At 36.2% G+C, this 72089-nt stretch overlaps 5 protein-coding genes across 6 annotated transcripts; 2 read left to right on the top strand and 3 right to left on the bottom strand.

The window, feature by feature from the left end:
- Positions 1–17503: 17503 nt before the first annotated feature.
- dhrs13a.3 (dehydrogenase/reductase (SDR family) member 13a, duplicate 3) lies at positions 17504–26400 on the bottom strand. Its single transcript, XM_073817976.1, has 5 exons — positions 26172–26400; positions 25808–25926; positions 25593–25716; positions 21051–21377; positions 17504–20968 (listed from the first exon to the last, which is right to left on the bottom strand). The coding sequence occupies exons 1-5, from the start codon at positions 26296–26298 to the stop codon at positions 20709–20711; spliced, it is 957 nt and encodes a 318-aa protein (XP_073674077.1). The 5' UTR covers positions 26299–26400; the 3' UTR covers positions 17504–20708.
- A 1522-nt stretch (positions 26401–27922) lies between these two features.
- On the bottom strand, positions 27923–31802 carry cryba1a (crystallin, beta A1a). Of its 2 annotated transcripts, none has more exons than XM_073817978.1 (6): positions 31715–31802; positions 30909–30975; positions 30698–30816; positions 30464–30605; positions 30226–30368; positions 27923–28381 (listed from the first exon to the last, which is right to left on the bottom strand). In XM_073817978.1, exons 2-6 carry the CDS (start codon positions 30945–30947, stop codon positions 28234–28236), a joined length of 591 nt encoding a protein of 196 aa, XP_073674079.1. In that variant the 5' UTR covers positions 30948–30975; positions 31715–31802; the 3' UTR covers positions 27923–28233. The 2 variants fall into 2 exon arrangements, with proteins under 2 accessions (XP_073674079.1, XP_073674080.1); XM_073817979.1 differs by having other exon boundaries at positions 31724–31764.
- Positions 31803–32989: 1187 nt separating this feature from the next.
- Positions 32990–37168, top strand: crybb1l3 (crystallin, beta B1, like 3). Its single transcript, XM_073817977.1, has 6 exons — positions 32990–33091; positions 33816–33889; positions 34019–34137; positions 35851–35983; positions 36092–36234; positions 36307–37168. The coding sequence occupies exons 2-6, from the start codon at positions 33824–33826 to the stop codon at positions 36470–36472; spliced, it is 627 nt and encodes a 208-aa protein (XP_073674078.1). The 5' UTR covers positions 32990–33091; positions 33816–33823; the 3' UTR covers positions 36473–37168.
- Positions 37169–39453: 2285 nt separating this feature from the next.
- On the top strand, positions 39454–51326 carry unc119a1 (unc-119 lipid binding chaperone a1). The gene is made up of 5 exons (XM_073818041.1): positions 39454–39854; positions 47614–47727; positions 47923–48022; positions 50278–50450; positions 50552–51326. Exons 1-5 carry the CDS (start codon positions 39740–39742, stop codon positions 50662–50664), a joined length of 615 nt encoding a protein of 204 aa, XP_073674142.1. The 5' UTR covers positions 39454–39739; the 3' UTR covers positions 50665–51326.
- A 2812-nt stretch (positions 51327–54138) lies between these two features.
- foxn1 (forkhead box N1) lies at positions 54139–71867 on the bottom strand. Its single transcript, XM_073817324.1, has 8 exons — positions 71733–71867; positions 66565–66882; positions 66177–66284; positions 65349–65467; positions 64808–64904; positions 56671–56878; positions 54480–54944; positions 54139–54393 (listed from the first exon to the last, which is right to left on the bottom strand). Exons 1-8 carry the CDS (start codon positions 71865–71867, stop codon positions 54203–54205), a joined length of 1641 nt encoding a protein of 546 aa, XP_073673425.1. The 3' UTR covers positions 54139–54202.
- Positions 71868–72089: the final 222 nt, after the last annotated feature.

Genomic DNA, 72089 nt, shown 5'->3' with positions numbered 1-72089 from the left:
TTTTTGTGTCCCACCTCTGTCTAACTCTAACTGTCTTTTTTAAATATAAATAAAGTCTAACAAAAAATAAAATCTAATAAATTCTAAACAATAATAATTAAATACCAATTAAAATAAATAAATAAAAAATAATAAATTAATATTAAATGTTAATTAAAAATTCAGATAAAATATTCAATTGTTTGACATCGTATATACTGTATGTCTTCCTATACTCAACCTTGTAATATTATTTATAATATTAATGTAATATTATTTATTGTGCCCCACCTTAAATTAGGTGTCTCTAACTATTGTCTTTTTTAAAATATAAAGAAAAAAAAGTCTAACAAAAAATAAAATCTAATAAATTCTAAACAATAATAAAAAATAATGAAACTAAATAAATGAATATTAAATGTTAACAAACAATTAAGATAAAATATTCAGTTGTTTGACACACTGTATGCCTTCCTACACTAAACCTTATAATATTTTTAGTATTAATTTACTACAATTTTTTTGTCCCACCTTAAATTAGTTATATCAGACTATTATGTCTTTTTTAAATACAAATAAAAAAGTCTAACAAAAATAAAGTCTAATAAATTCTAAACAATAATAATAATAATAATAATAATAATAATAAAATGCCAAATAAAACAAAATAAATTAATATTAAATGTTAATAAAAATGCAGAAAAAATATTCAATATACACTCAACCTTAATATATATATATATATATATATATATATATATATATATACCACTAAATAAAACTAAATTGAAAAAACTAAATGAATTCAAATTAAAGTGTTAGGTTTCTCTAAATACTGTCTTTTTTAAATATAAAAAGTATAATAATAATAAAGTGTAATAAATTTTAAATAATAATAAAAATACCAAATAAAAATATAAATATAAATTAATATTAAATGTTAATAAAAAAATATTAGTTGTTTGTAGGGTTGGGCATCGAGAACCGGTTCCAACTTGGAACCGTTAAAAAAATAACGATGCCATTGGAATTGTTTATAAAATTTGTTTTCGATTCCGATCATCGGTTCCAAACACGCAAGTTTTGGTTTCCATTGTGGCCACCGTATTTCCGGAAGTGCTTGCCGCGCGCTTGTTCAGTTGCAGCTATGGAGCCTCGGTCATTTTTTTTTTTCAAAAATAAAATGTTAAGCTCTCTGAATGATTATTTAGCCGTTTAAACCACCTCACATGAGTTATTGCAATTCATGTTGCTGCGAGAAGCTAAACGCAGTGAACTGGGCTTGAGAGTGCGTTGAGTGAGAGCGCGGGTTTGTTCCGTTTGTTGCCAGATCCACCTATTATACGTGTTTTTTGACTCGTTTTTCCAATTTAGTGTGACACTTTGGGACGTGTATAAAGTGGAAAGTTGAACGTTAGTGTTAGTGATATATTAATCTTATTTACAAAACACAAGCTTTGAACTTATTTCGGATATCTTTTTCTTTCTTTTTGTAATTGCTTGTTTTTCGTAGCAAAATCTGGCAACATTGTACATTCATAAAAAAGCTTATAGACAATCTGTAACTTAATTGCTGACAGGAAGATAGCACAATCGGTAAGACAAACACAGTGTTCATCGTTAATATCTGAAAGAAATGTATAACACTATCAAAAACAATAGCATACCAATCTGTTTGTTACTATGCCAAATAAGGTTAACGCTACTGGCCAGCAGGAAGACGTCTCATGCTCTTTAGTTAACCTTAAGTCGTCAAAAAACATTAATTAAAGAAGTGTTTCTCAACTTTTGGGTCGCAAAAACGTTTTGAGTGGGTCGCGGAGTGTGCAGTCAAAGAAACAACAAACCTAATTCTGTTTTTTTTCTGACGCTGGACTATTATTTTGAAAGATATGCGTGAAATTCTAAAATTATTTTTTATAACTTCTTATAAAAGAAAAATTCCCTCACCTATAAAAAAAAAAAAAAAAACTTTCCAGTCCTATCAGTCATACTGTGCTCGTTGCGCGCACTCTTCAATTACACGCGCAAATTTACCATGGTAACAGACCTTATTAGTGCTTTTGTGGGTGTTATTGTTGCACAATTCTTTTCTTCTTTTGTGGGTGTTATTGTAGCACGGCCTTGTCTGTGCTGAACGTTCACGGATACAGCCTGAGAAGGCAGACATGCTCATATTTCTGAACAAGAACTGTTTTTAATAAATTAAGTTTATACATGTACAGAGAGTCCAGACCAGGGTGCAAGTTCTGCATATATAAATCTGTTTTTTGGTCTGGTGCAGAGGCATTCCTAATTTTCTCCTACATGGGCTGCAGCTCCTAAAACTAAAACTCATATTGAATCAAAATAAATTTATCCTCTGTGAAATCAAAATGAGCCTGTGACATGTTTTGACTCCAGCCCACAAAGAATCGGAATTGAGAATCGAAAAGAACCGAAATCGAAAGGAAGAATCGGAATCGGAATCAGAATCGTTCAAATCAAAACGATGCCCAACCCTAGTTGTTTGACACCTTATATACTGTGTGTCTTCCTATGCCACTCAAAGTTATAATATTATTTATAATATTAATGTAATATTATTTTTTGTGTCCCACCTTAAATGAGATGTCTCTAACTATTGTTTTTTTATATATAAATAAAAGTCTAATAAAAAAATAAAGTCAATACAATAATAATAAAACACCAAATAAAACTAAATAAAAATGGCAAAATAATAAATAGTTTGACACCGTATATACTGTATGCATTTCTACACTCAACCTTATAACTAAAAGTCCACTGCTACAGTACAACATAAATCACAAAAAAAATATTCTAGCATACAAGGAAAAAGATCTAAGACAACAAACTGACAAGAAAGCCTAAAATCAACATCAAAGCACCCTACAAAGCTAAAATGCTTGTCACTTTGGGCAATCTATGAATGACATTATCTGTCAGTAGTGGCAGCCAACTTGAACACACTCAGCAAATGTCACAAAAGGGCAGGTTTGTGGTTTTAGGAAGCTGTTTGAGGCAATACAGCTTTAATTCAGACCATGAACAGGACAGCAGTAGTGCAGAGAATAGTGCATAGAATTAGAGATTTCGCTGGCCACAAACAGGACACGTTGGACAGTCAGGGGCACGAGTTTGCCCTCCAGTGCCCCAGTAACCTAACTGACATGTGTGTGTGAGCGCAAACAACCCCTGACGCTCTCCCAAACCGGGAGTAATACTGAGTGACAGCTACCACGGGGTACAGCCCTTGCATCGACAGCAGCCGTTTGTTTCCATGATCGCTCCCTGATAGGCAATTGAATTTGTCAGTGACCCTAAACAATTGCTCCGATGAGATCCAGCAGGCCTTTCCTTCCCCTGGCCCCACTGCCCATCCTGATCAATACAGCCGATCAATGGCCAGCGGCCGATATTGATGACTATGTCCCGTCTGCTGCCTGCTCCACAGAAGCTTGCCAAGAGGGCAGCGGGCCTCAGTCTCCCCACACTTGTTGATCACTGTCGGCCATTGTTGGAACTGATGACTAAATAATGCTGCGCTCCAGACTAAATCGGTGGAAACAGTCAAGCTGAAATTCCCTACCGCCAACCTCAAAGCCTTGCAGCCAATCATACGTCACGGTCTATCAAATGTAAACCAAATGAGATAGTGCCAAGCCAGTTTTGGTTTTTTAACATGTTTTGCAAAATATGGGACAAAAATAAAACATTTGAAAGCACAAAAATAAGGAAATACGAAATATTACTAATTATTGACTTAACATATTTAAATTATTATAATTACGTTTATAATCATTAGAATAGAGCTATTGACTACTGAATATTGTATTGCTTTTTTAAATCAATTGAGAAATAATTCATAATAAATTTAATTAATTTTGGTAACACTTTGCAATAGTGTTAACATTAATTTTAAAGTAATGTTTAAAAATGATCTAGATTAATATTACTTTAGAAATACACTACTTTTCACTGTTATATTTATAATGAATAATAATTAAACAATATTCTATAAAAATAAATGTAAAAAATTGGGAACACTTTGCAAAAATGTTAAGTTTAAATATCTTAAAGCAATATTTAAACATTGAAAATAATTTATAAATATACTTTATTGGTATAAATTATTATAATTACAATAACTGAACTGAATGTACTAAAAACTGGCAAAATTGCATTATTTTCTTCAATCTATAAAAATAAATAAATAATTTAAATAAGTTTGGTAACACTGCTGCTATTTTTCAATCTAGACTGAAAATATTTTATAAATTCACTGTTATAAATCATTATAATTACATTAATTGTAATTATAATAAACTTATTTGAGTAGTAAAATTCTCAAAAATGCATTGTTTTCTTTAAACTATAAAAATAAATAAATAATTTAAATAATTTTGGTAACACTTTGCAAAAATGTTCAATTAACATTATTTGAAATATCTCAAAGCATTTTTTGCTATCTAGATAAAAAATAATTTATAAATTCATTGTTGTAAATGATTATAATTTAAATAATTTTGCAAAACACTTTGCAAAAAGGTTCAATTTATTAACATTAATTTAAAGTTCTTAAGCAATTTTTAAACAGTAATCTTGACTGAAATTAATTTATAAATATACTTCAATTGTTATTGTAATGCCAGACCAGCAGAGGGAGCCCTTACTCACTCTGACTGTTACTCAACTGACTGTTGCTGCTCCCTCTGCTGCCTCGTTGGTTACTTCCTGTTTGGTGACCATAAAGAGCAACCATTGCGAAGTACTGTTTTGCTGTTGCAGACTCTACCAAGCGTTTCTCTTATTTCATTGCCCTGTTTTGTTATTTTCACAGTTTTGTTTCATAGTCATAGTTATTTTGACATTGTTTTGTTCTGTTTTCTTGCCATAGTTTTGCCTTGTTTCATTGCATTGTTTATTTGTTACTTTCGGACTGCTCACTGGATTTTTGACGTTCTGCCTGTTTACTGGATTACGCTTTTGTCTTGCCTACACATTCCTGTTTGCTGGTGTTCGACCCTGCCTGATTTTGACTACGGTCTGTTTAATAAAGCTCGCACGTGGATCTTACACGCTTCCCAGAGTCCTCATTACAGAAATACTTCGCCTACCAAAGATCCAGCGGCTTTTGGACACAGATCATCATGGACCCAGTATCACGCCTCCTCTGTTTAAACCAAGGTAATCGCCCCATTGAGGATTATGTTGTGGACTTTTGCCAAATATGTCACTTTGGTAAACTTATTAATGATGTGGCACTCAAGGGCATTTTTAGAGTAGGACTGACTCACCCCATTCGTTCTGGCCTGCCTGGAGGCAAAATTCACTGGACTTTGGAACAATATATTGACTATGCGTTATTGCTTGCGGGATCGTCTTTTACTGTTGGGATTGCGGATGAGGGACCCACAATCCTGCGGTAACCCCCGTACCACAACCAATTCAAGTCACATCCACCAAGTCAAAGCCTGCTCACATCATGTCTGCCAAGCCAAAGCCTGCTCATGTCACGTCTGCCAAGCCACCGCCTGCTTACACCACATCTACCAAACCACAGCCTACTCAAGTCACGTTACAGCTGCTGTTCCTGCCAAGTCAAGTCACATTACCGCTGCTGTTCCTGCTAAGTCAAGCCAAGCCGCAGCTGCTCCAGTAGAGTCAAGCCTAGTCACCGCTGTTCCCTCAAAGCCAAGTCAAGTCACAGCTGCTCTCTCTAAGCCAATTCAAGCCGCAGCTGCTCGTCCAACATTAAGTCAAGTCACAGCCATCCCTTCAAAGCCAAGTCAAGTCACAACCGTTCCTTCGACATCAAGTCAAGTCCTCCGGTGTCAAGTCAAGTCAGGGCTACACTTTCTGTGCCAAGACAAGATACAGCTGTTCTTCATGAATCAAGCCAAGATACAGCTGTCCTCCATGAGTCAAGCCAAGTCACAGCTGTGCCCCATGATTCAAGCCAAGTCGCAGCTGTTGTTCCTGAATCAAGTCAAGTTACAGCTGGGTTATCTATGTTAAGCCAAACCACAGCTGATCTTCATGAGCCAAGTCAAGTTGCTGCTGTTGTCCCTGAGCCAAGCCAAGCCACAGTTGATCTTCATGAGCCAAGCCTAGTTACAGCAGATCTTCATGAGCAAAGTCAAGTTACTGCTTGGCTGTTATTCCAGAGCCAAGTCACGTCTTGCCCAAGCGCCCAGAGCCAAGTCACGTCTCGCCCAAGCGTCCAGAGCCAAGCCACGTCTCGCCTGAGTGGCCAAAGCCAAGCCACGTCTCGCCCGAGTGGCCAGAGCCAAGTCACGTCTCGCCAGAGCCACGCCATGTCTCGTCTGACCCGCCAGAGCCACGCCATGTCTCGTCTGACCCGCCAGAGCCACGCCATGTCTCGTCTGACCCGCCAGAGCCACGCCATGTCTCGTCTGACCTGCCAGAGCCACGCCATGTCTTGTCTGACCCGCCAGAGCCACGCCATGTCTCGTCTGACCCGCCAGAGCCACGATGGATCCTCCTCTAATGTCAGTGCAGGCTGCAGGCATACCAATGACACCTACGCTCCCAAGCCAAGCAAGCCACGCAGAGCCGACGCTCCCAAGCCAAGCGAGCCACGCAGAGCCAACGCTCCCAAGCCAAGCAAGCCATGCAGAACTAATGCTTCCAAGCCTCACACCTTCCAGCCCAGTGGGCATCCCATTAACCACTGCACTACCTGTGGTGGTCATCGCCGTCTTAAGTGTGTGGGCTGCACACTGCATCCCAGAGGCCTCGTCTGTCCACGAGTCTGCTCCAGAGGCCTCGTCTGTCCATGAGTCTGTCCACGAGTCTGCTCCAGAGGCCTCGTCTGTCCACGAGTCTGCTCCAGAGGCCTCGTCTGTCCACGAGTCTGCTCCAGAGGCCTCGTCTGTCCACGAGTTTGCTCCAGAGGCCTCGTCTGTCCACGAGTCTGCTCCAGAGGCCTCGTCTGTCCATGAGTCTGTCCACGAGTCTGCTCCAGAGGCCTCGTCTGTCCATGAGTCTGTCCACGAGTCTGCTCCAGAGGCCTCGTCTGTCCATGAGTCTACTCCGGAGGCCTTGTCTGTCCATGAGTCTTCTCCAGAGGCCTCTCCTGTCCAAGAGTTCGCGCCAATACCTCAGAGGTGTCAGCATGCTCTGTAGAACCTCCCAAAGAGGTGGCGTCCACCCATGAACTCACTGCCATGTCTGACCATGAGTCTGCGCCAATGCCCCTGGAGGTGGTAGCTCCAGCTGCAGAACCTCCTATGGGGGCGGCGTCCCATCACAAACACACTGCTCTGCTGTGCTGGTCATCTGCTTCACCGTGGATACCTGCATGGTGGGGATCTTGGCTCCCTGATCTGCCATGGCCTCCTGAACTGTTTGCTCTGTCATGGCTACCCAAGCTCCCTGATCCACCATGGACTCCTGAACTTCCTGCTCTGCCATGGCTACCCAAGCTCCCTGATCCACCATGGCTTCCTGCTCTGCCTGCTCCACCATGGCTTCCTGCTCTGCCTGCTCCGCCATGGCTTCCTGCTCTGCCTGCAACGCCAAGGCTTCCTGCTCTGCCTGCTCCGCCTTGGCTTCCTGCTTTGCCTGCACCGCCTAGGCAGGGCCGGCAGAGCAGGAAGCCTAGGTGGTGCAGACAAAGCAGGAAGCCAAGGTGGAGCAGGCAGAGCAGAAAGCCATGGCTTCCACTACTCTACAGTCTGCCATTGCTTCACGGTCTGGGCCCACCTCCGCTTCATGATCCAGGTCTGCTTTGCTCCATGGCCCAGGTCCTCCAAGTTTCCACTGTCTGCCACTGCTTCAAGGCCCAGGTCCTCCAAGTTTCCACTGTTCCACGGCCCAGGTCCTCCATTGCTTCACTGTCTGCCAATGCTCCACGGCCCAGGTCCTCCAGTGCTCCATTGTCTGCCTCTGCTCCAAGGTCCAGGCCCTGACTCTGAACCTGTTCCCCTGCATGGACCTGGCCCACCGTCCCACCCCCTGTTTTGCCTCTGTTCCCCACCCTCCTGGACGGTTATTGTTTGAGTGCCGTGAGTCGCTCCTGGGGGGGGGGGGGGGGATTCTGTAACGCCAGGCCAGCAGAGGGAGCCCTTACTCACTCTGACTGTCGCTGCTCCCTCTGCTGCCTTGTTGGTTACTTCCTGTTTGGTGACCATAAAGAGCAGCCATTACCAAACAGACATTGTGAAGTATTGTTTTGCTGTTGCGGACTCTACCAAGCGTTTCTCTTATTTCATTGTCCTGTTTTGTTATTTTTACGGTTTTGTTTCATAGTCATAGTTATTTTGCCATTGTTTTGTTCTGTTTTCTTGCCATAGTTTTGCCTTGTTTCATTGCATTGTTCATTTGTTACTTTCGGACTGCTCACTGGATTTTTGACGTTCTGCCTGTTTACTGGATTACGCTTTTGTCTTGCCTACGCATTCCTGTTTGCTGGTGTTCGACCCTGCCTGTCTTGACTACGGTCTGTTTAATAAAGCTCGCACGTGGATCTTACATGTTTCCCAGAGTCCTCATTACAGTTATAAATGATTATAATTACATTGACTTTAATTAAAATTAACTAGCAGTACTAAAAATTGGCAAAGTTGTTTTTTTTTCTTTAATTTAAATAAATAACTTTAATTATGGTAACACTGCAAAAAGGTTTGATTTATTAACATTAGTTTAAATATCTTCAAACTAATTTTAAAAGCATGAATCTAGACTGAAAATTATTTATAAATTCACTGTTAGAAATTATTTTAATTACATTAACTATAAATATAACAATTAAATACTGGCAAAACTGCATTGTTTAAACTATAAAAATAAATAATTTAAATAATTTGGTACACTTTGCAAAACTTTTCAATTTATTAACATTAGTTTAAATATCTTAAAACAATTTTTCAATCTAGATTGAAATAATTTATCCATTGACTAAATGAATATAATTACATTCATTATAATTATAATGAACTTTTTGAGTAGTAAAAATTGGCAAAACTGCAACATTTTCTTGAAACTATAAAAATAAATTTTAATAATTTTGGTAACACTTATTAATTTATAAATATATTAATTAATTCAATGTATAAATACACTTCAACTGAAATTAACTTATAAATGTGTGCATTGTTTTCTAAGAATTCAACGGCCCGTCATCAATTATTCCTTACTTTACAACTTGCATGTACAAATTAACATTAAGATTAATAAATGCTGCAAAAAATGTTGTAAAATGTTCAGTGTTAGTTCTTGATACCAAATGCTTTATTATACATTTTAATAATATTATATATTTCTTATATGTGACCCTGGACCACAAAACCAGTCATAAGGTTAAATTTTACAAAACTGAGATATATACATCATATGAAAGCTCAATAAATAAGCTTTCTATTGATGTATGGTTTGTTAGGATAGGGCAATATTTGGCCGAGATACAACTATTTGAAGATCTGGAATCTAAGGGTGCAAAAAAATCAAAATACTGAGAAAATCACCTTTAAAGTTCTCCAAATTAAGTTCTTAACAATGCATATTACTAATCAAAAATTACATTTTGATAGGTTTACAGTAGGAATTTTACAAAAAATCTTAATGTAACATGATCTTTACTTAATTTCCTAATGATTTTTGATATAAAAGAAAAATCAATAATTTTGACCCATACAATGTATTTTTGGCTATTACTACAAATATACCCCAGCGACTTAAGACTGGTTTTGTGGTCCAGGGTCACATATTTCTTTATTATACATTATTTGTTTCTATGGCCTGAGCACAGTATTCAACCATCTTGGACATCAAATGGCACATTTTACAAAAGTCAGAGTTGATTTATCTGCTCAGTTCCAGTGGTTATTTTCAATCGGAAGTTTTCCAAGTTATAAGTTGTCTGGATGCCGCATTACTATCTGAGTTTACATTGCCGCTGCAAGCACAATCAATCTCTCCTAAAAAAAACGAGTGCAAAAAATGCATGTGCATCAACGAGTGAAGATCAATAAGACCCCATGAATCCAATCAGCACACCCCACCTGATCACCATTGAGCTTGGGATACCATAGTAAAAGGATACAAGAGCACCTCTCTGGTTCAATGGCATCAGGTAGGGGGTTTGGAGACCGACAGAGTCCCAGCTGTGAGGCCTGTGTGTCTGAAGAGTCTGGGGAAGTAGGGAGCCATAATTAAAACCCTACCTGAGCTCCACTTCTGATTCAGAACAGGGATCACAAGCTCCCCATGCGGCACAGCTACGCCGCCCCCTCTACGCCACGTGCCCCAAACCCTCGGCCACATGTGGTTAAGGATTTTCCAACTTATTAGATAAATTGCTAGCGATCAAAAGTATTCCTCTCGGTTCACATTTCTACCCATAAATAAAAAGCCCTCTTGGCTATGCGGGCCTGGCAAGACACACTGACCCAGAGACTGAGACCACAGCAGCTGCTCCAATTAGACGTCATTAACAGAAAATTAAAAATAAGATGTAGAGAAGTATGCGCAACATAACTTGCTGCACGTTGTTGCGAGATGATGTGGATTTTGTTTTCCGTCCCATTGCCTCGCACATCTGTTTGTGTTTGTTGCTTTGGCACGGTCCCGCCGTCGCCGGAGCCAAGAGGAGTTAGTTCACCATGCTCATTAATTAACAGATTTAGCCCCCCTGAGAAAATGGCTCAAAGGCACCGCCATCAAAGCACCAGTCCTCTCGCGAACAAGCCGTCATATATCGATATCACGTGCTAGCAGAGCAATCAAATACAGGGAACTGTATGAAAATGTATGTTACCTTATACAAGTTTTAGGGTAGAAGATATATTTTATATATTTTTAAAAGTCTCTTATTAAAAAAAAACTTCCACAGAAGTTATAAGAAGTTATAAGTATATTCACAGGTTTAGAACAATATGAGAGTGAGTGAACAGTAACAATTTTCATTTTTGGGTGAACTTTCCCTTTAAAATAAGTCCTAAACATTGCTTACTCATTCACACAGTGAATGGGGTGCTAATAGCGCAGCTGATGGGTATGTTTGATCCGGCCGGGCTGGCAAAAGCAGCCTGTTTATTTTCTCAGGAGTGCAATTAGTATCCAATCAATAATCATGCTTCCTCTTAATTTCTTTATCAATTTTCAGTGGATTTCAGACAAAGAGGAAGCCTTGAACTGTCAATAAGAGCGTCTTGTTTACCTTCGTTGCGATGTTAACGTTTTCGCCGAGCTCCCCAACCGAAGTTGTTTGCGCATAATTGGAATTCTTTCATTGTCTTTGAGTAACCGGGCGATCCGCACCTGACTGGGCGTTTGACAAGAAAAATGTAACGCTTGTTCATGTGATGCATCACAACAAAAGCAGCCCCAGAGAAGCTGTTATCCATTCAGAGTCTCAGCTCTCCACTGTAAAACACACTTCCAGAAACACGGAGCATGAAGGTTGCGCCAGCTGAGCTCTTTAGAAGACACGTCTTAATGAATGACTGTCACAGCTTGACTGAAACCCGCTATTAAAGACCTAGAGTATTTCCTTCTCTTTGTTTATCCAAAGACGGCCTGACTAATTATTAAACAGCCTGCTGTTTGGTAATACATTATGTATTCTCAGGAGTACGACAGATTAAAAATGAGAGTAAATACAGCACGTGTCATGTGTGTTTCAAGAGTAAATTGTGATTAACAGTGATTCAGTCCACTCTCCTCCTCCATACAAATAGAAACGCATGAGATGGATTGATGCCGCATAGCTTTCTTCCCTCTGTGTTGAAAACACCACAAGATATCACCTTCATCCTTTGGGACAGCGTTAATGTTTTTTGCAAATATCCTGTACTTGTTTGAAAATGAGTGATTGCACAGTAAATCTCTAAAATAGAACAAAAAACGCTGCTTTATTCCAAGGTAGCTAATTGGCAATTAGTAAAACAATTGTGGAGCATTGTAGCATCAGCCTAATTGATAGCGTTTATAAAGCTGGCTTACCCAGCAGCATGCTTTCAGAGCTGTGCACAGCAAGCTACATTTCTTCATTAGATTACAGCAAATTGCTAAAGCAAGGAAATGGGCTCATTTACCTAAATGGTGTAAATGAATGTATGTTTATGAAGCTTTTATGAAAGCAGCAATAACTTGCTTGTCTATTTTTTAATGTACTCCTGTCTCCAGGCACAGTCAAAGAGCAACAAGCTCATTTAAACCAGCACATCACAGGGAAAGTTTTCAACGCTATATGACAGGTACAGAACTCACATCCCGCAGCCTCTGTGGAACAAGTGAAAGGGTCAAATTAATCCTAACAATGGCTATAAAATGCATAGAACAAACTTAAGGGGAGTGTATATATATATATATATATATATACATACAGTACAGACCAAAAGTTTGGACACACCTTCTCATTCAGGTGTGTCCAAACTTTTGTTCTGTACTGTAGATATGAATTCAACTGAAAAAACTTGTGAAAAAATATCTTTCAGGTGGTCAAATAGCAAATAGCAAATAGTGGAGCTCCGCAGCCACCTACTGGTAAAAATTATTTGTAGTTGTTTTTTTTTTACTTTTAAAACTGGATTTTCCAAAAGATGGGCAAAAATCTTACACTAAACCATGTGAAATTATCCATGTTATCCCCATGAATTAAAGTTAGAAATGTGGGTCTTTTATAAAGTTAATTTTACATAAAAAAGCAGTTTTTGTATAAAAACCCATTTAAAAAATATTTATTTATTAATTTATATATATTTAAAAAATATCACTAACCCACTGAAAACTGCACAAATGTAGAGTAAAAACTTTAATAAACAGAAAAATATACAGTACAGACCAAAAGTTTGGACACACACACACACACGTGTGTCCAAACTTTTGGTCTGTACTGTATATATATGGGTTTCATATATAAGTTTCACCACCTTGCACAAATCAATATGCAAACTTTATGTGACTGAATGGTAAACATTGTACAAATGTATTTTAGGTATATGGTAAAATTAAAGTATAAATATAAATATTTATAAAAACAAAAAGATAGAGATTGAATATTTTCTGTATAAAATTTGAATTTGTCTCTATGTTAAATGGTTTGAGATTAATTAATTGAAAATAAGAAAAAAATAAAAAAAAAATAAGAAAAAGATTTATTGCAAGCAGTGTAATAAATCAGTATTTACTACACAGCAATAATATATCAAAAATATAATTATATAGATCAGGGAATAAATAGTGATGTGTACACTGAGTGAGGTCTAAATATTTAACTAAAAAACTGAAAATCTGGCATTTCTATATATTTAAATTTTATTTATATGACAAAACTGAGTTTTTTAAAATAATTATTATTAATAATTATTATAATAATATAATATAACTTGTTAAATAAATATAATTGTTATTATTATTTAATACCTTATAAATTATGTACATTATTTTATTTCATTATAATACTATAATTTAATTTAATAAAATATTATAATAATATAATTATATAATTCAATTATAATTATATTTTATATATTTGCATTACATTTTAAATTTAATATAAATGTCCTGTAGATCAGTGATTTTAAAACATGTCAATTCTGCACTGTTATATAATTATTATATCATTTATAATAATTATACATTTTAATAAAGTATATACATTATTTTATTTTATTATAATATAAGAATCTAATTTAATTAGAATTATATAATATAATTAGGATTTTATGTTTTATGTTGTTTTTTTATATAAATGTTCTCTGTTATAGATCAGTAATTTTAATACGTCAATTCTGCTCTATGGAATATAATTATAATATAATCTAAATAATAATATAATTTATAAGTATTATAAAGTTTATTATTATTTAACCAATTATAAATCATAATAAATTATACACGGTTTTATTTTATTATAATAATATAAGAATCTAATGTAATAATATAATATCATTTTATAACATAATTATATTTTCTTTATTAATTATATTTTAATTGCAATTATATGTTATATTTTAATATAAATGTTCTGTTATAGATCAGTGATTTTATCTAACTTTATCTTTATATATATATATATATATATATATATATATATATATATATATATATATATAAATAAATAATACAATTATAATTATATTTTATACATTTTTATATTATATATTTTAATTGTAATATAGATCAGTGCAGGGTTGGGGTCAATTCAGGAATGAACTCAACAATTCCAATTCAAAGGAAATGGAATTGGAATTGGAATTCAACAACAATTACAGGAAACAGAGTTGGAATTGAATTGGAATTACAGGAAGTGGAATTCAATTCAGGGAAATTCCACTGAATTCCGTTTATTGCTGTTTCTGAGCATTTATTTGTGATTACATTTAGAGACATAAATTTGAACTTTATTTATGATGCTTTACAAATACCATGTATTAAATAGAGTTGATCAAATGCAAGTAAATAAAAATGAGAACTGTACATTATGAATTAATAATTGAATGACAGTGGTGATAAGTTTGTGGATGTACTATACATTCAATATATGATTACCACATATATTATGTCTCAACTCACAAAAAAATGAGTCATGTTCATTCATGTATTTCATTCACTTTTTATTGCATCGAATTATCATTTCCTGAAATTTGGCATGTGAAATGATCACGCTTAACATACTAAACATATAGTACTTTGTATTTCTTTTATATGTTTGTTTATGTGATTTACAATATTTAATGTACTATAAACTATTAAGCAAATCAAGTCAAATTATTTTATTTAGCAACTCAAGTGGAATTTAGTGGAATTTATTTGAATTCAATTCTGTTTCCTGGCATTCCAATTCAATTCCAATTCCATTTCCTGTCAGCTGCATGCAATTCCAATTCCAATTCAATTCATGAATGGCCCCAACCCTGGATCAGTGGTTTTAATACATGTCAATTCTGCACTACGTAATATAATATAATTTATACTACTATAATTTATAATGAAAATGTTTATTTCATTATTGTATATTCTTTCTAATATTAGTGTTTTACTACCTTAATTTTATGTATGTCTGCTCTATATTTGTACTTTCTGTACCGGAAGCTCCCAAGGCCAAGACAAATTCCTTGTGTGTGTGTGAGCACACTTGGCAATAGTGGTCTCAGACTTCCAGACCCTACGGATTTAAATGAACAGATTTTTTTCTTTTTTTGGCAAATATGCCATGTTATGATGCCTACTGCTTTAAGGGTCTGCTTTCCTTGTGCCACCTCCCACCCAAACCCTAATTACTAATCCAGCAACACAATAGCACAGAAGAAGACAGACGAGAGAGGGAAGGAGTAAGAGGAAGGTGTGAGCTGCTATTCTGACACTCTCCGGCATGTGCAGCATATTTGTAAACATCGTTAATCACAGATTAGCAGATGGGGGTGTTAATTGCACCTGTGGAAATAACATGACCCAAAGGATGCTTCTATTTACCGCCTTCAGATGGCATTTCCGCACGGGGCGGGCGAGAAGGAAAAATAGGAAGGCTTTGCTTGTGACACAAGCAGCTTGTATTTGAATGCCTCTCCAAAATGTTGTCACCAAGTCTCACCATCGAACCCCCTCTCTTCCCATCTCACACCTCACGTGTTACTCTAAAGTGAGACCCAGCATCACTTTGACGTTCTCCCTCCCTTCAGACTGAGATGGAAGAGTGCTGGTCCCCTGACCACCTGCTACCCGCCACAAAGTCCTCCAAGTTTTTTTTTTTTTTTTTATTCAAATGTAAATTCATGTCACAGTCACATTTTCATGGTTAAATAAACAATAATTACATTCAGAAAGAGTTTCATTTTATATTTTTACATTAACAATGTAATCAATATTCTATGTATTAAAGCCAAGTACGAATCTCATTAAGTTAGTGTTTTTAAGCATTTTACATTTATTCCAAAATAATAACTCTAGGCGGTACTAATTTTTAGAATATATTTTATTCGTGAACTCATGGTCAGCTTATTTTTTTAATAGTTAACTTTTAACTATTTTTGAGTTTTTCAGATCAAAGCTCGGTAAAATTTGGTCACACACAGATATTTAGGCCTAACGTTACTTTAAATTTCACCAAACTGATTACTCACTAAAACTCCCACAGATCACGTTTTCAGGCCATTTCAGGCATTATTTTGTGGTTATATCCAAGTATGTGAGTTGTTTACTTTTACGTAGATTTACACATCATCTGAACGCTAAATAAATAGCTTTCCATTTAATGTATGATCTGTTAGGACTATTTGAAAATCTGGAATCTGAGGGTGCAAAAAAAAAAAAAAAAATTTGAGAAAATCGCCTTTAAAGTTGTCCAAATTAAGTTTTTAGCAATGCATATTACTAATCATAAATTAAGTTTTGATATATTTACGGTAGGAAATGAACAAAATATCTTCATGGAACATGATCTTTACTTAATTTCCTAATGATTTTTGTCATAAAAGAAGAATCGCTCATTTTGACCCATACAATGTGTTGTTAGCCATTACTACAAAAGAACGCAAATCACAATCATGAGACAGTTCCAGGTATGCATGTGATATCCTTACAAGGTCAACAAGGGCCGTATGGTTTTATTCCAACATCATGCAGTGAAATTAGTCCTTTGAACTAATTCTCAAGCAGCTGGCCACCAGCCTCTAAAACACACACACAGCTGCTTCCCACACTCGCATGCCCCAGCATGCCCCACGCACAGCCTTAGAAGCAGCAACAGCAGCAGAAGCAGTCTCGATCAATCAGGCTCCTCCCATGCAGTGATTGCTAATTGATGCACTAATCCAGTCGTTAAGTACTGTGCCAAAGAGCTCGGGAGTGCGTCCAAAGTAAACACTTGCCGTCACTCATCAATGTGTTTTGCTTCTACAAAACCAATTGAAGGGGACGGTGTACTTACACACTTACCGTGCATGAGAACCGACACACGGAGGAGGCCAAGATATGACTGGCATGATCAGAGATGTGACCACACAATGCAGACACAGTGACAGATACTTTCAGGCTAGAAAACAATAGTGCAAAGAAGAAACTGGGGGGAAATTCCCTCGGATGAAATCAGATTCATCTACTTTGACAGTATACAGACTCTGAAGTCAGAGAATATATATCAGCATATATAAACAGGATCTACACATTGTCAAAAATGTGACAATCCCAATTTGAGGTAAGGGATCTATTAGCAATGGGGGGGACTTCGTTGAAGATGCATGATATGGGTGAGGGTCTATAACAAGTCCTCGTTTTGGTTATCCCATCACACTGAATGGCTGTAGCCCCTGATGCCCACTTTCATTCAGTGGAAAAGCAAACTCTAATATTACATGAAATTACTTCTGCAATTCTCAGTGTAATCTAACCTACTTTATTCTAATGATTGTCATCTTGACAGAGGTCTCTGTAGACTCTTCAGGTTGTGTCGCCCTGAGTCGAAGGCTGCCAAATGTGACACGCTACTGCCACCCAGTGAAGCAAAAAAGTACAACAGCCTATCAGAATAGGCAATAAAAATTCGACGTTCTTAAATAAGAAATGTTTACTTTTTTAATTTCTTGAAATGATTTTGATTTTCATATACATGGTGTTTGAATTGGTCATGAGTTTAAGAAAAAAGGTTGATGCAATGTTTCTCATTTAGGTCAAAAGAACTGATTATGAAAGTAACATAATAGTGACAAATAGTAACATAATGGTAAATATCTATACAGATTGACAAGTTTGCGATCAGTGAGATTTTTAATGTTTTTGAAGTCTTTTCTGCTCATTAAGGCTGTTTATTTTATACAAATACAGAAAAAAAACAGTACAATATTGTGAAATATTATTGCAATTTAAAATAGTGTCTATTTTAATATACTTTAAAATATAATTTATTTCTGTGATGCAAAGCTGAATTTTCAGCATCATTACTCCAGTATTCAGTGTCACATGATGCCTCATTTTTTTTATTTTTTTGGAACCTGTGATACTTCTTTCAGGATTCTTAGATGAATGAAATGCTAAAAAGAACAGCATTTATTTGAAATAGAAATGTAACAATATACACTACTGTTCAATGCTTTTATTTAGCAAGGATGTGTTAAATTGATAAAGTGATAGTAAAGACTTATATTGTTAGAAAAGATTTATATTTTAAATAAATGCTGTTCTTTTTAAATGTCTTATCAAAGAATCCTGAAAATTCCAAATATTAAGCAGCATGAGTGTTTCCAACATTGATAATAAATTAGCATTTTAGAATGATTTCTGAAGGATCGTGTGACACTGATAACTGGAGTAATGGCTGATGAAAATTCAGCTTTGCATCACAGAAATAAATTATATTTTAAAGTGTATTAAAACAGAAAACTGTGATTTTAAATTGCAATAATATTTCATAATATTACTGTTTTTTTCTGTATTTTTTAGATCAAACAAATAAACCTTTGATGAGCATAAGATACGTCTTTAAAAAACATTACAAATCTTACTGATCCTAGAATTCTGAACAGCAGTGTATCTGAAAGAAAGAAGGAAAGCAAGATACAAAACATATGAAGGAAAAAGATATGAAATACATGAAAAAAGAAAGATAGATAAATCAATAATGATAAAAGATAAAACCTTAATACAAAGGAATATGCAAAGTCCATTGTTTTCAAACTGCAACTTCACCAACATATTTTCAACAACAAAAATAGGCATTACAAATAAGGTTATTATGGTTAGTGTTCCCCAAGCTAAACATATATGTTGCTTTATTTAACATAGGGATGCACAATATATTAGTACCATATGAGTTACTGACCAATATTTTATTTTAATTATTCTAATATTATATAATTCATTGTTTATGCTCAATTCTCCCATTTAAACATTTATTTGACTACCTTTGCCATAATTTAAAAGTCTTTATCTTATAACATTTAATCTTTAACAACACTACATTTAATAATAATAATAATAATAAAATTAATATTAATATTAGTTAGGTATTTTTACACTGTTTGATTTTAATGTTTTAATTTTAATCAAAATAAAATTGATTCGAATTTTAAATTTATCCATTTATAGGGCCATAACAAAAAAATAATAATTAACAGCTTATTGTATCAGAAATTAAATATATCAGTGTACCCCTAATTTAAATACACTGTGATCATTTAAAGCAACAATATATTATAAAGTAGGGGTGGGCGGTACACCGGTATCATAGTTAACACCGGTGTGGCATTGCGCCACGACATGGATTTTCTAATACCGTCAATACCGTAATAAATCTATTATGTGCCTTGAACGGCTGCATTTACATCAACAATAGCTCATTCTAAATAATAAGGCAAGGCACTAAAGTTTAATTTGCCTGCGACTGGTTGTCAATTGCATGCGCACATACAGTCAGTGCGTTCACGCCAAACGTCAAGCGAGCATGCGCATCCCGTCACTCACTCTAGTTTATCCGCGGGAGGTTTCCCCATCACTCGCGCGAATAACAACACGGGGCGATTGACATGGCGGAGATAAATACGATCGCTGCTTTGTTCCTGTTGTGCAAGTTCTAAATGCACCGAAAAGCCAAACGCCGAAGTGTCTAGGCTCACAGCAAAGTAATGTATCAGAGACATATCTCATACCTCATTCCTTCTATAAACAAAGTGTAGATAGTATAAGTAAGAGATTGATCGCAGTACAGAGAGTGTCGTTGATTATAATAGAGCTTTGTGATATCGCAAACTAAGATGAGGAACAGCTTTTAATATTTTTATGGGAGTTTTTAAATGAGATATTAATTTAATACAGCTGTTAAATAAACGAGACGTTATTATTAAGTGACTTAGATTGTCTGAGAATAACACTATGCCCGATTTTGGTCTGTTTCGTAGTCAAAATTTATTCTGGAACAAGACACACTGCTGTGTTTAAATGAAGATGCGCAGTTCTCCAATCGAACACAGCGGTGTTTCCTTTATAAGTGAACATGCGTTTTTAAACTAATCTAGTGAAATGATTCAATTTCCCATTCATAATGAGAGTCACTTGAATGAACCATGTGTTCTAACGAATCAAATGAACAATACGATTCAGTAAATAATTTCAGTGTCTTGCCGCCACCTGCTGACAGATCCTTTCAGTTATTGAAATCTTAAATACTTGTGGATTCCAAATTTTATTTTAAAAACACTAATCTCAACATGAATTTATAGATTTAATTGCACTCATGGCACCTCTGAGCCTCATTTTCATGGACGACACTATAAAAATTAAGACAGAAATCTTGCTGATCATTATTACTTGCTGAACTATTACTAGCACTACCTCATAGGGGTTTCAGTTCAATTAACAAATTGACTTGACTGGAGAAGCCACATCTCAGTGGCTCTTATTCATCAGCATTGAAGGGCCTGAGTTGGACCGTTTCAATGGCCAGAAGGTAGTTGAAGTGTTGCACTCACACACAGCAATGGCTTTGAGAGTATCGCTCTAGAACAGAGACAATATTTGTGATCTTCTTAACAAGACCAGGAACATAATACCGTGATATTATACCGGCACCGTTCAAAAGATGAAAAATACCGTGATATAAATTTTAGGTCATATCGCCCACCCCTATTATAAAGTATTATATACCAAATACAAAAGGCACCTCAGCCATGCATACACTGGAAAACTTTATAAGCTCCCATTCATAATGCTGTTTTTGGTCTCTCTTTTTCGATATTAGAGTTCTATTGAACCACAAACCTGTGTGAGCTCACTCATGATAGGCCACACAGCCTCTCGCTCACATCCCAAAGCTTCTTAGCCAAGGCATCATCCCGTCCACGAGCGCTAACATTCTGCAGAGCACAGGAAGAGAAGTACCGTCCACTCAGAGGCTCGAGCCCCTCCTGCAAAGCACAGTAAAGCGTGGTCTGTGCACCTCCCTCTGGATCCAGGAAAAACAGCTTGGACATAGGCAGGAAAAGCAGTTTCTGCAGCACGCCCATATTTCGACCGATCTCAGTGGATATGACACCTAAAAACAAGACAATGAAGAAAATGTAAGGAATAATAATAATACATGTGATATAATACAAGACAAATAATGTCCCACTAACCTGGATGCAGGCAATAGCAAGTGACACTCGTTCCCTCCAGATGGTTTGCGAGCTCACGGGTAAAGAGCACGTTGCAGAGTTTGCTGTGGCAGTAGGCTCTGAATGCGTGCCAGGACGACTGACCTGTGACCAGATCCTTCTGCGTGTTGAGCAGGTTGAAGTCAACAGACCCCAGCCGATGCAACAGGGCGGACACGTTGATGACACGGCTGTGCTCTGCCTGCTTTAGACGATCCAACAGCAACAGCGTCAGCAAAAAGTGGCCCAGGTGGTTGACGCCGAACGCCATGCCAAAACCATCTTCAGTTCTGCCTGATGCGATAAGACCTAGAGAGAAAGCCTCACACACTAAGAGCGTGTTCACAGTTGGCTGGTTTGGTCTGATTAAAGGAGTAGTTCACTTCCAGAACAAAAATTTACAGATAATTTACTCACCACCTCGTCATCGAAGATGTTCATGTCTTTCTTTCTTAAGTCGTAAGGAAATTATGTTTTTTGAAGAAAACATTTCAGGATTTTTCTCCATATAGTGGACTTCTATAGTGCCCACAAGTTTGAACTTCCAAAATGCAGTTTAAATGCAGCTTGAAAGGGCTCTAAGCAATCCCAGCCGACGAAGAAACGATCAGTTATTTTCTAAAAGAAAAATCTGGTTCGTGACAGTTAGGGTATGTCAAAATCCCATTTTTTTTCAACTTCAAAATCATCCTACATCGCTGTTTTACTTTTTTTTTTGTAAAGGGCATTTGACCTGTACACACTGGGTCGCAGGCTTGTGCACAATTCAGAATTTCAGAATTGGCCGCCATTCAATTTATGAGTTGGAATTTGAATTGAATTGACTCCGCCCCACAGGAAGTTGAATTTGAATTGGAGTTGGAATGACAGGAAGTGGAATTAAATTCATGGCAATTCAAAGACATTCCACACAGTCATACAACAGAAAGAATGTGTTGAATCTCACATACAATTACATTAATTTTGTAATTTAATAGCATAATTTCATTACACATAACTAGTCACTCCTCAACCCTGCATACATTTTGTTCCAACATATAGATAATGGTCAAATTCTTGAAATAAATTACTCCCTCAATGTTTGATTAGTTTTGTTCAAAATGTTATTTTCATTTCAAAGTAATCAAATAACACAATGTAATCTATACAGGTAGTTCAAACTAATATAATTTATAGAATATGTAATGAAATCATATCTGACATATATTGTAAAGCTTCATTGTTAAACACTTCACTTATGTATATGAATTTCTTTGAATTTGTATTGAATTGAAATTCTGCTTCCTTTAATTAAAATTCGAATTGTAATTCTAGATCCTGTTTTTGACATCAATTCAAATTCAAGAATTGAATTGGAATTTAGGAGTCATTCTCAATTCAATTCTGAATTGTGCACAAGCCTGCTGGGTCGGTACTTTTGCAATGATGTAGGATGATTTTGAAGTTGGAGGAGAAAATGAAATGGGAGTTTATTAACATACCCTAACTGTCTTGAATGGGAAAACACAGAGTTTATGCAGAGCTAGACAAGATGAGGCTAAAAAGCATATAAATTTTAAAATATCGCTAGATAAGACCCTTCTTCCTTGGCTGGGATCGTTTAGAGCTCTTTGAAGCTGCATTTAAACTGCATTTTGAAAGTTTAAACTCAGGGGCACCATAGACGTCCACTATATGAAGAGAAATCCTGAAATGACTTCCTCAAAAAACATAATTTGTTTACAACTGAAGAAACAAAGACATGAACATCTTGGGTAACAAGGGGGTGAGTACATTATCTGAAATCAGTTTGTGACATCTTTAACCCTCTGGGGTTCTTCGGTCACTTTTGACCGGAATTTTTTAAATAAAAAAAATTTAAAAATCGTAGCTTCATCGGAATGGTATGAAACCTGGTGACTTTTATGGTACTTGGTTATATGAACACACAAAAAAATTGGGGACAGGATTGGAAAAGTCTAAGTGGTCGTAAAAAAAATAGTCACACTCGGGGTCTTCGGGTCAAAATGACCGGCCATAGGAAATGAATGGGAAATTGGCAAAAATATGAAAATACAGAGTTTTTTTGTGCATACAATCTACAAATCAGCCACAATCCAGAAAAAAAGCACACAACTGTGAAGGGGTGACTCTCTAAAACATCAAGAGTGCAAAACACTACAATACACTCACACACACACACACTTATACACACAAAAACACACGCACACACAAATGAATGTGTGTCATTTCAAAAGCTAATTTTGGGAAATGTGTGAAATAGAGGCAATCAATGTAAGAAATAAAGCACACAGCAATGAAAGCATGAGACTGTAAGCCATCAGAGTTCCAAAATAGACACACAGACACACACACACACACACACACACACACACACACACACACACACACACACACACACACGGAAAAAAGATTTCAAAACAAGCATCATTTGCTCAAAGTGCTATATGGAGACACTCTGTTGTGATTTGTCACAACCTGATCTGTAATCACAATTAGTATGTAAATAATATGTAATTATAGTTAGAATGATATTTAAAACAAACTTTTTTTTCCTCTATTTTTTATTTACTATTTGACAATTGTTATACTTTTCTGTTATTTTAGATTTATGTTCATAATTGCTGTTGCCTTTTGAATAAGAGTTACTGTTCATTGAATATGTAAAAAAAGAATGCACATAAAATGTAAATAGGGTTAGGATTAGTGTTGGGCGATATGCTCAATTTTCATATCGTCCTATCGTCAGCCTGTGAGATCGCCGATACACGATACTATCGTGCTAATTTATTTAATAATATGTAAATATGTCAATATGTAATAAATTCCTTATTTGTTTTGTAAGGGTAGTGCATGTGACTTGTGACACAGTTGTGCGTGTACAAAGGCTGACTGACTGTAGTTCTGTCGGAGAGGCTACTTTCGGTTTCATTCTCTGTTATCTTCAGGAAGCGGTAAATGTGCGTGCATGAATGTAAATGTGTGTATCTTTCTTTACCCCTCATATTGCGATAATGTTACCACTGTGTGTCTGATCTTTGTCATCAGTTCATGTTGTAGTTCATTTCATATAGAATGTGGAGAAGCGATGCGAGTGTAATTCACGTGCATATGTTTAGCGCCATTTTATCGCATCGTAATTCCAGATAACGCATATAGATGTTACTGAGGTGAACGTTTCTATTTACAGACGGATTCTCTTGATCGTATTTAATTCAGCCTAAACCACTTTTTACTACCTCTGTTATCCTAATGACTGTCTAACCTTAAATCTACACTTAATCTATGTACACTTCATGATGAATAAATCTCTTACCCATTTTCACTGCACACATCTGTGGCGCGACGTGGCCACTCTATGCTTGTGTGTAGTTTCTGAGGCATCCTAGAACTGGCTCTCCGCGCTGCACCGCTAAAGTTAGGTGCCTTTTTGACGCATAATAATAATAATCGTCTTACTATCGTCAAAGGCATCCGCAACAGGCGATATCTCTGACTATCGTCGATACACGATACTATCGTCTATCGGCACAACCCTAGTTAGGATGATATTTAAAATATTTTTATTTCTCTATTTTCCATTTAATGTTTGATAATTATACTTTTGCTGTTATTTTGTTGCCCATGCTGTTGCTGTTCATAATTCCTGTGCTAAATAAGAGTTATTGTTTATTGAATTTTACAAAAAATTATTTAAATCAAAATGTTCATTATAAAAAGGTTACAAAATAAAAAAAAATGGTATGACTGAAAGAACGGCATTTTTATTCAGTTAGAATTAAAACAATGGGTAACAAAATGCTTTCCATTGTTTCTCTTTCTAATGCAATGTTCTGGTTTGACTGTATTATAAAGTAAAACTGGCACTTCAAATTACCAGTTAAACCAATCAAACAAACAAAAAACTTGGCAAATAATAAAAAAATAGTCTTTGATAATCTAATTTTATATAATAAAATCCACAACCTGAAAAGGCATTGGCAAATATGTGCAAAAACAACTAGAATTCACAAATCCTTCTATAGAGAGCATTACATCCATCTAGTGGTTAAAATAGGATATTGCCTGGTAATTATGCTCACTACGCCACCAGATGGCACAAATCCGACTTCAAAAAATTATTTTCTATAGGCCAGGTATCTACTTTAAACTAAAATACAGCATTAATTAAAAAAGAATAAAAATTATATATATTAAAAAAAATTCTATTATATTCAATGGCAAAAAATAGATCATAATTGTAGCATAAATATTAATTATTATCATAAAATTCTGTCAAAACACGACAGAAAAAAAGAAAAAATATTATTGAACAAAAATACATTTGATTGATTTTACTGAAAAAAAGGAAATAATGATTTCAGGGCTCCGGTCACTTTTGACCGTGAGGGCCCTGAGTGTGACTGGTCGGGGAAGAACCCCAGAGGGTTAAGTTAAAAATGACAGTTTGAACACTAAGCAAATCAGAACTGAAACATTCTGAAACAAAATTTCATAAAAGCAATGGAATTTCTCTCAAGTTACCTGCATTGTTAATAAGCAAATCAAGTCTGGGTTCAGTCTTTAGAAAAGTCTCTGCAAAATGACGCACGGACTTCAAACTGGCCAGGTCCAGATGCATGTAGATTACCTCAGGGTTCCCGCTTTCCTGAGGGATATAAAGCAAATGTATTACTTTTAAACTTGTGTCAGAGAAATGATAATAATTGGGAGGAACTGAGGTTAGTAGATGAGTTTACCTTTCTTATGTCATAAACTGCAGCTTCAGCTTTCTGTTTGTTTCTGCAGGCGAGGATCACTCGAGCCCCTCTCTTGGCCAGATCCAAGGCTGTGGTTTTGCCAATGCCTGTATTACTCCCTGCATACAGATTATTGATTACTAAACCCTGAGCCAGTGTTAAGTGTCCTTTGATGTACAGCAAACTAAGACACAACTTATTTAGAAAACAATGGTACTTATATAACTGTATACAATTTTAATAAATCTATTATCGATTGACAATCTAACGTTACGTTAATAAGCAATTCAGTATTTATTTACGTTGAAGTGGTATTAAGTTTGATTGGATTGTGTAATATGTAAAGTTTTTAAATGATACCAACCTGTAACAATTGCGGTTTTCCCTTGTAACGTCACGTTGCTCTTAAATCTGGCTCCTTTAAACAGGCTGTAATAAATTAGTATGTATGCAGCTAGCACACCGACTAGCACTGACAACAACACAGACATTATTTCCTTTGAGCACGTCAGTGAATGGATGTTCCAATTTTCAAAGTTTAGGAGAGCACATGTGTTTCGCTCCGCTTCTTTCTACCAAGTACTCCCGCCTGTTATCGTGTTTATGTTTTCGTAACTGACAGCTGCAGCTTCCGGGCTTTAACTTCTGACAAGCGCTGGGTGGCGCAATTTCTCTACGTCAGAGGCGAATGTCAAGAAGAAATGCCCCATTTTCTAAAGAGAGCACCCAAGACCAAAAGAAAAGACAAGTAAGGTAGGCAAATAAAAAAAATCCCACAATCTACCATTTATTTTTATTAAAAAGCACACTTTCCACTGTAAAATTATTTAGAGATCACAACTACGCTATAATTTTCTTAACAAAAAAAAAATTAACCACTTCTGGTCCTTAGACCAGAACTTAACACTCTATGTATACTTTTATAACTGTATAAATGAATATATATGGGCCATTCTACAGAATTGGTACATGTTGCATAAAACAGTGTTTTAGTCCATTGGCTGAGACTGATTTTAACTACACCCCTACATTTATATTCAGGAAATATTCATGTGTCCCCCTCTCATAGCTATATGGTGAGTAGTAAGCCCCATCATTTTGAGGTAAGTGTGTTCAAAAGTCTGAAAAATCTGTGTATCTTTAAAGAATGTCACTACTGAACACCATTTTTCTATAATTAAACACGTTTTTGGGAGCTATTTCGTAAAATTTTGTTTTTATATGTGTACCACTGTTCAGAACTGCTAGGTAACTATGTTGATTAGCATCCTTGAAAAATAAAGTATACTAAATTATTAACTGAGATGTTATGATAGTGTTTGGTTCTATGTATATTCAAACTAATGAATCCTTAACTTTGATCAATATGACCAACCTTTTGCCTTTCACAAAGAAAAATCACAATTGAAATATTGTTAAAATTGTAATTATTATTGATTTACCTCTAAAGAATTTTTTATAAAATATAAAAAATATATATTTACAAGGAATATGTAAGCAAAATCTTAATAGGTCAATATAACCCTTCTTATTAAATTATACGTTACTATGCTTCGGCAGACACAAATTTGGGAAAAGGACAAATATTCTAAAACTTTCTGAAAATACAATATAAGAATTAACTGCACAATTACTAGAAATGTGTATTTTTGATATTATACAACTTGCATACATACAAAATTTGTGGAAATAGACAACTCTGACTTTAAACCAATTCTGTAGAATGGCCCATATAAATTGAAAAAAACAATATTTGATTGAAAATTATACTTTAAATATAGAGGTAAATATACTGTTTACATATTTTATGAATTTTTATTTGTTTTAATTATTTTTGCATGTAATCATGATGAGTGACAGGAAAGGGAAGTCAACATTGCACCCAATCATAGGTGAAAACAATAATTCCTTGATACATAAACATTTTATTTCTTGATTTTCAACCTATTTTGTCCCTACCATATTTTATCCCAGTACCCAAAAACCATTGGCCATTAAGTCTTTTTAACAACATTCTTTTAGTAATGATGGTCCAATTATGTGACAATACAATTTGTGCCATTTTTACAAAGCATGAAACTACACTACATGCATCAAACAAACTCTCACAATAGGTATTTTCCATAAGTGTACCCTTTATTGATCTCTTTAGCACAGACTGCATCATGACAGCGATGAGTAAAGCTTAAGTCACACCACTGCGCCACTCGCAGAATCAGTCTGCTTGAGTTCCTCCTCTCACTCTTTTCTTTCAGATCGATGGCATGCAGAAAGAAGAAAGCGCTGTAAACATTTGCCGAATGCACCAGACGTTCTAGCCTGTGCTGGGCTTGCCGGTATCGGAATGAAGGGGTGGAGGTGAGGAAGAGGTGGAGGAAGAGGAGGAGGAAGTGGGGGAGGGAGGAAGGGAGCTGGGCGAGCTGCCCTCACTGCTGAACCCGGCGGAGGGACTGCACCTGGAAGGTCTGAGCGTGGGAGCCCCACTCCCTGTAGTGTTTGTACTCGCCGCCATGGTGGTCACACTCCATGATGTACTGGTAACCACGGTAACCGGGGTACTGGTAACAAACCCAGCTACACGCAGTGAGAAAACACATGACAAATGCAAACTGAGATCCCTATTTAATATTCCAAGTAGCCCAAATATTACAGCACATAAAGCTATTGGTGTATAGCAGGGGTGTCCAACCTGCAGATTTTAGCTCCAACCTACTCGTTTTGCAGTGTCTAAGGCTAATTCTACATTTGCCAGATACATTTGAAAACAGCGTTTTCATTTTAAAATGCACTCCATCCACATTCTTTTCAAGTGTTTTTTTTTTTTTTTTTTTTTTATGTTTCTCATTCTCACTGAAATGTCTGAAAATGTTACATTTGCTTTAATGCACATAAAAGACAAGATATAAGAGATGATACTGACAGAACAGACATAAGTTTTCATGCAATTCTTCTGGCATGATTTTATTTATAAAAACAGTTTGGTCGGTTACCCAGATGCATGGCCATATTGGAGATACTCTGATGTAAACAATAGCTTGGATTGCACAGTTAATGTACTACTGAATATGTTGTTCTGCTAATTTATGCTGTCTAAGCCACAGAAAAAATAAGTGGACGCTAAATCATATAGAGACAGACTTAGTAAGCAGGAATGGGTGCAATATTTTGACATGAGCAGTATTAAGATATTAGACTAATATTTCACCTACCTGACCAGAAATGATAAGAACAAACATGAATGTTGTCAAGATTCTTGCCCTTGAAATCCTGTTTAAGTTGGCCAACCTCAAACGCCATTTGTTCCTTAGTTTTTTGCACTCTTCTCCTTGATTTGTTCTAACTTTTGGCAGTCTATAGTACTCCAAATGTTTTCCCCAGTCCGACCAATTAGTACAGCCCAAAACATGACAATAATTGATCATTTTCAGCAGCAATAATCAGCAAAACATGCAAGTTTCGTTCGTTTGTGCCACCAATATGGTCGACAAATTTCATCATGTAGTTTTTAATCAGTAACAGACTGTATAAACAGTACGAATATTGGTGAAATTCATATTGATATGGTCATGTGACTAAGCGTAAGTTGTGTTGCTTTACTGCCATTCACACATCCTCTCCTGTGGCCTCGTGGGAAAGCGTCCATCAAATGCACACTTCAGAAACCATGCATTAAGAGCCGGGCGTGAAAACTTTTGAATGGAGATGTGCACCTTTTTCTTATTTTGCCTAAATATCCTATTTTTTTTATTTAGTGCTGGTCTTCAGAGGCTGCAGAAGATAGTTACATGTTTCCCAGAAGACAAAATAAGTTCAATTTCCCCTGATCTTCAAATTCGAAAAGTTTTCACCCCGTCACTTAATGCATGGTTTTTCCTTCTGGAGCGTCAGTGAGCATTTGAACCTTCTGTAATAGTTGCATATGAGTCCCTCAGTTGTCCTCAGTGTGAAAAGATGGATCTCAAAACCATACAGTCATTGTTGGAAAGGGTTCAAATACACAAAAATGCTGGAAAACCAAAGAATTGGTGGACCCTGAAAGATTTTTCAGGGTCAGATCAGCAGGCAGTTTAACTGTTCAGGACAAACAAGGGACTCATGAACAACTATCACTAAACAAAAAAACACAGCTCTGGATCATTCAGGTAACAACAACAGTATTAAGAATCAAGGGGATGTAAACTTTTGAACAGGGTCATTTTTGTATGATCCCTCTTATTTTGGTAAAATACTTAACATTTTGCAGATTCTGAAAGGGGGGTGTAAACTTTTGACCTCAACTGTACTACAGAGTAGAGAAGTATTTGAGCTGGTTCATTTGTGTTTAATTAGGGTTGGAGTTAAATTCTACAGGACAGTGGCCATCCAGGAACAGGCTTGGACACCCCTGGTGTAAAGAGAGAGACAAGCATGGTACTCACGCCCCACTTTGCACCTGCATTGATCCGATCTCGTTGGAGGGCCAGCCCATGCCCTGGAGAGAAGGGTAGTCATCGGTTATCTCCCACTGGTGTCCGATAAAGTTCTCCCGCTCAAAGACAGTAATCTTTGACTCCTTGTGGTTCTGCACAGATCATAACATTGGGAGAGATCGTATTTTTTTTTAAGAGACTGGCTAATCGTTTTAGCACTGATCCGTTGACATGGTTTCAGACTCACAGCAGAGCAGATTGGCCGGAAGGACATTAGCCTCTCGATGTGGTAGGCATTGCTGCCACTCCAAGACTCCCAGCGAGGATAGTCGCCTCGTTCCAAGATGAACTGCTGCCCACAGAAGCTGGAGTGTTCGTACCCCACCCAGCTGTTTAAACAGACACATGTACACAGACAAAATTTTGACCAGAAATCTGGTATGTGCTCTCTTAGATGTATATCTGTGAGTGCTTGACTTACGCGCCACACTCCACTTTTAGAGAGCGGATGTTGTCCATGCCACATTCCATGATGTTCTGACAGGCTGAGGTGAACTCCATGCGCTTGCCTTGGAAGTTCTCTTGGTCGTAGACTGTGAGCTATACATGTATTCAGAGACAACAGGGATGAGATTCAAAGCATTCTATATCATTTTTAATTATTATTTCATAGCCATCAAGCGTTTACTTGCCTTCCATGGCCCCAGTGGCATGGGATTAGTCAGAGCCATCCTTGAAGATATCTCAATGCTGATAGACCTGAAAAATAGAGATATGCAAAAAAAAAAAAGGATGGGTTTAATATCATTAATGACAAGTGTACAAATAGCCTGCAGATAAAGAAAGATAAAGAAAAAAAGATAAGACAGCCAAATGTCTTTGTTGCACCAACAAGTTAAACCTAATAAAAAAATAATAATACATTACACTAATTCTCTGTTCAATCAGATGATACAATCCAAAAATAACAGAATAAAACAGTTTACTGAAATAGAAATGACAGATTTATAGCTAAAACACGTGGCCTTAATCAAAAAGTACATACAAACCTACAAATTGCAAAGATTATTTTAGCAGCCTTATAACATTATAAAATAGTAGATTTGAACCAGAAGCATTAGCTTAAAAAAAGAGAAAGTAATAGTATCAAAAACATTTTGCTATGCAAAGTATAAAATGCCTATTTTATTATTTTAAATACATTTAATAAAAAAAGCTTTACATTTAGTCCTTTGTTTGATTTTTCTAAAATGTCAATAAAAATTATTTAATAAATTTAATTTAATTTTAATTCAATATTAACTTAGACTTTTGTTTTACATATAATTTTCTGAAATGCCATATATATAATTTGTTTTTGTTTTGTTTTTCCAGATATATGCTTGCTATATTTCTTTTGGGTTTTACTATTGCATATTGTGTCGCATTTCCCCTGGAGTTTGCAAAGCACGATAAAAGAAGCTTGCAGCAGCTGAAAAGACTACCATGAAGGGCTTACCTGACCTACCCAACAAATAGCTGCAAGCGCTCAGGAGTTCCACACAACGGTCTCCAGACCACCAACTAAGGGCTCTATTTATATGTAGCATGACAGAAAGGGAAGATTGGCCACAGGGCAGGCAGGAGTCAGCACTTTGCCCCAGGCCTCATTGTTTTGGACTGAGCCTTTGGCTTTACCCAGCTCACAATGCCATCTGCCGTAGCCAGGGAGGCATCGTGCCTACTGGCATCTGCCACCGGACTCGATGCCAGGCACAGTGATTCCATGCATGCTTTTACATATGACCAGAGTGTACGGCAAAACACACATGCTTGCATAAACACAAGCAAGCTGTTTCGACTTGAGCAAAGATAGTTTCGTTCCAGCAAAGATTCACTTCCAGGTTTCGTCCGAATCAAAAATGGTTGGTAAAACCATTGCAACCAGCTAAAAGAAACTGTTTTTTATCATTAAAAGTTCATTTTTATCCTGCACCGAAACTCATCTGCTCTCCTCTCGCCACAGTTACAGCCACAGAGTGGTTCAGCGACCCATTTCCACCTGCCTTTACATACTCGCACACATATGCATACATACGCAACACAAGCACATCCATTCAACATCCATGTCCTGCCCACTCCTTTGACTTTATGCAAAGCAGGCTGCATGGATGGGGCCCAGTGTCGCACTAGGAGGTGCATGACTAAGTAAAATGAAGCGTGTGAATTATGGCATTCAAGTAAACATGAAGATGATGAATAATTTCTTAGGTTTTTAAATCAGTGGTTCTTCGCTGAGACATACTTTTTGTTTCGTTGATGGCCATATGTACAATTATGCGAATAGTAAAATGCATTTTTTATGTTTGTATTTATTAGCCTGGAAATGTAAAGTAGAAGACAACTTCAAATTTAACTCTAACCACAAAACAAATCTGCTGAAGTTTCGCACAAGGCAACAAGTTCTTTTTCTCTCAGTGGAGAGGTCTGCGGCCAGTCTACTGAGGTCAGCACATTGCTAAATGTGCTGTAGAGAGTGAATGAGTGCGTGTGTGTGAGAGAGAGAGAAAGAGAGTTGAAGAGATAGGGGCCACGGAGAGCCACGCTTTCTGCTGATGGAGGTAGACATCAGACATCCAGCCGAGGCCTGGAACAAAGCAATGAGCAGAGTCAGCAGGGTCACTGAGATAAGCCTACAATCCAAACCCCTCTGAACGCCCATCACTTTTAGCCAATAGCCTGGTCTCATCTTGCTTTAGAAGTACTGCTGGCATATATATATGTATATAGAGGCCATTCGAAGCCTGAAGCCCTTGTACATTCGGGCCTTGGCATCCTTTCCTCTGCCAGCACTCCTATTACATTCCATTACTCTGTGCCTGACTGCAAATTTTTGGTGAGATTTGATTGGGAAGGTGGACATTTCAGAGTGGCTGTACTTTATATAAGCTTGCTGTGATTTGAGATTGAAGATTTTTGATTGATTTGACTGATTTGAGCACAAAGGTTATAAGATATTAGAATAATTTCTGAAGAAACATATAACACTGAAGACGGCAGTAATAGCTGCTTTGCCATCAGGGATAAATTACATTTAAATATATGTATTGTACTTTTTTAATCAAGTTCAATCATTTTAGTCATTTCAGTGTGGCTACACTTTAAAAAAGCTTGTTGTGATTGTGGAATGTAAAAATATAGATATAAATCTTTATGTTTTTGACTGATTTGAGTACAGAAGATTTTTAGATATTAGAATTAATTCTAAAGAATCATGTGACACTAAAGACTGGAGTAATGACTGCTAAAAATGTAACATTGCCATCACAGGAATAAATTACATTTTAAAATATATTGAGATAGAAAACAGTTATTTTAAATTTGATTAACATTTCACAATAATACTGTATTTACTGTTTTTTTTTTTTAAATCAAAATCAATAGGAAGCTAATTTTAGTAATTTCACTTCGTGATTTAGGGAATGTAAAGGGATTATAGATTTTGACTGATTTGAGTAAACTGATAGTGGTTTCTCTACTATTAGTTTGATAAATGTGTAGCAAGGAGTTAATGACTGCAACAAAGTATTAATCTTATATCAATTTTCCATTATTATCAGCTTCAGCCATGTCACACACTGCTGTACAAGGAAGTATGGGTAGTCGCTATGCCACGGGAATGAGCTCCCACAGAGTATGTCAAATCTGCCACACATGCTCTCACTAGATTCTCACTTTTCCATTTAATGCCTTTACATTTGTGATAAAAAAAAAATGCATTTGCTGAATTCTTTGTCTTTACTGTGTAATCTCTTGTGATTAGATATATCTGTTTGAGTATGAGAATTTCCAAGGGCGCATGATGGAGCTGAGCGGAGAGTGTCGTAACATCTGTGACAAGGGGCTAAACCGTGTGGGCTCCATCAGAGTGGAGTGTGGGCCGTAAGTACTCATCTGACAAATCATAATGCATGATATTATTAATGATAATCATAAAATGAGAGAAAAGGATGAAAAATATATGGTGGTGATGATGAGGATTATTATTATTATTACACAAAAAATAATGTACACACTGGGTGAAATATGGACAAACTCAGCGATTGGATTGTTTTGACCCTGCGGTAGGGTAAAATGTTTTATTTAACTCAACTATTGCTTAAAATTACTATATTTCTTGCTTAAAATAAACCCAAAATAGGTTGGAAATTAACATTTATTAATATGTTAAATAATACACATTTTAATTTGCTTATTAATAAATGTTCACCTTTTGATTATTGCTGATGACTCTAGTGTCTAACTTTAAATTTCCAATCTATTTTGGATTCACTTTAAGCCAACAATGTATTAATTTTTAAACAATAGTTGAGTTAAATAAAACTACCCAGAAGGTTGGGTTAAACATTTAATTTAACGTCAGGGTCAAAACAACCAAATCGCGATTGTGTTCTTACCTGAATGATCCACAGCTGTGTGTGTGTGTGTGTGTGTGTGTGTGTGTGTGTGTGTGTGTGTGTGTGTGTGTGTGTGTGTGTGTGTGTGTGTGTGTGTACTTGGTATTCATCACGTTGTGGGGACCAAATGTCCCAACAAGGATAGGAATACCAGTAGATTTTGACCTTTGTGGGGACATTTCTCAGGTCCCCATGAGGAAACAGGCTTATAAATCATGCACAATGAGTTTTTTTGATGAAGTAAAAGTGTGCACAATCTCCTGTGAGGGCTAGGTTTAGGTGTAGGGTAGGTGTAGGGCAATAGAAAGTACGGTTTGTACAGTATAAAAACCATTACGCCTATGGAATGTCCCCATAAAACATGTAAACCCAACGTGTGTGTGTGTGTGTGTGTGTGTGTGTGTGTGTGTGTGTGTGTGTGTGTGTGTTCACAAGTTCACAAGTCCCTTGTTTGTCCTGAACAGTTAAACTGCCTGCTGTTCTTCAGAAAAATCATTCAGGTCCCACAAATTCTTTGATTTTATTTTAGCATTTTTGTGTATTTGAACCCTTTCCAACAATGACTGTATGATTTAGAGATCCATCTTTTCACACTGAGGACAACTGAGGGACTCATATGCAACTATTACAGAAGGTTTAAACGTTCACTGATGCTTCAGAAGAAAAAATTTAGCAGAACAAAATTAGAGCTGGGGGTGTAAACTTTTGAACAGAATGAAGATATGTATATTTTTGCTTATTTTGCCTAAATATCTTCATTCTTTCATTTCTGATCTTCAAAAAAAATTGGGTTTCCTTCTGAAGCATCAGTGAGCATTTGAACCTTCTGTAATAGTTGCACATGAGTCCCTCAGTTGTCCTCAGTGTTAAAACATGGATCTCAAAATGCTGAAAAACCAAAGAATTTGTGGGACCTGAGGAATTTTTCTGAAGAACACCAGACAGTTTAATTGTCCATATCAAACAAGGGACTCATGAACAACTATCATTTAGAAAAAAAATCTGGATCATTCAGGTAACAACACAGTATTAACAATCAAGCGTATGTAAACTTTTGAAAGGGGTCATTTTTTATCAATTCAACTATTATTTTCTCTTGTGGGCTATATGTATGATCCCTAAATACACTGTTTATACACTAAATGCAGTATATGTAAATGGAGCATTTACAGTACATATGCCCTTTACCATCTTGCAGATGGGTAGGTTTTGAGCAACAGGATATGACCGGTGAAATGTTCATGCTTGAGAAGGGCGAATACCCTCGCTGGGACACTTGGTCCAACAGCTACCGTTGTGATCATCTCATGTCTGTCCGGCCTGTAAGAATGGTGAGTGACTATTGCATCACTTCATTTCACATTTCATCACCAACCACAACAATTAACAACAGAACGAACACAGTAACAGTCTTAATTCTTTGGTCTCTCTACATGTAGGACCCACAAGACCATAGGATCTGTCTGTTTGAGTGCATGAACTTTGACGGTCGTAAGATGGAGGTTTCTGACGAGGACATCCCAAGTTTGTGGTGCTACGGCTTTCAGGACAAAGTCAGCAGTATTCAAGTAAACGGTGGAACGTAAGTGATTTAGCATCTCTTATAATATGTTACCTTATCAATTAACATACGCTACATTCATTCCTACTTCAGGTGGGTTGGATATCAGTATCCAGGCTACCGTGGGTATCAGTACCTGTTTGAATTTGGATCCTTCAAACATTGGAACGAATGGGGTGCCAGTCACCCCCAGATCCAGTCTGTGCGAAGAATAAGGGACATGCAGACGAATCCCAGAGGCTGCTTTGAGATGGCATGAGGAACGACACACGGCATGGACAGGTGGACACAACAAGGCCCTGCAGAGAAACCCTATCAAATGTTAAAAAAAAAAAAAATCATCCTTCATAATCAAAAAGAGCTGCTCTAAATAGTGATAAACTATCATGTGTTATGTCATGAATGGTTGCACAACCACTTCAAAGTAAGGCATTCTACGTCCAACCACCTAGTTAAAAATATAGCAAATGGATAAAACAATTTTATGTCCCAATTGCAATGCTTGCTGAAGCATTCATCAGTTTTGTTGGATAGTTTTGCATCATTGCATGTTTTTTGCTCTACCCAAACCTCCTAGCATTTTGTTTCATTAGTTTATATAAGAATATCTACCATCCACAAACGATCTAAAGCTAATCAGAATCAATTTCTAATTTAGCTGCTAAACCCTGCAGGGAAAATTCATTGAACCAGAAGGAGGTGCAATTCAGCACCTCAGCATACTCAACCTTCTCTTGCTTCATCACAGCACAACTTCTAAAATCTAGAAGCTCAACCAGAATTGCGATGATCAGGGATCTCACCATGGCAGAACTGCATTTTCTTCTCCTCCTTCCTTTATTTACGAAACCGAGGAGATCCTGCTACACTTTATCTTACTCAGGGATGCTGGCATCTAAAAACACATTTACTACAAAATAAATAAACAAAAATAAAAGATTTTACAGCACAATTATTATACATTGTCCTTCATTGCTCTGCTTTCATATTAACAGTGCTTAGAGTTAAAGGGATAGTTTACCCAAAAATGAAAATTTGATGTTTATCTGCTTACCCCCAGGGCATCCAAGATGTAGGTGATTTTGTTTCTTTAGTACAGCGGTTCTCAATTCCAGTCCTCGCGTCGCACCGCTCTGCATATTTTGTGTGTTTCACATATCGCTTCAGACGTTTGTTCTATTCCAACGTTACTGCCCTTCGAAGTGGACATCGCAGGATATTCCGCCATTATTCATTAGTTCGAAGCGAGTGTATGTTCCATTTGTAGGTCATTAAAGCGTTCGAGACGTAAATTTAAAATGTATTTATTTACAGATGCATTTATGTCACACTTCTCTAGTAAGTTTCATCTGTGTGTGAAGACGCTGCATGCGGTGGCATAGCGCAAATATGTGAATGAATGTTTCAAAGTGTAGTAAACAGATTTCCCCTGCTCAGGGAGTAGGGAGCAATGAACACTGTGCAGGGACCATGTCAATCGGAACACAGTTCCTGCACGGAGTTCACTTCTAACGAGCTGGTTATTTGAATCAGGTGTGTTAACTATGAGACATGCAAAATATGCAGAGCGGTGGGGCGCGAGGACTGGAATTGAGAACCGCTGCTTTAGTAGGACACAAACGAAGATTTTTAACTCAAACCGTTGCAGTCTGTCAGTCATATAATGGCAGTCAATGGGATCCATGGCTTTGAGAGTCAAAAAAAACAAATACACAGACAAAACCAAATTAAACCCTGCGACTCTCAAAGCTGTGGATCCCCTAACCCTAACCCTGACTGCCATTATATAGACTGCAACGGTTTGAGTTAAAAATCTTTGTTTGTGTTCTACTGAAGAAATAAAGTCACCTACATCTTGGATGTTTTGGGGGTGAGCAGATAAACATCAAATGTTCATATTTGGATGAACTATCCCTTTAAGAACACATTTAATTATTTAATTATTAGGGGTTCAAGCGCATAGGGCTTCCTTGGCTCACGGATTTGTCCGTCACCCTGGCAAAATTTGGGGGTATTTTGCATTTTTTGAAAAACTAGTCCTAGATTTTTCATCCAATCGGAAGCAAACCAGTGCAGGAAGATTCTCGGGAGAGTGAATATCACTCATTATCTAAAAAAAAAATAAAAGAGTTGAACTTTCGACTCTCTGTCGCAAAGGGACAACCAAAAAATGTTCAAAAGCAGCAGGACAGCTTTTACTAAAACGACTATAACTTTTGAACGGAATGAGATATCTTCACCAAACTCACACCGCATATGTAAGAGCTGAATCTGAGGTCATGTGACAAAAGCCGCAGAGCTTGGCCACTTGGTGGCACTATAAATTTTTTTTTTTTTAAACATTACTATGCAACCATTTGTCCTATGGCAGTGAAAATTGGCACACACATTCTAGGTCTAAAGTGTCACACGCGTCTATAAGGACATTTGCGTATATTAATAAACATGGCTGCCATAGACCGATGAACTTTGAGCCCTTATCAGACAGTTTATCGGCCACTGGGGGCGTAAATGATTGTAGGCTATATTGTGCTACTTTTGCTAACTAGTCCTAGGTTTTTGCTCAATCTGAAAAAAAAAAAAAAACACTGTAATACAATTCTCTGGACTCTCTAGGCCAATAATTATCAAAAAATGTTGAAATGTACTCTTTGGGAAGCTATAACGTGGTCGTTTAGAAAAGGAGAATGTCCAAATATACCCAAAAGCCTATAAGGCTTAAATGAAAACTCAAAACTTAATTAAACCGGGTGAGCACATGCGACAGGTGATTCTAAACAAGCATGCAATGTTTTACGGAGATCAGACCACAGCTGGCACTATAACGGTCATAAATGTAAAAAAAAAAAAAAAAAACATCATATGTCTATGGTAAATTACCTGGATTTGCCAAAAACGCTTTTTTTTTTAAATAATTGATTTAGGTATAGGCTTGCTAAATAATATGTGATGTATTTTTTCATATGTGTTTAAATGGCTGAACGCGCTTGAACCCAGGTAATCGCTGCTTTTATCTATATTATATATTTTTCATCATGCATAATAAATGAGGTAACTGTACAAAAAAATTAAAACTATACCTGATTGCCTAGACACACTATTTGGTATTGGATAGTTAATGTATGAAAAAAACATTGTTACTGTAGACAGTTACTTTAAAACAGAGGCGACTTATTCGAACCGTCTTCCCACTTCCTTCCGTTAATACTGTCTCTCTCGGGTTTTGCTCGATTACATGAAGTGGTTGCTTTAATACCTTCAGCAGCAGACCGACATGCAGATTATAGAGCGAGAGCCACTCGCCTTAGGAAAGAAGGAGTAAAATAACTCAATATCTTTAGAAGACTGACTGACTGACTGGCTGGGGGAGGTGAATGCGCTATTCTTGTATCAGTAAAGAGCCTGCGTTAAATAACGAGGACGCATAACACAGCTGAGGTGAGGCAAACAAACGGCCCTCGCCAGAGAGGTTGGGTGCGAAGATTGCAACCCGTGCACGAACAGCAGCATCGTATCGCATTTAGAGATGAAAGTGAAGCAAGGCTGCGACGCGGGTGCCCCGTGTACGACTGAGGAGGATTTGCTAAAAAGCACAGAAATATCGCCGGAGGATGTACTCGGGCTGCAGAAGATCACAGACAGTAAGTTCAGTAACAGCAATGACATTCTCAAACAGGAAGCTTCCGAAAACAATTGCACGCTGAGGAGCTGCTCTGCTAACTTACACTGTTGCACACATTCACCCAGTGCGAATGTGCAGGTTTCGCTACTGCTTGTTTAGTCTCGCGGTTTGTGTTTTATTCAGTAGTGACTTCGATAAGGATTTCATTTAGCGTCTATACATCTATGTACGATCTTCATTTTGGCCGAATGAACCCAGTGATATGGTTCATTCTGCTGTTCCTGGATAAATAAACAACACTGTGGACATTTCCATATACTGACTGACAGTGACGACGTAGGCTGTTAAGTTGATGAATGGGCTAAGAATTGAGAAATGTATCCATTATTGAAAAACACTGAAACAGAATAATTGTATAACGTTAACGGTTATGTCACAGCGAACCTAACACCGTACTAAAATATTAGGACAGGCTATTCTTTAGCGCTGCGAGTGAATGACTCTTTTGAGTCGGTTCTTTTTAGCGATTCAAAATTAGACTAGTGTAGTCCGCTTCTCGAACAAATGACTCTTGTGAGCCGATTCTTTTAAGTGAGTCACAACACTAATCACTTTATTTTACACTGACGTAGTTAATGAATGGCTGTTCATATGACAATCTGTAGTCAAAGACTACAGCTTAAAATTTTGAGCTTTGTTGTAGTGGTAGCTTAATGAAGGAAGGAAGGAATTAAATATAATTGTTGTTTCAAGCAACAACAACAGTTAATGTACTGTAGAGCCAAAGACTGCCTTTATGCCACCTCTAAAGAGTGTAAAAATTAAATATAAGAATTGTACATCTGTTAAATGAGATAACTGATTCTCAGGTGTGATTGTTTGCAGAATTATTTTTAGAATCTAAATAAGACATGATTAGATGAAAATTTGCATCCATTATTCACTTCTAATGAAGGTTCATGTAAGATTAGAAAGTTAATAATATAGCTGGCCGATTTCTTTAACATTTTTCTTAGACCTCTAGGGCTGTGAGACAAACAGGCCCACCAAATTTTGTTCCGATCGACCTCCGTTAAGTAACCTTGTCTAATAGGTGCTCAAAGTTCATCTGCCGATGGCAGGCATGTTTTTTGAGATGCGCAAGTGTCCTTAGAGATGCTTGTACTAGTTTGCAAAAGTAGCTTTTTCGAAAAAGCAAAATATCCGAAAATGATTAATCCAAGGGGTGTGTTTTGTCCGCCGTGAGCCAAGGATTCCAAGTTCTCTAGTTCAAGTTCAAGTCTCTACAACTCTAGTTTGGTCTGCCGGATCAGTTTTATGTTGAGATTTCTTATTCTTGGCCACTCTAATAATTACAATAGGTTTTCAGCACTTCGCTCTTAAATCCCTAATTGCACTTGCTAAAGCTCATACTATCCGGTAAGGTTTACTCAAAACAGGTTTCAGCATTTACTTTAATTACAGTATATGCTATATGCGTCAACAGAATTAGGCACAATACTGTTGACAGATTCAGTCTTTCTAAAACAACTTACAAGAAAGAACATGCTTTGTGTAAATACTATAGCACACACTTAAACAGAGGGTAGGGTTATTACGGGTAACTAAAAATCCATAAAAATAATGTTTTTATTACTTGAAAACTAAAATAACTAAAATAAAACTCATTATTACGACATAATTGAGTGGGAAAAAATAGCAATGCCTCAACGTAGATTTGAATAAACTTTTTTTACTTCATCACTGGCTTACAATTTAATTACAATTAAAAAGCAGACATTGTTGGCTCTGTATATTATAATCTTTGCATTGCTCACTTCATCAGGCACTCAGATGCTAAGCTTTATTGCTGGATGACTCAACATTACTCACAAGCTGTTATTCTGGCTGTTTTGATGCTGTCTTTGCTCCTGCATGCAAGACACTACAATATATCTGGCACTTATTGAGTAAAGATGAGATCTTTGGAATGCAAATAATCAGTTTCTACGTATTTCAGATCATCAACAGTTTTACAGGTTTGGCGCTGTCACAACTGACTGAAAGACATTTGCATTACCCTTATCACACGACTTCTCACAATCCATAAAGAATATTTCACTAGGAAATAATAGCAACTCTGTCTCATCTCTGCCACCACTTGTTGATGTGAGTCATTATTAGCTCTAAAATGCAATCAAAAAACAGTGTATTCTTACCCTGGGCTCTGCATTGAAACATCTATTTGAATAAATACATTTGCAAATGCGTGAAAAATGCGCCGAGAAATCACATTTAGATTGCACTCTTCTTTATTTAAACTGAAAAAACCCATGTCTGGCTAATCACTCGGATTAGCGCTCTAAAAATAAAAGCTGCTCTTGATTAAGGATACAGGCTGCTATTCTGAGAAAAGTGGACATCTGTATGCAAGCTTGTTTTTTTTTTTCTTTAACTCGTTTTTATTAACAAGAACGCAAAATATGTTTATGGATGAAGTGATACAAATGTAAGTTATGTTACAATTTCGCTGGGGAGGTGGTTTGGCTTTTTAGCAATAATCTTCGGTTTAACTGCTTAATTTGTCTGTTTACTTTGAGTGTTTGGAAACATTTCTTTATAAAGGAAGAATTATGCTGTTTGGATATGCACATTATGCCTCATAAATCTTAATGAACCTGTGTGGTTTTGTAAATGAATGCTGGATCGGTCATAATCTGTGTTTGTTATACGCTGCCTTTCCTTTTGTTTACCCAAAAATAACAGGTGGTAGTTATCCTGGATTGGTTTCAGAAGATATGTTGCTAGGTGACAGCATTAGAAGCAGTGAAGCGCGGCTCCTTGGTGGTTTGGAAAGCTACATTGACACTTGACTGTCACATTGCTTTGATTACTTGATCTGTTTTGATAATGAATTACACACGTCTTTTGACAGATTATCTGAAAAATCACATAGATATTGTTTACACTGAATCACCTTGGATATAGTAGGTGACACATGCAAAACATCTTTAAGGAACAGGCAAAAATAACTGCACATTTTGACTTTTTATAGTTCACATGCTTCTTGAGCAAACCAGGAGGTTTGCCTACTTGGATATTTTTCAGGCAATTATTCTGAAATCAGAACACTGGATCGTTGGATTTAGGCTATGAAAATTGGTTACAAAATGCAATATGTACTAGTGTCTATGAATATTGAGCCTCAATAATACTATTTTAATATGAATCCTGCATATTTTGCATTCTCTGTTTGATTGAATGTCACAGACACACGGTTTTGTTTACTACACACTTACTAAATCACAGTGTTTTCAGTCTCTGCTGCCTCAATACTATATGAGTACATGAACACATAAACATAATCTCTAGAACTGTGACTATAGTCACTTCATGGGCATTTTACCATTTCTTTTGAGCAAAACTATCGTCATATCAGGAACGGTGACAGAAACATTACTTAATGTAATTATATTTAATAAAATCAATTAATTAGAAATGCTTTTGATAATAAATATTTATTGAATCCATTAAAATGGAATCCATAAAAATTAATGGAAAATTAAATTTTAGTTACATTTGAATAGATTTTAATGAATTAGACATGCTACTTTAACGATTAAAACAGACTCTAGAAAAAGAAAAACAAGAAAAAAACTTGCTGCAATATTTAAATTAAAAATATATTGTTCAAAAAGCATGTCTAATTAATTGAGATCATAAAACGTACACAATTTAACAGCAATTTATTATAAGTTTAACAAAAACATACATTTTAAAATATATTATTATTATTATTATTTTTATTTTTTTTCCAGAAATTCTGTGTTGTGTATTTACATTTTTCTGGTATATAAATTATGGTAAATATTTCTTTAAAAAATGATGTTTTAATAATTTTATTATTAGTAGTAGTACTATCATTAAGTAATATATTTCTGTAACAATTTCTTCAAGTAAAACCTTTAATTTTGACGTGTTGCTTTGAAAACCTGTTTCTGTTTATGATATGACAATAGTTTTTCTCAACAGAAATTTTAAAATGCACATAAAGTGACTCTCAGAGCAGTTCTAGAGAATTTTTACGTGTTCATCTACTCATTTATTGAGGCGGAAGAGGCTGAAAACACAGCAAGTGCGACACTCTCTTCAGTATGTGTGTTGTAAACGAAACTGCATGTCTGTGCCATTCATTCACACAGAGATATGCAGAACATGCAGGCTTTATGTTCAAATAGTATTTTTGCGGCTTCATATTCACAGACAGTAGTCCGTATCGCGTTCTGATTTAAGTGTATTGACCTACTTTTGATTTATTAATTCAAAATTGAGCCAATTCCGTGTAGATTCCGCATTATATAGTAAATTAAATTTTTATGACTGGATTCAGCAGAAATCATAGGGCCCTAAATAATATATTATCATATTCAAAATTTTCCTTCTCAGTATTAAAAATAATTGACTACACTTACGATGGCTGCAGCATTAAAATGGGATAATGAAAACTAGATTTGTATTTATTTATTTTATTTTATGTCCAGATTATTTCTCTTTCCTTTTTTATTTTAAAGCATAAAAATCACTAAGTAAAGTTCAAATCACAGAGATTTACACTTAAAAATATGCACTATGATTTATGTTGTCATGAACTGTCTGTGTTCATCTGTAGTCTCTCTCCACCTCTTCATGGCTATTTGTATTTTTGCACTCACACTCACACACAGCAGTGTTAGCTCACACACAGTAGATTGGTCCCACTGTGTGCCAATTCATGAGGTGAAGTAAACATAGCAAAACATTTCCCTGAACAATTTATTGAGTGCTAGAATGGTATCTATATATCAAGCAAGTTTTGTGGTATTGGCAAGTAAGGTTAAAAAAACACAACAATATTCAAAGTATGTGTTTCTTGTTTATTCATGTTTCAGTGTTCTGTTTTGAATTGGCTCTTGTGCGAATATGTATATCATATTTGTTTTCATGCTTACATGAAGTGGATAATTACTTCATTAATATAAATCTTTGTTAATTAAAGAGCAGATGTTTGCATTTTGCTTTCCTTGTCCCTGTCTGGCAGCACACTTCTGAAGCAGAGGAGCTTTAAATATCTCAAGTCAAACCCAGTGTTGCCCATCTGTTAACTAACAGGAAGCTTGGGTAAAGGATAGGTGGGACGTCTGCACTGTGGTCCAGTGTCCCACGGGAAGGAAGTGATATACTCAGCCTGTAGTGTTGAGCTCATCTCAGTGTGTCATCCTAGCAGAGATGGACCTCTCAAAAGTTAGAGTTGTCCCAAATCCCCTTAGCATCTCCCAATCTGAGCCATGTGATGGTGAACAATGTAAGCTTCTTAGTTATAATCCATCCCAGGGAGAAGAGGGCTGACACAGCTGCTCCTCGCACCTCATATGCCTCCTCTGGGAGTCTGCCATGAGGAAAAAGAGAAGCGTGTTAAAGGGCGTGATAAGACTGGACTGACCCAAGTCATCAACTCCAAGCCATAAATAAATCAGAACATAAAGTGGACACAAAATATTTGGACAGTTAAATCGCACTGTATGGCATTGCAGTCGATTTTTAAATGGGGGTTCAGGGACAGCAAAGGAAAGCTTTGCTTGTGAATGTCCACAAAATTTGAATGTAAATCAGATTTTACACTCAAACTGTAAATGTAATCCCTTGATCAATAGACTCAAAAACCATTGTTGTACATTTACATCATTACAGTTTTATACCTTTACAGACCACTTGTGGTTTTTCTCAAAGCGAGTATCATGGCAGAAGCCCAATACTATATAATTTTAAAAATAATACTGTTTTTGTGTCACAGAAGAGTTTTTAGGCGAGAATGTACTTGTTTAGACTTTAAATATGCTGTTTGTTAATAAAGATAATGTCTATTTCAGCATTCAGGAACCCGCCAAGAGCAGCCTTACCTCGGCCAGATCTTCTGGAATTTGCCATTGGCTCTGATGTCTCAACAGTGGTTAAACATGAGATATAATTTCTTTTGGGTAAATATAATGGTCTTTGGTCTCATTAATCTATTATTTGTTCCGGAGCAAATAGTTGTGCCTAAGGCAAAATCTCATCACGTTATATTTTATGTAACTTTAATGCTTTACATCAGAGTGCTGCCTTTTTATACACTCATGGCATCAAACTGTTGTATAAACACAATATCACACTCGTAGTCGTGAGAAAAGGCGGTATATTGGCACACTGTGATTACCTACGGCCGAATCATAGCGTCCCGATATACAGCCATATATCTCACAGCTACTTGTGTGAAATTGCTCATATATTGAAGAAATCTATGTAAAATATATGAGCATTATCACATGAGTAGCCGTGCAATATGGCTATATTTCGGCAAAGCTGTGATTCGGCTGTAGGCACTTGAGTTTGTAGGCTGTGTCTTTTGTGCAGAACTACTTCCTTCCACCATGGATTCAAATCTCACATTCACAGTTTAACAGCTGAGCACAAGCCTCAGTTACTAATTCAAAAACGTCACTTTAGAACTAGTAACGAAGGAACAATGAGTTGCACCGTTGAAAGCTTATTGTATTACTGTATTAAAAGCTTACTGTATTATGTGGAGTAGTTTGATGAGACAGCGATGGACTGAGCGAGTGTGATTACCTGCATCTGATACAGCAATCATTCTTCAGCACGGTCTCTTATTCACAATAAAACATTAGCTTGAATGTCCGCTCAGGAAAGCGATATCTTTGTCATAGTATCCTTTCATCTGTTAAGGGTGATTTCATGCTCAGTGCATTTGTTGGCTGCATCTTACAAGGTGTTGTTGAAAGTAAAAATAACGTTCTTGTTACGGTTTCAGTCTCTTTCAATATAAAAGTCTTTACTGCTGACTCAGTCGTAAAAACAGTCTCTTGTTGTCGTCTAATGACGGAATAATAACTAAAATCACCATCACAAACACACACACACCGTTTTCCGTTACTAAATACTATTATTAAATACTACTTTTATTTGTGTAAAATATTATTTATTGAAAAATAATATTCAACAAGCAACAGCCATCATAAAAGTTTCAGTCAAAAGTACAAAGGCAACGCTCAGATATACAGCATTAAATTGACAAAATATATTGTGATGAGATTTTGCCCTCAGCCAAAACTGTTTGCTCTGGAACAAATAACAGATTAATGAGACCAAAGACTGCCCATTAGATTTACCCAAAAAGAATTATATCTCATGTTTAACCACTATAGAGATATCTGAGCCAGTGGCAAATTCCAGAAGAACTGGCCGAGGTGAGGCTGCTCTCAGGCAAGTTTATGATCACTGAATGGCCACTGTTGATATATATATTACTTTGTTATTGTCATTGTACTAAATAATTGTCATTATACTTAAACTATAAATCAATAGAAAAATTCCAAATGAACACATAATGTGTTTATTAATGTTTGACAGTTTACTTCTTTTGCTATTGTTCTGGCAGTATTTCTAAGCAGAATCAGCAGGCAGGTAATGATTCGAGGAGGTGGATGGTCATCATCAATGTCATTTCAACACAATATCAGAGCGAACAGAAATAGCTCTTTTTGTCCCTGCAGTCTATCACACAAGGGTACGGCTTTCAGCCCTGAGGCATGTCTTTGATGCATGTGACCTATGTCACACACACATACCCAGTGTTAAATTGTGGTTAGCTTTATATGTTATGGCAAGTCTGGAGAGAATCACAGCACGTTAATGTTCCATTCATATTTCTTACAATGAGAGTCATAACTAAAACACATCCTGGTTTGTTTTTGTTTCTATAGATTACCTCTGCGGTCCAGAGCAGAACATACACAAGATCGACTTCACCAGGTTCAAAATCCGAGATATGGAGACAGGCACGGTTCTTTTTGAGATCACCAAACCCCCTACAACAGGTAGGCAAGAAGCAGACCAGCAGACCTCTCAAATTCACTTCCTCACTCCACCTACACAGGCTGCACATTTAAATGCAAGGCTCGTTTTGATTTTTTTTTCCCCCATAAAGCCCTGATTTCCATTTAGATGCAGTGCGCTGCACAAGAGCCCCTCAAAGGCTCGTTCAGTAATGCCAACCCCTTTCTGATTCACAGAGAGTGGGGAGGACAGAACGGACCTTGACCAGAATGCCGGGCGCTTTGTGCGTTACCAATTCACCCCCGCTTTCCTCCGACTACGCCAGGTTGGCGCCACGTAAGTGCAATCAGTGGCCGGATTACACTTGATCCTAAATTGCAACCTAAAATTAGCCTGAAATCACACTTGAATCTGTTTGACTAAATCCTTAAAGGGGTCATATGATGATGATTCTAAATAAACTTGATGTTTTGTTATAAATGGGTTAATTTTACTATAGATAGATAGCATTAGTCCTACATATAAGAAAGACCTAAGGTTAAGACTAAGAAAAGTAAACTGTAAAAAGACAAAAAAAATTGTTTAATAAGGTGATTGTGAGATATATAGTTGAAATCAAAAGTTTACATCCCCATTTCAGAATCTGCAAAATAGCAATTGTTTTACTAAAATAAAAGGCATAATACAAAATGCATGTTATTGTTTATTTAGTACTGACCTGAGTAAGATATTTCACATAAAAGATGTTAACATATAGTCCACAAGAGAAAATAGTAGTTGAATTTATAAAAATGACCCGGCTCAAAAGTTTACATCCCCTTGATTCTTAATACTGTGTTGTTGCCTGAACGATCCACAGCTGTGTTTTTTTGTTTTGTGATAGTTGTTCATGAGTCCCTTGTTTGTCCTAAACTGTTAAACTGCCTGCTGTTCTTCAGAAAAATCTTTCAAGTCCCACTAATTCTTTGGTTTTCCAGCATTTTTGTGTATTTGAACCCTTTCCAAAATGATTGTATGATTTTGAGATCCATCTTTTCATGCTGAGGGACTCATATGCAACTATTACAGAAGGTTCAAACGCTCACTGATGCTCCAGAAGGAAAAAAACATGCGTTGAGAGCCAGGGGGTGAAAACTTTTGAATTTGAAGATCAGGGTAAATTAAACTCATTTTGTCTAATAGGAAACATGCATCTTCTGTAGACTATCTTCTGTAGCCTCTAAAGGGGGGTACTACATGAAAAAATATGATATTTAGGCAAAATAAGAAAAATGCACACATTTCCATTCTGTTCAAAAGTTTTCACCCCCTGGCTCTTAATCCGTGTTTTTTCCTTCTGGAGTATCAGTGAGCGTTTGAACCTTCTGTAATTCTGCATTATGAAAGGATCGATCTCAAAATCATACAGTCATTGTTGAAAAAGGTTCAAATAGGAAGGGTTCAAAACACAGCTGTGGATCATTCAGGTAAGATCACAGCATTAAGAATTTAAGGATGTAAACTTTTGAACCGGGTAATTTTTATAAATTCAACTATTATTGTCTCTTGTGGACTATATGTAAACATCTTTTATGTGAAATATCTTATTCAGGTCAGTACTAAATAAGCAATAACATGCATTTTGTATGATCCCTCTTATCTTACTAAAATAATTAACATTTTGCAGATTCTGCAAAGGGGGATGTAAACTTTTGACCTCAGCTGTATATATTATATAAGCTGTAAAATGGTCAAATTTGCATTCCAGCAGCTTAATGTCACATTATTGTGGTCACTTCGACCAGCGGGGGTGAAAAACAACCTGCGGCAACAGTGTTAAAGTAACTCAATTCTGCAGGAAAACCACAGACTTAGCAACACTGAATACCAGTTACGTTGTTTTCCCATTTATTGATTAACAGCTCTCCTTGAGTAAGTGCAGAGACAAAGGCACTTCCTTCAGCCTGAGGTGTATTAATTTGACTTTTGGTGTGAAAGGGCCTTTACATTTGGCAAAGATATCAGCTTGATGTTTTTGTTATTAAAAATAAATAAGCAAGCCCAGCTCAGTTGGCAAAAGTAATGCAAAAATGAAAATTCTGTCATGAATTACTCACCCTCATGTTGTTCAAAATCTGTAAGACCTTTTTTTTATCTTTGGAACACAAAGATGTTTTTAATGAAATCTGAGAGCTTTCTGACCCTGCATAGACTGCAATACAACTGACACGTTAAAGGCCCAGAAAGGTGGTGAGGACATCAATAAAATGGTCATCGCATACGTCATGTACTCTCGTAAACACATGTAGACTGACACGGATTTGCGCACACAAATTATTGTCATTCATAACATTGCGGTTGAACCACTGATGTCAAATGGACTTTTTTAACGATGTCCTTACTACCTTTCTGGTCCTTGAATGTGTCAGTTGCATTGCTGTCTATGCAGGGTCAGAAAGCTCTCAGATTTCATCAAAAATATCTTCATTTGGGTTCCGAAGATGAACAAAAGTCTTAAATGTTTGAAACAACATGAGGATGAGTAATTAATGACAGAATTATCATTTTTGGGTGAACTAACGCTTTAAACGTGTCCTTTCCTATCACCACAGGGTGGAGTTCACTGTAGGCGATGTTCCCATCAACAACTTCCGAATGATCGAGAGGCACTATTTCCGTGGGCAGCTGCTGAAGAGCTTTGACTTTGAGTTTGGCTTCTGCATCCCAAGCAGTAAGAATACCTGTGAACACATTTACGAGTTCCCACCACTCTCTGAAGAAATCAGTAAGTTTTTTTATGAACTCAGAATTTTGCTATTGATGAGTTTGTGATCTTGTGGCTGGACCTAATGCATGAGACTCTATGTTTCTTGTTTCGTTCCACAGTGCGTGAAATGATCATCCACCCCTATGAGACGCAATCCGACAGCTTTTACTTTGTGGACAACAAGCTTGTGATGCACAATAAGGCAGATTATTCTTACAATGGTGGACCGTAGGAAGTCCTTCTCACCTTTTGCAGGAAATCTGCATTGAGTTGCAATGGACCGGCAGAGGCATCTAATCTTATATGTGATGATGCATTTGGTCAAAACAACAGAAACACCCCAATCTCAGGATTTGTGTGAGTGTGTGTGAGAAAGAGAGAATGAATGTTATTCATAATGGGCCAGTACTACTTTTTTTTTTCTTAGAATCATGTAAAGTATATGAGTGTGCCTGTGCACATGTGCATTCATTGCATGCTTTGTTTTAATGCGTTTTTAAAAGCCCAAAGCCAAATAGTTCTAAACAACTCTGAATTGTGATTAAATGTTCATACAATCGCTCAAGACTTCTGAAACATAAAAAGAGCGTTTTAACCTTTAAAGGAAGGGATATTGTCAGGAACTGTGTATTTTGCCCTGACATTGCACCCACTTCCTTTTGGCCCCGATGAAATGGCCTGATTTCCCTTCATTTTTCTCACTTTCATTTTTGAATGCCCATAATTTGGTTGATAATGTAAAATCTATGTTATTTATATTAATATGCTCTTATTTATATTGATACACATTATCACATATTTTTAATAGCCTCTTTTGTCAAAAATAGTGATAGATATTGGTCAACTGTTTCATGTGATTTAACAAAAAAGAGAAAAATAAAAATTCTGAAGTTCTTTAAATCATCATATGTTTGATTTATTTCATTTCCTTAACACATGAAACTCCTCCATAGAGATATAATATAGATAAAATAATATTTAAACTCATGGGGTGAATAAGATTTTAATGTTTTTAAACTAAATCTCCTATGATTTCCAAGAATGAATTTATTTTATTTTATTGTAAAATGTTATTCCCGTGATGACAAAGTTGAATGTTCTGCTGATGTGGCGCTCAAGAGACATTTCTTATTATTAACATATACTATTATTATATGTTATTAACACACTCACTGATGCTTCAGAAGAAAAACACGATGAATTAAGATCCTGGGGGTGAAAACTTTTGGAATTTGACGATTAGAGTAAATGTAACTTATTTTGTCTTCTGGGAAAATTTAAGTATCGGTACACATTTTTATTCTGTTCAAAAGTTTTCACCCCCCAGGCTCAATGAGCGTTTGAACCTTCTGTAATAGTTGCATATGAGTCCCTTAGTTGCCCTCAGTGTGAAAAGATGGATCTCAAAGTCATACAGTAATTGAAAATTAAAATGTATTTTTGGTAAAATAATTAACATTTTGCAGATTCTGCAAGGTGTATGTAAACTTTTGACCTCAATTGTATGTATGTATATATATATATAGATAGATAGATAGATAGATAGATAGATAGATATTGATAAAGATAAAAAACAGCATTTATTTCATATTTATTGATCAATTTAATGTGTCATTGCTGCATAAAAATATTGATTTCTATGGAAAAAAAAAAAATCAAACTTTTGAACAGTACTGTAGATAACCAAAAGAATATTACACGATACAACCGAGGGCAAAAGAATAATTTATAATAATGACATTACAACAAAATGATTTCAGTGTATTACAGTGTATTATTATAAAACAAATGCCTTATATGTTGTGTGATTGTATATGCAACTGACTAAGATCCAGTTCTGGTAGTGCAATGCTTGCAGAGATCTAGTCAAAATCTGTTTTAACTTGTTATAGTGCTTTCAATGTGCTGTGCTATAGGAAGACACTGTATAAAAAAAAGGCAACCACATCCCCCAGTGGTTGCCGTGCTAAATGCAAGCAACAATCAATACTGACTAAATCCAGAACACCTTATAAAAATCTTACATATATTTAAAAAAAAAAAATTGCACAAAAGCAACCAAATATTAATATATAGTTGAATTTCAGCAAACAATATTAGGCCACATTCAAGTGATTTTGAGCATTAAATGCTTACAGAACTTTTTGGAATTACCAAAAATACCAATGGAGGGATTTTAGAGCCCACTATTGGGCCTCGGACAACTTATGAGAACCTCAAAATGACTTAAAATAAGATAAAACAAGCATTAAACTAAGCTAAAACAACAAAAAAATGAAATTCTTATTTTAAGTCAACCTCTCAACAACTCTGTTTTCTTTAAGAAACAGGGTTCCCACTGGAGAACTTGGATTTATGAGGTAGCCTCATTATAAAGGTAAGATCTAGACTTAGAAAGGTTATGTAAATTAATAAAATCTTACAACTTCATGGGCAGTCTTATGAATATTCATTTTTCCAGTTATGCCAAGCTTTAGAACATTTTATCAGGTAGAAATTCTGAGTAAAAGTCAAAAAGGTTGGTGCATTTAAGAATATATTCACTACCAGTCAAAAGTTTTTGAACAGTAAGATTTGTAATATATTTGAAAGTCTCTTCCTTTCAAGTCTTTTCTACTTACCAAGCCTGCGTTGATTTGATCCGAAGTACAGCAAAAACAGTAAACTTGTGAAATATTTTTACTATTTAAAATAACTGTTTTCTATTTAAATATATTTTAAAATGTAATTTATTCCTGTGATCAAAGCTACATTTTTAGCATCATTATTCCATCCTTCAGAAATCATTCTAATATGCTGATTTGCTGATCAGGAAACATTTATTATTGTTATTGTTAACAATATTTAAACAGCTGAGTACATTTTTTCAGGATTCTTTGGTGGAGAAAGATCCAAAGATCAGCATTTTCACTGAAATTAAAAAAAAAAAAGCTTTTGTAACATTATACACTATACAAAAGCTTCAAAAAAAAAAAAAGCAAAAGTTAGTATTTATATACATTTGTATTTTTTTTTTTTTTTTTTTTAGAAAGAAATTAATCAAATTAATCAAAAGTGATGATGAAGACATTTATAATATTACAAAATATTTCTTTTTCAGATAAATGCTGTTCTTCTGAACTTCATATTCATCATAAAAGCCTGAAAAAATTCTAGTCACCTGTTTTCAACATAATAAAAATAATACTTAATTTTCAGCAGCAAATCAGCATATTAGAATGATTTCTGAAGGATCATGTTACTCTGAAGACTGGAGTAATGACGCTAAAAAAGTAGCTTTGATCACAGGAATAAATTACATTTTGAAATATATTCAAATAGAAAACAGTCATTTTAAATAGTAAAAATATTTCAAAATGTTACTGTTTTTGCTGGGCTTTGGATCAAATAAATGCAGGCTTGGTGAGCAGAAGAGACTTCTTTAAAAACCTTTTGACTGGTTGTGTATTTTTCTAAGTTGTAAATAAAATAAAGATTTCTGGAGTATGTTTTATAAGAAAATAAGACTTAGTTTTTCTACTTCAAAATTTAATTCGAAGTTTAATTCAGTGTGTTACTTGCTTTGAAATTAACAGTTTCTACACCAATTTTTGTCAGTGGGTTTGTATAGCATACTGCATTTAAGCATTAAAAACAAATTTAATTTTAACTCAAGCACATTATTTACCCTAGAAATCATACTATTTAAACATTCAAAAATATCAACTTTATATAAACTTTCTATTTTGGATAACAAAGATGACTTGGGACGCAACACACAGGTTTCTTTCTCATAGCAGAGGAATTGGAGCTGTGTAGAGCCCACTGAGGTACAACTCAGAAACACTGCCTTGCACCCCATCATCAGTCTCCGCTAAACCTCCATAGACCCCCACGCTATCCCGTGTTTGACTTGGACTATCCAGGACTACTAGTGAATCCGGAGCGAGACTGTCAATCCTTAGCTCCTCCCAAAGATTCCCTTTGAACAAAGACGGAGAACACGGCGTGAACAACAAAGTACCTCAACTGCTGTAAATAAGTCTAATGTTTTAAACTTGATCTTACCATGTAACTGCAGATCTGTGAGGCTGGGATTCAATGCGTCAACATCATTACTGATTTCTCCATCCAGCAGAAGCTCCTGTATGCTTGCTGAAGCACTGTGGCCAGCCTGCAGAGTGGTGCTGTAGCTTGGTGGGGTGTGTGCTGGTAAGGGGGAATCCAAACAGCCTGTACTAGGGCTGGAAGGGTGCCCGGCATTGGGCTGATGGGTGACAGGAGGATAGTATGAGAAGGATAAAGGGTCTGGGGATAAGTAGGGGGGAGGTGGGATGACAGTTTGAGGGGGTAAAGGGTTGTAGAGAGACTTCTGATGCAGGACGCTAGTGTCATGGACAGGTTGGTGTCCGTAGGAAGGATGCATGGCAGCTCTTAAAGGCTGAGAATGTGTATGACTGCTGGGTAGGCTGAAGTGAGCACCAAGAGACTTTAGTTTTTCAGGTCTCTCCCCAAGAAGGCGTTCCAGCTCTTCTAAAACAATGAGCATACATATAGATTTTTAATATCTGTAATATAAATATATATATATATTATAATATAAATGACATTAAATTGATCAAAAGTGACAGTTATATAATTTTACAAAGATTTGCGTCTCAAATAAATTTTGCTCTGTTGAACTTAATATTTAAAACGTAATTTTATTTCCGAAAAAATGTTAAGTAGCACAACTGTTTTCAACATTAATCATAAGAAATGTTTTTTTTTTTTGAGCAGCATATCAACACATTAAAATGATTTCTGAAGGATCATGTGACACTGAAGGCTTTTGTAAAGATTAATTGTTGCTGAAAATTCAGCTTTCTCATCACAGGAATAAATTTTAAATAAGAATGTGTTGAAATAGAAAACAGTTCATTTAAATTGTAATAATATTTCACATTTTTGTTTATTTGCTCAATAAATAACATACACTTTGTCTTTCTTTGTCTATTTCGAACATATATTTTTATTTTTATAATACTGTTATAATTGAAGAATTTCATTATAATTCATATTTGTCTTTAGCTTTTCCATCATAGAAATACATTCCATGTAAAAATGTATTGAAATAGAAAACAGTTCATTTAAATTGTAATAATATTTCACATTTTTACTGTTTTGACTTTATTTCTGATCAAATACACTACCAGTCAAAAGTTTTTGAACAGTAAGATTGTTAATTGTTTTTAAAGAATTCCTAAATATTGTGAAATATTTTTTTTCTATTTTAAATAACTGCTTTTTTAAATATATTTTAAAATGTAATTTATTCCTGTGATTACATTTTCAGCACCATTTCTCTAGTGTTCAGTGTCACATGATCCTTCAGAAATCATTCTAATATGCCGATTTGCTGCTCAAAAAAACATTTATTATTATTAATATGTTGAAAACAGCTGAATAGAATTTTCTCTGGTTTCTTTGATGAATAGAAAGATCCAAAGATCAGCATTTATCTGAAATAAAAAGCTTTTGTAACACACTATAACATTCAAAAGCTTGGAGTCAGTATTTTTTTATATTATTATTAGGGGAAAAAATGATAGAAATTAATACTTTTATTTAGCAACAATGCTTTAAATTGATTAAAAGTGACATTTATAACGTTACAAAAGATTTCTATTTCAGATAAATGCTGTTCTTGCGAACTTTCTATTCATCAAAGAAACCAAAAATAATTCTGCTCAGCTACTCAGTTTTCTACATAATAATAATGATAATAAATGTTTTTTAAGCAGCAAATCAAAATATTAGAATGATTTCTGAGGGATCATGTGACTGGAGTAATGATGCAATTTTAAAATAACAATAATAACTTACATTTTAAAATATATTCAAATAGAAAACAGTTATTTTAAATAGTAAAAATATTTCAAAATTGTTTGTCCTGTATTTCTTAAAAAAAATGGTACTTTTGACTGGTAGCGTACTTAGTAAGCATATATTATAAACCTTCTTTAAAAAATATATATATATTCTTTCTTTGTATATACTGTACATACATTTTCAGTATTATAATACTGTTATAATTTAGGAATTGTATTATTTATTATAACTGTAAACATATTAGCATTTATTTCCAAAAAGCATGAAAAGATTTTGTATAAAAGCATAAATATACATTTCCAATAATCATATCACAAAGATGAATTTGTGTAATCTCTGACATTTTTTGTACATTTAATGACCAACAAATATGACAAATACGACGTACCTGGGCGGGCCATGCTCCTCCGGACAGTCAGGGGGTCTTTACGCCTCCACTTGTGAAGTTCCTCCTGCATCTTCTCTACCTTCGCTGGGTTCAGGGCCCACAGGCAGCCCTTTCGGGAAGAGTTCCCATTCTTGTTCTCCACTTTCTCAAAGCATTTGTTCAAAGACAGGTTGTGTCGAACGGAATTCTTCCAGCCATCAGGTGCTGTCTGAGGAATCACAAATGAAACAGTGGTTCATTGTGGCATTGTAAAGTGGTTGCTTGAGTAATTGCTATGTGGTTTCTAAAATAATCCAAGGTGACAGAAAGAACTGAATCTAAAATAAAGACTGTACCAGTCATTTCTCTAACCAAATATTTATTTTACAACCTTTCCCTCAGTGAAATCAACACTGGATCCGTATGGATCTGCATGTTTACGTAATGATGAGCCAAAATAATGTCACCTTGTATTTACAAGCACAGCGCCAGCACAGTGTCAACAGGACGGTGAACCAAAGATCATGCCATAACAGGCATATTCCACAAGGCCTGAGGAAACTATTCATGGTAAATAACTCTATTTGGCATTTGTTACATTAATTATGCACAGGCTTCTGCCAGGATCCATGATATGAACTGTTCTCTAGGGGTGAGTTATAATGACGAAAAAATTATATCTCAATTGTGATAATAATAATTAGACAATATTTTGCAGAGTGTGTTATTGTGCTGGTACCTTGCCATGGACTCCCAACGTGTTTTATATTCCTCATTTTCTGTGAGGTGGTTAGTTTGCAGGAGTAACAGCAATTAACTTTTACGTACTATTTGATTTTCACCTTTAATCAGTGATGGGCAAGCTACTTGGAAAATGTAGTGAGCTAAGCTAACAGTTACTCTTCATTAAATGAAGCTTAACTACACTAAAGCTACAGCCTTTGGTAATGTAGCAAGCTAAGCTACAGCATCATGGCAAAAGTAGTTCACTACATCGAAGCTATTTTTTAAAATTTCATTTTTCTATTGAACCAACATCATACAAAGTCAGTGCTCTCTCAGTGATCAATTAAATTGTCAGTCATACAGGCATGCAAGTTCAGTTTAATTGTTTATTCAACCACTCTTCCAAACCAATTTGGCAACAAAAATCTGTATCATGTACAGGGCTGGATTTATCTCATATTCTGGGGGGTTGAATTCTTTCTTGAAAAAAATAAAAACAAAAAAGCAATGGCACCAGTCTCACAATATTAAACGAATAAAACAGGGAAAACACAAAATTTGTAAATAAAATAATTTTATACATATTATTGAATAACATAGTCTATATATGGATGGGTGTTCGTCAACTGATTGCATGTCGTCAGAGTTTACAGTGTTGACAGCTTCGTAATAAATAGCCTAAAGGAAGCGCTGTAGATTTGTTGTATATAGCTACTAAAATATGACAGACCGCACAAAAACAGCACTTTAATTTACTGCCGTGTTTGAACAAAGATAGTGATTGATTTCATGAATACAGGAGCCTGATTTTTTTAATTGTCAGAATCTATAGTACATAACAAATACAAAAATAAAAACAAATCACAAACTTTTGCAGTCAAGACTGTGAATAAAAGACAAGTGTGGAATGTAAGCCAGATTTGGCCCAGACTCTGTTACTATCTGGGAAGCAAAGCTAAATTCTATTGTAAATTTGTTAACTGACAGTAAGAATATATAACCGAATCAAGCGGCTATTTTCGTTTGCAGAAGGTAAAATGCATTAACGTAAAAATTTAACCGACAGGTCACAGCGGCTAGGCCTATAAGTCACATTTGTGACCCTGGACCACAAAACCAGTCATAAGGTTAAATTTTACAAAACTGAGATATATACATCATATGAAAGCTCAATAAATAAGCTTTCTATTGATGTATAGTTTGTTAGGATAGGACAATATTTGGCCGAGATTCATCTATTTGAAAATCTGGAATCTAAGGGTGCAAAAAAATCAAAATACTGAGAAAATCACCTTTAAAGTTGCCCAAATTAAGTTCTTAAAAATGCATATTACTAATCAAAAATTACATTTTGATAGGTTTACAGTAGGAATTTTACAAAAAATCTTAATGTAACTTGATCTTTACTTAATTTCCTAATGATTTTTGAGATAAAAGAAAAATCAATAATTTTGACCCATACAATGTATTTTTGGCTATTGCTACAAATATACCCCAGCGACTTAAGACTGGTTTTGTGGTCCAGGGACACATTTTATTATATTCTGAAATAAACAGGCCTACAGCATAATGTTATGACATTATTTCCCTCACTCCACAACAAATCCTTTAACTTTAATCTTATTCAGAACAGAACAATGATGAAATAAATAAATAAATAAATTTGCCTAAACAATCCAAAACAAATTAAATGTGAAAGTAAAGATGGGCTTATGTAGACTACCTCTCTTGCCACAAATACAAATGTTTCCATATCTGCAATGTATTTGAAGCAAAATTATTATGCATTGGGTGCTTTGTACTTCATGCACGTCGACGGAAAATATCATGATGAGCAAAAATGTGCCACAGGACCGGTGGTCATGCTGAACTGCATGTTATACACACTATTTAAATTGACTAGTGTAACTTTTGGGTGACTGTGTTTTATTTTTCAAATGAACATAGTGTGCGCGTAAGACACCAGCGCGATCAAACAGCTGAATATCATATTCTGTCATGTTGGTCATAGTAAAGGCATAATTTGCTACTGCAAAGTCCAAAGCAGTTTGAAGTATTCAGAATATTAGCAAAGATTATTATAATTCGTTTAGACTAGAACACGGTTTCATTCTTATTTTGCTATGGAACCTGGACGTTTTTTGTTTGTTTGTTTTTACTAACGAACCGAAATATTTTGCCTTTCGCCATGAATTTGACACCCACTCTCTGCCCATCTTGTACTTCTGAGTTTGAGATCTTCCCAGAGCACTAGCCTGCTTCAAATACTAAAATCAAGGCGCCCATCACTAGCATTGCAGATTATACAGTTTTCTGTTGCTATGTGGGCGCTCAGTTTTTTTCTGACATTTAGCTAAAATATCGACAACAAAAGTCTCGACAACCAGTGCTAGACTAAGACACACTTTTCTCATATCTTCGAATGCAAAAAAAAAAAAAAAGAACATTAGCCTTTATTAATGTACTTTCAATCAACACTTCTTTATTTACCTCAAGTCTGCAAACACGCTGAGATGCTTCAAACTGCGTGCCGCACTTCATTCACGAGAGAGGCGGGAGGAATAATACGGTTTGACTGACAGTTTAATGAGCCAATGGCATCACGAGGTTTAGTGGCGGTGGCGTCGCTTACTGACCCAGGATCAGTGATCCGTAGCAGTTATATTTCCGATTTGAGCTTAAAGTATAGAACAATATATAGACCAATTATCTGTTTGTAAACATCCGGGATGCGCGCGCATCTTGGTTGCAGAAAACCCGGGAGACATAGCGTTTACGAATAGGAAATTACACGGATATGGTACAAAACAGTTCGATTCTAAATTATTATAGATTATTTTGATTAATGTTATTTTAAAAATGTTTACCGCATATTACAACAGCTTGTCACCCAACGATTAGAATGGTTATTCAACGAAATTAACGTTAGTGAGTGGGATTGCTCTGACAGATCCGTTTGCCATAGAGGTAATCGTGTCAAATCAAGTCAAGTGCAAATTAGATGTATAAAGCATGCCTCAACAGGCTTCACAACACAATGCAGACATACAAAAACGATCAATGTCTAACAAATTAATTTACAAACACGATGTGACATTATTTGCCATAAATTCTCTGAATTTTGATGCCTGCAATTTAATCCTTCTTAGCAAATAAAGAGACAATATTTAAGTTTTGCTTTGCCTTTGTTTATTTCACACTGGGTTGAGTTGAGTAGGAAAATACAGAAGTGATGAATGGATACCGATCTCCTGTACAAAAAGTGTATTCTAACGTTAGTGACTGACAGTAGGATAGTTCGCTATAACTTGTTAACGTTAGTAGCCAAGCTTACGAGACTAGCCGTGTAACTTTACCCACTGCACAATACAACATTTTCACGGTTGTCTTTCCTTCATTTTCTGATTTTTCTTTCGGGTTTTACACTGCGTTCCAGGCAGGTTTTTTAACTCGGAAATCAGGACTTGAAATCACGACTCACATCTTTGTAGCATTCCAGGCAAGTCACCCCAAACTGCCTGAGCGCATTTATTATTATTACATTATTATTAATTTGTTTGCAATGTTATATTGTCCTAAAGTCTATTTTTCACTGTGTACCTCTTGCATAAACACCGCACTCGTAGGTGCTGACATAGTGGTTTTGCGGGCTATGTCACGTCAGAACTCGGAACTGGGAGCACATCGATCTAGTACGAGTTCACGAGTGGGAAGTCACAGGTTTGACTGTCGTTTGGGTGCACTTTCACTGATAGAAGATCGGAAAAACACGAGTAACGGGTTGCCTGGAACGGGACATTATAGCGGTTCCGGTCGTCTTTTGCAACCGACATGCGCACTTGAACCAGCGTGACGCGTGTGTGACGTAGGCTGATAATTGGTCTATAGCTTGTAGCTTTTGTTGACGCTACCGCGTTACTTGATCAAAATAATAGCTTAGCTACTGAAAAGCTATTTGATTCAGAAAACAGCGACGCTACCACCACGCTACTGAGAAATGTAGTTAAGCTAGTAGCGTCACTACTTGTAGCGACGCTACTGCCCAACACTGCCTTTAATGAGCGGTTTTACCTTTATAAGGCCAACCTAATTAAATATATGCATCATCTGTTGTGTCAAATTCTTAGATTTAATCAATAAATTCAAATAGTAAGACACTATAGGCCTGTTACCAATCAAATGAAATCAGTAAAAAAAAAATCGATGTTTACGATGCAGAGGTATTGCAACAGAATCTGCATCTGAAGTGGCATTTAGATGCATTAACACAGACTGTCTATTGCGGGACATAATTGCATTTAACCTGCAGCTAAAATAGCATAATTAATCTTTACATTAACTTTTTTTATTTATTTTTTTAAGATTTGGGGAGAAAAATGTAAAAAAAAAAAAAAAAAAAAAAAGTTTAAATGTAAACCTAAAATCGCCAATAGGTGGCAGCAAATTGACTGCCAAAAGTTATAACAAATCAAGGAGAAGAGTGCAAAAAACTGTCTGAGGAACAAAAGGCATTATTTGTGGTTGGCCAAACTGAACCAGGATTTCCAGGGAAAGAATCTTGACAACATTCGTGTTTGTTCTTATCATTTCCAGTCAGGTAGGCGAAATATTAGTCTAATATCTTATTTAATACTGCTTGTACATATCTTTACCACCTATTAACTTTAATTTGTCCAAATATTGCACCCTTTCCTGCTTACTAAGTTCTTCTCTATATGATTTAGCAGCTTCCACACGTTTTTATGTGGTTTTGACAACATAAATTAGCAGAACAACATATTCAGTAGTACATTACCCAGATAGCACACGTATGTCTGCAAGATGTCTGTTAAAGATCTCTTGATCTGGAAAGCATCTGCTGTGTACAAATGTCTAGCAGACGTCTGTAAGATGTCAGTTTTCCATACATTCTAATTTATAAACATCTTAAAGACGTCTATTTGACATCTGATAGGAAACGTCCAATAGACGTATTGCAGATGAGCAAACTACATCTTGCAGATGTACAGTCGTGGCCAAAAGTTTTGAGAATTACATAAATATTATAGTCCTTCTTTGCCATGAAAATTAACTTAATCCTGAAAAAAACTTTCCAATGCATTTCATTGCTGTCATTAAAGGACCTGCTGAGATCATTTCAGTAATCGTCTTGTTAACTCAGGTGAGAATGTTGACGAGCACAAGGCTGGAGATCATTATGTCAGGCTGATTGGGTTAGAATGGCAGACTTGACATGTTAAAAGGAGGGTGATGCTTGAAATCATTGTTCTTCCATTGTTAACCATGGTGACCTGCAAAGAAACGCGTGCAGCCATCATTGTGTTGCATAAAAATGGCTTCACAGGCAAGGATATTGTGGCTACTAAGATTGCACCTAAATCAACAATTTATGGGATCATCAAGAACTTCAAGGAAAGAGGTTCAATTCTTGTTAAGAAGGCTTCAGGGCATCCAAGAAAGTACAGCAAGTGCCAGGATCGTCTCCTAAAGAGGATTCAGCTGCGGGATCGGAGTGCCACCAGTGCAGAGATTGCTCAGGAATGGCAGCAGGCAGGTGTGAGAGCATCTGCACGCACAGTGAGGCCAAGACTTTTGGAAGATGACCTGGTGTCAAGAAGGGCAGCAAAGAAGCCACTTCTCTCCAAAAAAAACATCAGGGACAGATTGATCTTCTGCAAAAAGTATGGCGAATGGACTGCTGAGGACTGGGGCAAAGTCATATTCTCCGATGAAACCTCTTTCTGATTGTTTGGGGCATCTGGAAAAAGGCTTGTCCGGAGAAGAAAAGGTAAGCGCTACCATCAGTCCTGTGTCATGCCAACAGTAAAGCATCCTGAGACCATTCAGGTGTGGGGTTGCTTCTCATCCAAGGGAGTGGGCTCACTCACAATTTTGCCCAAAAACACAGCCATGAATAAAGAATAGTACCAAAACACCCTCCAACAGCAACTTCTTCCAACAATCCAACAACAGTTTGGTGAAGAACAATGCATTTTTCCAGCACGATGGAGCACCGTGCCATAAGGCAAAAGTGATAACTAAGTGGCTCGGGGACCAAAACGTTGACATTTTGGGTCCATGGCCTGGAAACTCCCCAAATCTTAATGCCATTGAGAACTTGTGGTCAATCCTCAAGAGGCGGGTGGACAAACAAACACCCACTAATTCTGACAAACTCCAAGAAGTGATTATGAAAGAATGGGTTGCTATCAGTCAGGATTTGGCCCAGAAGTTGATTGAGAGCATGCCCAGTCGAATTGCAGAGGTCCTGAAAAAGAAGGGCCAACACTACAAAGACTCTTTGCATACATGTCATGTAATTGTCGTTAAAAGCCTTTGAAACGTATGAAGTGCTTGTAATTACATTTCAGTACATCACAGAAACAACTGAAACAAAGATCTAAAAGCAGTTTAGCAGCAAACTTTGTGAAAACTAATATTTGTGTCATTCTCAAAACTTTTGGCCACGACTGTACATGCAGACGTCAAATAGACATCTCCGAGATGTTTGTGTGCTATCGGGGAACTATGCAATCAGTGATGTTGTTTACATCTGAGTATCTTTAATATGAGATGCCGCGCATCTGGGTAACTAACCACACAGTGATGTTTTAAACATTTTAACCATATTTGTGTGCATGTGTCATTTCGTTAAAGTGTTATCGTTGACAAATGGGCTGTAAAAACTCTACAAGTAGACAAATGCATCAAATAACTATTCTGAGCCATCCTGGTTCATTCTCACAGGTCTCTCCTTCATTAGTTTCTGACTCCAGTTAAGTTTTCCATTGATGTATAGTTTGTTAGGACAGGACAATATTTGGCCAAGATACACCTATTTGAAAATCTATAAAAATATTGAGAAAATCATCTTTAAAGTTGTTCAAATGAAGTTCTTAGCAATGCATATTACTAATCAAAATTTAGGTTTTGATATATTTACGGTAGGACATTTACAGGGTCACATATAAAAGTATTTTTGCAACCTAATCTTGGATTTTAGGGGAATTGTAAATGTATTTTAATAGATTGTAACTTGTTTTTGGTCAAAAAAATTTGTTTTGAGTAATTCAAGACCTTTATCATGTGGATCTATCAATTTTTGGTAGCTTTTCTGAGAAAATAATGGGTTGTCCTAACAGTAACCCAGGAAACCAAGGCAGAACACTGTACAACACTGGTTACCACTGTTTGACTTTGTTTTGGAATGCTCAAAATTGAGTAACATTACTCTGCCTTTGTTTAGCCGTGTCAAATATGAAGTTACTGTGTTTTTGTTTTTTGCAATATACTCGATAACGTCAATTCGCATATCGATTACACAACAGTTATGATATTATCGTAGATGATATATATTGCATACCCCTACTATTCACTGCAGATCAATGTATATAAGATGTAGAAATTATTCTGAAATGTTTGTGCAGTTTACCTTAAAGTAGGGGAAATGCTCCGTCATGAAGCTGTAGATCTCACTTACTGGTAGACTGCCTGTTTTGCTATTCCTCAGAGCAAGGAAGATGAGAATACTGAAAAGAAATATTCAATAATAAAACATTGCCAGTCAAACAAGATTACTTTGATGCATTGTTTTAGTTTGGTTGTTTTGTTTAAATGTGCTGCAATGGTTTAATGCTTTTACATTTTTATCCAAAGTGACAGAATATTCACATGAATGACAGGAATGTAAACTTTTCACAACAGATTGCTGACTATATAGTTTACCTGTCTGCATTTTAGTTTTTAAATAAAATAATATACTCATTTTAAATAGAATTGCAGTTGATTTGTACATGTTTTATTCCTGAATGAACCTGAGAATCACTGAAAAATCCCCATCACTGATGCACAGACTGACAGTTTGACTGAAACTAACTGCCTGTGTAATATGTGAGCCCTGAGACTATTTAAAACTAACAGGTTTTTAGAGAATTTAGTTTATTAGGATAAACAGGTGAGGTGTATATACGTACCTGTAAGAGTAGACAGGTTTAGGGTAGAGTGTCTGGGCAGAATTGTCTTGAGATGTTTGAGATGAGATGCTTTGGTTATAGTAGTGAGAGATGTTGTCTGTTCCTCTCGAAGAGTAAAACTAGAGACAGCCACACACAAAATATTAAAAGCTAAAATTACTTTTTTAAAGCTTTTATTACATACTACACCCATGTTTAACAAGAGTGCGTCTTTGTTACTTTGTCAGCTTAAAGATGTAGTAAGAACCTCCTGCCAATGTTTTGACTGTGAACATGCGTCCAAAAGCATTTCATCATTTCTACCTTCTTACACCATGCTAACCTACAGCAGTCATACTGACTTCTTTATACACATAGTTAAATTACTTTATATATAGACTACTGTTTAAAAGTTTCTTCATTTTTTCCAGCAAGGACATTGTGACTAAAAGTGACTGTTTACAATGTTACAAAAGATTTTTATTTCAAATAAATGCTGTTCTTTTGAGCTTTCTACTCATCAAAGAATCATGAAACAAGAAAATATTAAGCAAGTTTGATGTCTATATTATCATGTGACGCTGAAGACTGGAGTAATGGCTGCTGAAAATTCAGCTTTGCTGTCACAGAAATAATTTTAAAATCTATGTACAATAGAAAAAACTTCTTAAACTATAAAACATTTCACAATTTTTTCCATTTTACTATATTTTAATTAAATAAATGCAGCCTTGGTGAGCATAAGAGAAAAAATAAATAAAAAAAAACCTCACCAACGCAAACCTTTGAATGGTAGAATATATACTCAGTATACAATACTTTGGTTCACTCTGTCAATATCAGGTATACCTGATGTTGTAGAGGACTGATGGGACTGTACGTCTGATGGTTCACTGACATGTATCCGGGAGGTTCTTCAGAGCTCGTCTGAGGCTCACTGTAGGGGTGTTGAGGTCCCTGCCCCAAGAACAGACCATGATCTACTTAATTCTGACATATCATATATTAATGCTTCTTTAGAAAGTGTAATAAGGACATCTGCTTGCACATCTGCCTGGCAGGTCTTCTAGTTTCCATATATTTTGCTCCTGGCCTAAATGTGCTGGCAAGAAGTTTCAAGAGCCTTCATGCCTTGATTTTGTTTTTCCTATCTTTTTAATTATTTTCCATACTGTGTAAACTCCTCTAAATTCATATTTTTAAAATCTAAATCAGAATCTTAAAATGTTGGACTCACCATTACACTGGTGGTCTCCATATCAGTGCTTAATGGAGTCCAAGAGGATTGTTCCTCCAATCCATCAGTCGTGGTGAGTTTCCCAGCCAATCCAGCTCTTCTGAGACAGCTGAAGGTTTGAACCTCACTGATGGCCCCTTCACTGTATTGACGCCTGTATGGATGGTAGTGTCTATTCTCCATTAGGCCAGATTCTTGTCCAACAGGGCTTCCATCTACACTGTGTCTACGAAAGCGCTCGACACTCTTCAGCCTGTAGGGAACGCTTTCTCTTTGGGAGTACGGTGCAAACTCTTCTCCAACATTACTCTGGTGACACTATGGATTAAACAACAAAATCATGTATCTATCAAACCAGCATCAATAATAAAAATAATTAATTCAACCTCAAATTGCAAAGTATCAATATACGTGCAACATGTACCGTGTAAAGCAGCACCGCAGTTTCATTTCTAGTTAATGCACTCTTTAACACAAAGCCTTTTTCCAAGAGGAAATGCAGTAGCACGTAAAGATCTGTGATCTGCTATACAGTCCATAAAAGCATTTAATGTGACATACAGCCTTCCCTGGGGGCCGTAATTAATTAATATTAAATCACAAGGATTTGATGAAAAAGCAAGATGAAATACTTCTATTTCTGCCCCAGGGTCTTGTGTCCTTGAATAGTGCCTTGTGTGGGAGTTCATGTCCTCATCAAACGGTAATAATTATGACACTGTGTTGTAATCAGAGCAGCTGGTGAGCAGACGTTTTTAAGAAGCGGCAACTACAGAGCAGTCTGGACTGATGTTATAAAACCAACGACTTATCAGACAGTTTCATCTGGATTCAGACACAGAAGATAGATTGCCTGAGATAGATCATTAGATTTTTCCAATACATCTATCTATCTATCTATCTGTCTGTCTGTCTGTCTATCTGTCTGTCTGTCTGTCTGTCTGTCTGTCTGTCTGTATGTATGTATGTATGTATCTATCTATCAATTCAATTCAATTCAATTCAATTCAACTGAGCTTTATTGGCATGACTGTAAAATAGCACAATGTTGCCAAAGCAATAAACAGTGAACAAGTTATACAGGCATATCATATACAGTATAACACGTACACAATAAATACATAACTAAATAAATAAATGCATAAAAAACAAAAACAATAGCAAATATAATGTAAATATCTACAGAGAGCAGTGATAAGGAAAAGGGGGGGGGGGGGGGGGGTTCAGCCTTTGTCCCTCATAATATGGCAAGAGGATACATACTGCGCTGCTAAGTGGATACACTTTTCTTTTTCTCCCAAGATATAACCAAGTTTGTCTATGTGGCTTACTTGCTGGAAATCAGGCACAATTTGAGCTATTTGGGTAAAGTAGGCGTCTCTGATGTTTTTATATTTTCTGCACTCCGTAAGGAAATGCAGTTCATCCTCTATAAGTGCATCTGTGCAGTGAGAACACAGTCTTAGCTCTCTGGCTCTCCAGCTCTGCTTGTGTCGGCCCGTCTCTACATATAGACTATGCTCACTTAGACGATACTTCGTCAGGAGCTTTCTCTGATGATAATCTTTAATTTTGGTCAAGTAAGGTGCCAATTGATAACCAGTCTTAAATTTGTAGAAGCATTTTAGTTTGTTAATTTGTGCTATTTTTATTTGCCAATCATGGATGTATTCTTCCTGGGTTAATCTTCCAATTTCTTTAATTTTTGCATGTCTTAACAGAATTGTTGAATTTAGTTGGTGTTTTTCCACTAAATAGTCCATGGGGTCACTCTCTGGGTGTCCTGCCCTGTAAGTAAGAGCACAGTGATGGTAACCATCTGTCAGTGTGTCAGACAGATGGAACCAGAACTTTGCTGTTCTCTTCTGGATTTCTGCTAGAAGGGGGAATCTGCCCAATTCTGCCCTGCAGCCGAGATTAGGGGCGTTTCTGTGGAGTCCCAGGATGTTCTTGCAGAATTCGAGGTGGAAAATTTCAGTGGGGCTTTTATCCCAAGATTCATAGTTTAGTTTAAATTTGGGGCCCCAGATTTCACAGCCATACAGAAGAATGGGTTTGATGATACTGTCAAAGATTTTTAGCCACAATTAAATGGGTGGGTTGAATTTGAATAGTGATTTTCTAATTGTGTAATAAGCCCTACGTGCCTTATCGGTCAGATGTTTTATTGCCAGATCCAATTTACCAGAAGCTGAGATTGTGAGACCCAAATAATTATAACATGTGGTATGATTAAGAAGTGTTCCCTTGATTGTAAAAGTGTACTTTTTGTCAGTAATGCGAGGCTTTTTCTGAAAAATCATAATTTTGGATTTCTCCATGTTTATTGGTAAGGCCCAGTCTCTACTGTAATTTTCTAAAATTGAGAGGCTTTCGTGTAGCCCCTCTTCATTAGGTGACAAGAGCAGATGATCATTGGCGTACAGGAGGCATTTGATTTCTTTGCCCTCTAGGGTCAGGCCAGGATAAGAGGACTTTTCGAGTTTTGATGCCAATTCATTAATGTATATATTAAATAGAGTCGGGCTCAGGTTGCAGCCTTGACGGACTCCATTGGTCTGACTGAAATAATCAGTCCGTTTGTCACTGATTTTGACACAGCATTTGTTTCCGTTGTATACGTCTTTTATGATGTCATATGTCTTTCCTCCTATTCCGCTTTGAATTAGTTTAAGAAAAAGTCCATTATGCCATACCGAATCGAAGGCTTTTTTTAAATCAATGAAGCAGCCAAATATTTTTCCTTGTTTTGTTTGATGAACATATTTTTGTATAAGTGTGTGAAGTGTGTAAATGTGATTTGAAGTTCTCTGTTTAGGCATGAATCCAATTTGACAATTGTTTAAAATTTTGTGTTCTTGGATAAACTGAATTAATCTGTCATTAATGATTGAACAGAATAGTTTTCCAAGGTTACTGCTCACTGTGATGCCTCTATAATTATTTGGGTCATACTTCTCTCCTTGTTTAAAAATTGGGGTAATCAGGTTCTCTTTCCAGATCTCAGGAAAGTGTCCAGATTTTAATAAAAGGTTGAATAATTTTAGGACAGCAACTGTCAGTTTGGGGCTGCTGTGTTTCAGCATCTCGTTAGATATTCCATCTAAGCCACTTGATTTCTTCATTTTTAGGGTTTTCATCTTCTCTGTCAGCTCAGTTAATTCTATGGGTGAGTCTAAATGATTTAGCCTGTCTTTAATAGTGTATTCTAGGTTATTTAGTTGGGAGGTCAGATGTTTTTGGGTGGGGGTTGGTTCGTTTAGTGAATAGAGTTTTCCAAAATGTTGAGTCCAGATATTTGGGTCATAGATGTGAAGGTGTTTGGCCTCTTTGGATTTTTCAAAAATTTTCCATTGGTCCCAAAAAGAATTTTGATCGATTGCCTCCTCAATTTTGTTTATTTTTATTTTTGTGTGATCAGTTTTCTTCTGTATTAGCAGTGACTTGTATATTTTGAGGGTTTGTTGATATGTAGCTCGTATTTGTTGGTTTGCTGGGTCTCTGTGTTTTTTATTTGATAATGATCGCAGTTCTTTTCTTATTGTTTGGCATTCTTTATCGAACCAAGCATCTTTAGCTATTTCTTTTTTACATCTGAATTTGTTTCTTTTTCTGAGGGCTTTTCTGACCACTGTAGAAAAGATTTTAGTCAACTGTTCAGTTGCTAAACTGATACTTCTCTTCTCTTCACTAAATGTAGTCAGGAGAAATAAGTTTATCATGTTGTCAACTTGGGTGCTGTGGAGCACAGCTTCATACTGGGCAGGACTGTCTTTGCTCCAAATAAATTTGGGGGGGAGTGGATATAGTTTAACTTTTTGTTTTAAAGAGGGCAGATGATTCACTGACCTGTTGAGACTGAGGACTATGTGACTGTGGTCTGATAATGGCAGCTGTGGCATCACAGTGAAATAATTGATTTTACTTTGGTCTATATCTGTGATGGCGTAGTCTACTGTGCTATTGCCTAAATATGAGCAGTAAGTAAATCGACCCAGGGAGTCACCTTTTATTCTGCCATTAACTATATATAGGCCCAGGCTTTTGCAGAGCTGCAGGACTTGTTTTCCATGTCTGTTAATTATGTTGTCATAATTCTGGCATGTTTTAGTAAAGAGTTTGTGTTGATAATTAAGTGATATCTGTCTGTCTATCTATTTATCTATCTGTGTTCGTTCTGTCTGTCTGTCTGTCTGTCTGTCTGTCTGTCTGTCTGTCTGTCTGTCTGTCTGTCTGTCTGTCTGTCTGTCTGTCTATCTGTCTGTCTATCTGTCTGTCTATCTATCTGTGTTTTGTCTGTCTGTCTGTCTGTCTGTCTGTCTGTCTGTCTGTCTGTCTGTCTGTCTGTCTGTATGTATCTATCTATCTATCTATCTATCTATCTATCTGTGTTCTGTCTGTCTGTCTGTCTGTCTGTCTGTCTGTCTGTCTGTCTGTCTGTCTGTCTGTCTGTCTATCTATCTATCTATCTATCTGTGTTTTGTCTGTCTGTCTGTCTGTCTGTCTGTCTGTCTGTCTGTCTGTCTGCCTGCCTGCCTGCCTGCCTGCCTGCCTGCCTGTCTGTCTGTCTGTCTGTCTGTGTTTTGTCTGTCTGTCTGTCTGTCTGTCTGTCTGTCTGTCTGTCTGTCTGTCTGTCTGTCTGTCTGTCTATCTATCTATCTATCTATCTATCTGTCTGTGTTCTGTCTGTCTGTCTGTCTGTCTGTCTGTCTGTCTGTCTGTCTATCTATCTATCTATGTATGTATGTATGTATGTATGTATGTATCTATCTATCTATCTATCTGTCTATCTATCTATCTATCTATCTATCTATCTATCTGTGTTCTGTCTGTCTGTCTGTCTGTCTGTCTGTCTGTCTGTCTGTCTATCTATCTGTGTTTTGTCTGTCTGTCTGTCTGTCTGTCTGTCTGTCTGTCTGTCTGTCTGTCTATCTATCTGTCTATCTATCTATCTATCTATCTGTCTATCTATCTGTCTATCTATCTATCTATCTATCTATCTATCTATCTATCTATCTATCTATCTGTCTGTGTTCTGTCTGTCTGTCTGTATGTCTATCAACTCTAAACAGAATTTTAAAAAAGTCAATCAAAAAAGTAAATAAAATACTTCAAAACTAAATGCATTTAAAAAATAATAACTAATTTTAAAAATAAATTAATGATACCTGTGATTCTGGCATCTGAAAGCAGGGTGACCCTAGATGGTCAAAGGACTGTAGTTCGCCTGGAGAAGGAATCGGTGAGCTGCTGCTGCTGCTTACAGATGGGAAAGACAGGCCCTGCGGCTCAGAGGCTGTCATGGTTCCTACAACCTGCCTCTACAAAACACCAGAACAGGTGGATAGATTGATAAATTGCAAAAAGAGAAATACTGTAATATGCAAATATAATCCCTTAGGATACTATAAGAAAAAAAAACATGTAAAAACACAGAAGTGTAAGCTACCCTCAGAGATTCACACAGTCAAGTGTCAGGGTCTGTGATTTTACAGCTTAACATATAATGTCACAAAGGAATGCTG

This window comes from Garra rufa, chromosome 14, assembly GCF_049309525.1.
Source record: "Garra rufa chromosome 14, GarRuf1.0, whole genome shotgun sequence".
Classification (NCBI taxonomy): Eukaryota; Metazoa; Chordata; class Actinopteri; order Cypriniformes; family Cyprinidae; genus Garra; species Garra rufa.
The sequence above is the reverse complement of the archived record's forward strand: the minus strand, read 5'-3'. Positions and strand labels throughout refer to the sequence as shown.

Bases quoted from the DNA above. Each gene is read 5' to 3' on its own strand.
- foxn1 (XM_073817324.1), bottom strand. From the start codon at position 71,867: ATGACAGCCTCTGAGCCGCAGGGCCTGTCTTTCCCATCTGTAAGCAGC. The intron at 64,905-65,348 runs GTACGTATATAC...ATTTCTTTTCAG, and splicing joins AAACCTGTCTACTCTTACAG to TATTCTCATCTTCCTTGCTC. The intron at 54,394-54,479 runs GTAAGATCAAGT...CTTTGTTCAAAG, and splicing joins CACAGATCTGCAGTTACATG to GGAATCTTTGGGAGGAGCTA.
- dhrs13a.3 (XM_073817976.1), bottom strand. From the start codon at position 26,298: ATGTCTGTGTTGTTGTCAGTGCTAGTCGGTGTGCTAGCTGCATACATA. The intron at 25,927-26,171 runs GTTGGTATCATT...ATCTGTATGCAG, and splicing joins GAAAACCGCAATTGTTACAG to GGAGTAATACAGGCATTGGC. The intron at 20,969-21,050 runs GTTAGTGGGACA...TCTTGTTTTTAG, and splicing joins TTGCTATTGCCTGCATCCAG to GTGTCATATCCACTGAGATC.
- unc119a1 (XM_073818041.1), top strand. From the start codon at position 39,740: ATGAAAGTGAAGCAAGGCTGCGACGCGGGTGCCCCGTGTACGACTGAG. The intron at 39,855-47,613 runs GTAAGTTCAGTA...TTGTTTCTATAG, and splicing joins GCTGCAGAAGATCACAGACA to ATTACCTCTGCGGTCCAGAG. The intron at 50,451-50,551 runs GTAAGTTTTTTT...TTCGTTCCACAG, and splicing joins ACCACTCTCTGAAGAAATCA to TGCGTGAAATGATCATCCAC.
- cryba1a (XM_073817978.1), bottom strand. From the start codon at position 30,947: ATGGCTCTGACTAATCCCATGCCACTGGGGCCATGGAAG. The intron at 30,817-30,908 runs GCAAGTAAACGC...ATACATGTATAG, and splicing joins TGCCACTGGGGCCATGGAAG to CTCACAGTCTACGACCAAGA. The intron at 30,369-30,463 runs GTGAGTCTGAAA...TGATCTGTGCAG, and splicing joins TCCGGCCAATCTGCTCTGCT to AACCACAAGGAGTCAAAGAT.
- crybb1l3 (XM_073817977.1), top strand. From the start codon at position 33,824: ATGTCACACACTGCTGTACAAGGAAGTATGGGTAGTCGCTATGCCACG. The intron at 33,890-34,018 runs GTATGTCAAATC...TCTTGTGATTAG, and splicing joins CGGGAATGAGCTCCCACAGA to ATATATCTGTTTGAGTATGA. The intron at 35,984-36,091 runs GTGAGTGACTAT...CTCTACATGTAG, and splicing joins CTGTCCGGCCTGTAAGAATG to GACCCACAAGACCATAGGAT.